This window comes from Euphorbia lathyris, chromosome 5, assembly GCF_963576675.1.
Source record: "Euphorbia lathyris chromosome 5, ddEupLath1.1, whole genome shotgun sequence".
NCBI classification, from domain to species: Eukaryota; Viridiplantae; Streptophyta; class Magnoliopsida; order Malpighiales; family Euphorbiaceae; genus Euphorbia; species Euphorbia lathyris.
The window spans coordinates 33,210,631-33,281,291 of record NC_088914.1 but is presented as its reverse complement, the minus strand read 5'-3'; the positions used below and the strand labels follow the sequence as shown (position 1 = coordinate 33,281,291).

At 38.0% G+C, this 70,661-nt stretch overlaps 5 protein-coding genes and 1 pseudogene across 8 annotated transcripts; 5 read left to right on the top strand and 1 right to left on the bottom strand.

Moving 5' to 3' along the window:
• The first annotated feature begins 10,995 nt into the window (after positions 1-10,995).
• Positions 10,996-16,524, top strand: LOC136228579 (FRIGIDA-like protein 3). 2 transcript variants are annotated; one of them, XM_066017006.1, is made up of 5 exons: positions 10,996-11,258; positions 11,554-11,634; positions 13,160-14,217; positions 14,903-15,075; positions 15,883-16,524. In XM_066017006.1, exons 3-5 carry the CDS (start codon positions 13,170-13,172, stop codon positions 16,294-16,296), a joined length of 1,635 nt encoding a protein of 544 aa, XP_065873078.1. In that variant the 5' UTR covers positions 10,996-11,258; positions 11,554-11,634; positions 13,160-13,169; the 3' UTR covers positions 16,297-16,524. The 2 variants fall into 2 exon arrangements, with proteins under 2 accessions (XP_065873078.1, XP_065873079.1); XM_066017007.1 differs by lacking the exon at positions 11,554-11,634.
• An 8,335-nt stretch (positions 16,525-24,859) lies between these two features.
• LOC136231204 (TPR repeat-containing protein ZIP4) lies at positions 24,860-29,223 on the top strand. The gene is made up of 5 exons (XM_066020520.1): positions 24,860-26,281; positions 27,066-27,255; positions 27,459-27,491; positions 27,627-28,247; positions 28,353-29,223. Exons 1-5 carry the CDS (start codon positions 24,930-24,932, stop codon positions 28,998-29,000), a joined length of 2,844 nt encoding a protein of 947 aa, XP_065876592.1. The 5' UTR covers positions 24,860-24,929; the 3' UTR covers positions 29,001-29,223.
• Positions 29,224-29,850: 627 nt separating this feature from the next.
• On the top strand, positions 29,851-32,061 carry LOC136228778 (rhodanese-like domain-containing protein 4A, chloroplastic). Its single transcript, XM_066017256.1, has 4 exons — positions 29,851-30,529; positions 30,680-30,782; positions 31,173-31,403; positions 31,750-32,061. The coding sequence occupies exons 1-4, from the start codon at positions 29,931-29,933 to the stop codon at positions 31,795-31,797; spliced, it is 981 nt and encodes a 326-aa protein (XP_065873328.1). The 5' UTR covers positions 29,851-29,930; the 3' UTR covers positions 31,798-32,061.
• A 6,839-nt stretch (positions 32,062-38,900) lies between these two features.
• Positions 38,901-41,729, top strand: LOC136229752 (uncharacterized; annotated as a pseudogene).
• Positions 41,730-45,226: 3,497 nt separating this feature from the next.
• Positions 45,227-48,273, top strand: LOC136229470 (ubiquitin-like-conjugating enzyme ATG10). 3 transcript variants are annotated; one of them, XM_066018296.1, is made up of 8 exons: positions 45,227-45,563; positions 45,696-45,758; positions 46,651-46,824; positions 46,913-46,963; positions 47,052-47,135; positions 47,255-47,354; positions 47,577-47,674; positions 47,933-48,273. In XM_066018296.1, the coding sequence occupies exons 3-8, from the start codon at positions 46,675-46,677 to the stop codon at positions 48,221-48,223; spliced, it is 774 nt and encodes a 257-aa protein (XP_065874368.1). In that variant the 5' UTR covers positions 45,227-45,563; positions 45,696-45,758; positions 46,651-46,674; the 3' UTR covers positions 48,224-48,273. The 3 variants fall into 3 exon arrangements, with proteins under 3 accessions (XP_065874368.1, XP_065874367.1, XP_065874366.1); XM_066018295.1 differs by having other exon boundaries at positions 45,696-45,762; XM_066018294.1 differs by having other exon boundaries at positions 45,696-45,762; positions 46,611-46,824.
• Positions 48,274-48,296: 23 nt separating this feature from the next.
• Positions 48,297-53,523, bottom strand: LOC136229469 (uncharacterized). Its single transcript, XM_066018293.1, has 9 exons — positions 53,284-53,523; positions 53,044-53,125; positions 52,655-52,734; positions 51,894-51,996; positions 51,643-51,799; positions 51,146-51,274; positions 50,864-50,950; positions 49,777-49,821; positions 48,297-48,656 (listed from the first exon to the last, which is right to left on the bottom strand). Exons 1-9 carry the CDS (start codon positions 53,375-53,377, stop codon positions 48,480-48,482), a joined length of 954 nt encoding a protein of 317 aa, XP_065874365.1. The 5' UTR covers positions 53,378-53,523; the 3' UTR covers positions 48,297-48,479.
• Positions 53,524-70,661: the final 17,138 nt, after the last annotated feature.

Here is a 70,661-nt window from a genome sequence, read left to right as displayed (position 1 = left end):
AAGACCCAAAAGCCTTCGGTCCATATTCTGCTCAAAGTTGGTGAACCGTTGGTCCATCTGTTGAACAGTGTTAAAGGTCCGTAGGTTAAGATCTCGCATTTCTGTCATCATGGTATTGATGGCTTGGAACTGGGCCTCCGTCCCCGGCGCTTGGTGTTCCCTTTGGTCTCCTGCTGTCGCAGGTTCTTCTTCCTCAGGTCCCTCGTCCCTATGCTGTGGTGGAATTCGTGCTCTTTTCCGTCCCCCTCTGCTAGAGCTTGCTCCTCCGGTTGGGTTCCTGTTTAAGACTTCATGAAAAGTAGATTTCCCCAAAAACTTGGAGTTAAGCAAAGTAGGGTAAACAACAATTTCGGGGTTGTCCAAATTTTTGAATTGGCTCTCAAGTAGGTTGGTAACTAAGTGCCCAAGACCTAGGGAACCGCGTTTCCTACTTGTTTGGCTTGAGAAGCCTTCAAATATGGTCTTGACATTATTCACGTGTTTGTGGTTGGCCACACACCATAGTATGAGCAATTCTGTCTTTGAGACTTTATTGCTCTCGTTTTTGCCTAATAAGTTGTGGGCCACAAATTTGTGAACAAGGTTGAGAAGTGGGTCTAGGAGAGCGACTGGGCTAGCAGTCTGGGAGTCAAAGTCTGATATGCCTGTCAATTGTTCCCAAGCCATATCTTTTGTCATAGGTTTCTCAAAATCTGAGATTGCCTCTGGGTTGTTATAGACTCCCATTAGGGCTGCTAGTGTGGTATCATCGAGACGGTAAGGTTTACCGTTTAGTCTAAAAGAATGCTTCCCACCGCCCAAGGGTAGCTCTTTTTTCCAGGTGGTCAAAAATTCCATAGTAAAGTTGTGATAAACTGTAGTCTGTTTTGTGGCTAGTCTATACCAGCCGTGGAATTTGAGGATTTCATTGAAATCCTTTTTTAAGCCTATACTCGATAAATAAGTTTGATCAACAACTATGTGTGTAGCAAGATCTTGCTTGGAAAATCTATCGTACAATATCCCCTCATGTTCATCAATAAGACCAAAGGGTGGATCATACTTAGCTTGGAGGCTTTCGTCGAACTCGACCTCAGATTCGGCTTCATTCTCGACGACGACCTTGGCTTTGCCTTTCCTACCCATAGTTCCTGAGGAATAGACCAAAAATGGAAAAGTTAGGACATATTTACAATTTTTAACATAAACCCCCAAACAAACCATTCATAGGCATAAATCATAGCTTTAGGAACTTAGGGACTAAAACCATAAGTATTTGGTCCCTAAGTGTTTTACCCGTAATTCACAAATTTATGCAAAATTGGAGATACCCAATGACTAAAACATGGTAGGAATGCAATTCACAACTCTATTGACAAGTTTCTAACTATAATTTGAATAGTTGAACTTTGAGCTAAAATGGGGATTTTACCCAAATTGAGCAATTTCTCCAAATATTCACAAATTGAGAGTAGAAATCACACCCAAACTATAAATTAATCATTATGTCAACATAAATTGCAAGGAAATCAAGAATTTAAAAGCAAACAAGAGATTTATTTGAGAGAAGAGAGAGAAACCTAAAACTTAGGTTTTTCTTAAATCTCAAAAATTATCACCCTAAGCTAAAATCTAAGCCTAGAAACATGTTATAAATAAAAAATAGGTAAGGATTCATACCTTATATCTTGAATTCGGGTTAGAATGGTGGATTTGGGGGGTTAGGTTTTTGAGAAAAAGAGAGAAGGAGAAAGGAAGAAAGAAAGAATGGAATAAGTAAAAGAAAGAAGAGAGAAGGGAAGAAGAAGGTGGGGAAGGGGATGATGAGTCACCCCCCCTTTTTCTTATTCTTTTCTCTTTTCTTTCTTATTCTTTTTCTTTCCTTCTTCTTTCTTTCTCTTTTTTGGGTTCGGGATTTTAAAATCCCGAACAGCCCGTGTCGGCCGAGCCGGCTGACTCGGCCGACCAGCCTGGCGAGCTGGGCAGTGCCTAACTCGCCCGGGTTGGGCGAAATTCGTTTTTTTTTTTTTTTGAATAAAGTGCGGGGGAACAAAGTTTGACAACGTAAATAAACAAACGAGATTAGAATTCAATCAACCCAAACAATAAAAGAAAATAAAAAACAAAAGAAAAGGGAATGCATAATTAAATTGTTCAAACTTTGAATTAAAAACCGAGGAGAACCCGATTTCTCCCCCTTACTCAATCCTTTCTCAGGATCTTTGGATTCTTCTCCGTTGTGCTCGGGAGAGAACCCTGTGGCCTTTCATGCCTGTCCCTATTGATATGAGCTACCTGATTGCTCAAATCCTTGCAGAAGGCTTCGTTGTTGGCAAGCCTAGCCGAGATCTCCTTCAAAAGAGTGATCACCTCGTCGGATTCTTTAGGAGGTTGCATTGGCCCTTGGTTCTGCTGTTGATATGGGGGCATGCCAAGCCCCTGATCTCTATGTTCTTGAACAAAACCGCTGGGAGGTCGAAGCACATTTTGATTTGAATTCCCGTAAGAGAGGTTCGGGTGCTGAGGCCTCCTGTAGTTGCCATTGTTGTTGTTGTTGTTGTAGGAGTTGTAGTTGTTGGGGTTGGAGTTGTTATAGTTCTGATTCTATCTCGGCTGCCCCGCAACATAGTTGACCATCTCCACCCCATCTCCAGCGAAAGGGCTACCTGCTTGACAATCCTTTCCATGGTGGTCGCCGCCACAGTGCACACAGGTGGGAGGTCGGCTAAGCGTAGCCAACAGTACGTCCATCTTCCTACTCAAATCCGCAACAACTGGATTTTGTTCCTGTTCTTCCACAGTAAATACCCGCTGCCTTATGGGGCCGGCGAGCTTCTGTTCTTGCCACTGCACACTCTTTCTGGCCAGCTCGTTAATCATGTCATATGCCTCTGTTGTTGTCTTTCTAAACAAATCTCCACCCGCTGCGGAGTCTACAATAGCTCTGTTGGTGGGTGTTAGTCCGTGATAGAAGACGCTTACTAACTGATGCTTGGGTATGTCATGATGAGGGCATATGCGCAGCATTTTTCTGAATCGAGTCCAAGATGTGTGGAGCGCTTCATGCTCGGGTTGGTGGAAGGATGTGATCTCACCCCTGAGCATTGCTGTCTTCGAGGGAGGGAAGTAGTAGGACAAGAATTCCTTCTCCAACCCTGCCCATGTCGTGATTGAACCGGGCTCCAGTGTTCTCAGCCATTCCAAAGCTTGCCCAGTCAGCGAGAACGGGAACAGTTTCAGTCTAGCAGCATCTTAGGGAACCCCATTTGTCCTCGCAGTGTCTGCGCACATTAGGAAGCGATCCAGATGATCATTCAGGCTCTCATGTGCTTCTCCTCCAAACAGTCCGGTTTGTTGGATCAAGTGAATTATACCGAACTTGATTTCATATATATTCGCCGGAATGTTTGGAGCAGCAATGCCGGACAGATGCTGGTGTTGGTGCGGTGCCAGGATCTCACTCATCAGACGAGTGTCATTTTCTGGTCTGGTGTTCTCAGCATCCCGCTCATTGTCAGTCATCTTGATAGGCTTGATAGGCTCGATGATCTCGTCTTGCTTCAGCTTTCCGATCTGTTTGCTCCTGCGAAGAGTACGTTCAAGTTCAGGGTTAAGAGGAACACACGGTATTTTCGCTGATCTCGTAGGCATACGCTGAGAAAAGATAAATACAGAAATAAATGAAAGCTGAAGGGAAATCATACACATCATACAGTTTTGTACAAGTATAAGAACGGTATCAATAAACACATACAGACACGTATAGATGAAGTTGATAGCTACATGTTCGTACAAACGAATATAAACAAGCGTAAGTATAAACAAGAATGGTTATCATAAATGAGTATATATAAACATGTGTATATAAACAAGTATAAACGGTATAGATACGTATGAAAAAGTATCATGATTATAAACAAGTATATATATAAACAAGTATAAATGATATTAACAAAGGATATATTCACAAAGAATGCCTAAACTAACAAGTCGACCTTTGGTTCGATATTGCAGAAGAAATAAATCCCCGGCAACGGCGCCAAAAACTGGATGCGCCCTCACCTAAGTCAGAGATGAGAACTCACTAAGGGATAAGTGTACCCCGTCGTTATCAAGTAATAAATTTCTGGTTTAAGTCCAGGTTATCGTCCACAGGATTTATTTCTGCAAGTACCGAGCTACTCGATCTCGGATGTTATCTAAGCTTAGGGGGTTTTGAGTTTGTTTGATTAAATTAATCTACTCCTAGGTTGAATTATGCTATTCCTAGCTAAGTTATCTGATTCTAACTAAGTTACTCTACCCCTAATTAAGTTAAACTACTCCTAAGTGATCTTTTACCAATGCAATTAACCGAAGGAACATGAAGGGATACGATGATAATGAAAATAGAATGTTTAAACAATTGAATTGAAACCTAAGTCACTTGTGTCCGAGGCGATTAACCCGACCTATCCTCCTAAAGTCCCTAGTTCGTGATTCCCTTGTAAGGCCGAAACTAGCTCTAAGGCTCAGTAATTTGGGCTTAATCTTCTATAGGGTCGTCAATCCTATAGGCACTGACTAGGTCAGATTCAGCTCGCAATATGTGCCAACTTGATTTTGGGATTATCGAATGAGTTAAACCAATCAGACAAAGCGTAAGACAAAGATTAAAACATTAAAACAATTGAATAAACAAGAACTATAATATATATCAAAGATGGAAATTATTGTCACGAAGTTACAATAAGCCTAGAATTCATAACATGTATCAGAGGCTAGACAGAATGTAAAAGAAGAAAAATCCCTTTCAGGGAACCTATCTACCAATGCAGGCGTCTTTCTAGGACTTAAGGATGGAGCTTGAGCAATCCTCGGTAAACGGAGCTTCGGAGGTATCTTCGATGGAGGTTTGAAGGATATGGAGGAGGTGGATAGGATTTCTCAAGGTGAAAAGCTAAGAAAATTACAAAGATAAAAGATATCTAAATTACAATGGAAAAATCCTATTTATAGACGCGACTCGGCCCTCTTTTTGACCTATTTTCGTGTCCTTATTGGTGTAGGAAGATGTGGGGTCAATCGTGGCTTCGTGGGGGCAGAATTGGTCTTTTTGACCAATTCCCGCAGGTCTGCTCGCCGACTAGGGCGAGCTGCTTGGCGAGCAGGGCTGCTCGCGACGAGCAGCCCCCTGCTCGCCGAGCAGAAATGGCCCACGGGGCCCTGCTCGTCGAGCGTTTTCGCCCGGCATGCTCTCGATGCTTGCCGAATGTCCTTGATGTCCTTTTTCGCCCGAACTTACACCTGCGCACGTATAGAAACTCCAGATAACATTAGTCCAAAAGCTAAATTGATCCGTCAATCGCTTATTTTGAGCAAACGCTTCGTTTGGTGCGACTTTTGACGGACCAATTAGCTTCAAAAGATAACGGAATTATACTATGCATGCTATTTCGGCCGTATTTGCCTAAATTGATCATAAAACGAGCCTAAAACGACGAAAAGTAAATAGAACGTTTCCAATTTCTAACTAACTCACACAAAAGCATTTAAATGCGAGAATTGCTCGCTTATTAACTAAATAACGCTAAAACCCGTCCTAAAACCGTACCCAAAGATAGGGGTTTTTGACCCCTATCACTCAGCTTCACACCGAGCAACTCAAAACCAATGAGCAAATGGTTTCTTATTCTCAGTGCTCAGTGGAGCAAATTGGTGAGGCTGTTCGACTGCTGAACCTGAACAAGCAAGAAATGGATACTGACGCTATGAAACAAAATGAAATGATGTCCATCACCAGACAAACCTTCAACCACATACGTCACAGCAATGTTCAGCATCAATACTATGACACCTACTTACTCAAAACATTCCATCAAGCCATTGCTGGTCTGACCGATGCACTTACATGGATAGGCAAAGCTGAAGCCTTCACAGTCAGCATGATCAGCGCTGCTGAGCTTAAAATACCTACCGAGGTTTCAGACAGTGGTGTGGCTATTTTTGATGGTGTCAATGAAAGCGCCGACCGACTTAAAGCGCTATCTACAGAACTGACCAGAGCCGTCTAAACCGACACCTTTAGGATTCCTCCTCCCGATGCTGACAAAACGGGGGAGAAAGAACAAGCGAGAACACAGCATGAGTCTAGTCAGTCCAAACAGAAGAGAAAGAAATAGATATAGGCTAGCTCAGTATAGGCTAAGTATGTAGGTCTCTATTTCTATGCCTGTCTTCAACTTTTGTTTGTAAACACTGACTACCTATATTAAATATCAATACTTGCATCTTTTGTTCAAACACTGAGTTATGAATTGTTTTCATGCGATGCTGTGTATAATGTCATTATGTATCTTCAATTAAAATCAGCTATGTTTAAATGCTTATAAAATTTATTGATTGAACCAAATGCTGATAACATGTTTGACATTGACTTACATGTAGTCTTATAAAACTCATTGAACAACAAATTACTCAGCGCCCTCTGAATGATAAAACCTTCCGCTTAATACTGAGTAAAATAGAATATGTTCCATGAGATGACCTATATCAGTAGCTCAACCCTTACGGGGGAGTTTGCTAAGTGATATTAGGTCAACTATCATGGGGGAGCTCAACACTGAGTTCCTCGCTGAATAGTTTTGCCAGCATCAAAATGGGGGAGTTTGTTGAAACACCTTTCCACATAATTTTGAATTTGACAAAATTGTTTAAGTATAATTAAAAACATATTCTAAACACACTAAGTTTAAATGCTTTGATTTATTCTACTAATGTGTTTGTTTAATGTTGAGTTAAATTGCTTATAAGACATAAGGATTAAAAGGCCCAAGCCCAATACGAAAGTCAAAGCCCAAGTCAAACAACTCAAGACAACTCGGCCCGCGTTTATCAAAACGATGTCGCTGTGTACAAAACGCAACTCAGCAAGAGAAGGATCTAGAAGACCTTCAAGGAACAACTTCGGAACGAAGCTGTCGAGTTGATTCGACAAAGCGTACAAGACAGCAGCTGGCTAAGGAAAACTTCCAGACAAAGTGTTTCCACTTTGGGTAAAGTTCAGACGACACAGTATGCTGTCCAGTTGACTTTACCATAAAAGGAGAGACATTCTGCTGAGCTGACCAAAAGCTGACCGAGGACAGAAGATACTCAAATCTGATTGGCCGAGAGCTCTGAGCAAGTCAGGATGACAACGACAGGAAGCCGTTTCCCTCCAACGGTTATTTCAAAATTCGAAATGACTGATGCCTCAAGACGTCTCTATAAATAGTGCCATCAGAAGCTTCATTCAACACAGAACTTGATCAAGCCATTACGCTGACCAAATTTCTACACAAGTTCTGCAAGCAAAAAGCAAAGCAAATCTTACACTACATTTCATATCTTTGTGTAAAAGTCTAGAGTGATTATTCAATCATCTAAGGTGTCTTAGCAATCATTGTTTAGGACAAACACTTATCATTTCTAGAGATTAGAAAGGAGAGTCTGAGTACTCGGTTATAGTACTCAGCGAGAGATTAGGATTGAGTAGAGGTATAGAGGAAGGTACTCTTGTTATACTCAGTTGCTAAGATTGTAAAAGGTTTGAGGCTCTACCTTTAAAGAGCTCAGTAGAGGATTCGAAATCTCGGAACGTGTTCCGGGGACAGGACATAGGCTTAGAAGAAGCCGAACCTGGATAAATCTGCTGAGTAACGTATTTCTTACCTTAAACTCCTTATATATATATATTGCTTGCTTAAATAACCAAAAACTGACCAAGTAAAGAGGTCAAGCTGAGTTGTGCGCATCGAACATTTTAGCTCAGGAATAGACTTTAAGTGCTATCTCCTGACTCAAGTCAAGAAACTGACCTAGTCACCAGTTGACTAAGTCAGTATCTTACTGATTACTCAGCGCCGCTGTTAAAACCTTTTCTCTTAAGAAAAGAAGTCTGCCCTAAGAATTTAAAAGTTTAAATAGTTCCTAACCCCCCCTTGAAACTATACTTGTAACGTTATAAGGGACCAACATATGTTGCTAGGTGTTATCGTTTCGATTGTTAACTCTAACTAAATTTAGATTTTCGGCTTTATATGAATTCAATTTTTAGCTTTAATTGAAGTTAGATTAATTTTCTAATTCGAAACCCGTTGAAATCCACTCATTTTTTTAGTTTGAGTTTATCTAACTAATATGGATTGTATTTTTTTATTTTTATGTATTTTGGTACAAAATGATATAGAGTTTCACACAATAGTTGTTCTTTGAAGTTTGAAACATATTGAATAAAATATTAAAGAGGTATTGAAATATTATACTTACAAAGAAGTTCATTTCAATTATAAATTATGTTATATTATTATTATTATCAAGAAGTTATTTTTTTTACAGTTCTCTAGACAAAGAGATTGTAAGCGTCTAATACACTTGATAAGATGTTTATTCTTGAAGAATTTGGATTATGCTAGATACGAATTCAAAATGAATGTAAATAAAAATTTTGATGCTCAAAATCCTAAAAATTTACATTAATTATGGGATATTAGTATTTCAAGAGTTGTTAACATATTGTTTCAAAAAAAGAGAGTTGTTAACATATGAAAATGAAACATGGTCATAGGACAAGCTGTTGGAAAATATTATTATTTGAATCTCTTCAAATTCTCAAATATTGAGTATAATGATTCTAATTAATAGCATTAATTTCACATATTAATTAAAACGTTTTTTTTTGTACTGAGTAGACTTAAATACTTAATTAAGAAAAAATAAAATTTTTAATTAATGGGCAAAAAATATTTTCACTCTCCTCTTTATATGCTTATATCTTGACATTCTCTCTTATTTTCGAAAAAAAACGAGATGAAGATAGTTCTCTCCTAATTATCTTTTTTGTCCATTCATTTTTGTTTTCTATTCTTTTATTTGTTTTTTCTTGCTTACAAAATTCAAGAATATATAATTATTAGAAAATATTAATAAAATCAAATAAGTGATATATATGAGCGTGATTGATATTCTATATAGTGAAAGAATGAAGAACAAATTGATTGAATGTCTTGATGAGATATTACGAGATGAAAATATGAGAAATCATCACCTTAAGCTGATTCAATTGGATATATTGGGCTATTGTAGCAGAATGAATAATTGAATTCGAATACTTGGTGATCATGAAATTCCATCAAGCAAGATGATTATCATCAAGATGATTTTGTGACAAATTCTTATGAATTTTATTTTTTTATATGTAACATATTGAATTGATATAGTTTCTTCACGTGCAACATTAGAAAAGTATTGATTGTAATAGTTTATAGCATAATATATTGATGTTGCTTCCACTTTAACATAGATTGTAATTCTTTTGTATCGTAGATATAATATTTAATTTTAATTATAGTTTAATTCAATTTTTGTTTTCTTTTGTATCGTAAATATATTATTTAATTTTAATTGTAGTTTAATTTAATTTTTGGTTTTTCATTATATTCTAATATATTTCTTAATTAATCTCCTGTTTTATTATTATTGATTTATAAAATTTCAAAATATGAAAATGTATTAAAATTACTAAAAGTACAATTCATTGAATTTTGTAAAAATAAATAAATCAATCATTCACCTTTAATTAAAATTCTATAAAAAAATTAATCAATTATTTTCAAAATTAATTTAATTTGAATTATCAATAAAAAATATATATTAATTTCAAATATACATAATATAAAAAAATTCATAACATGATATAAAATTATTTAAAAGTAAATATGTCAATTTATTTATTTATTTAAATTATATAAAAATTTCGTATCCCGTGCATTGCACGGGTTTTCGACTAGTTGATTTAATTTGCAAAACATCACAAGAATACATAGCAAAGTAATAAAAAGAACAAACAATAGTAAAGGACAATTACAGCTAAGGAAAAGAATAAAAATGACAAGTATGTTATTTACAGGAAACATAGAAAGAAGGAGGAACAGTAAAAGCTGGAGCAACAACAACCATTGATGGAGAAGCTTTTGATCAACGTGACGAGTAAAATGATGAAGATAAATGGAATTGTGCGTTTCATACTAACGAGAACTCGGAACCAAGACGCTGCATTTCACATAAGTAAGTTTATTAGATTTAATTAAGCACTACTAAGTTAACCTATCCAGTTAAGTTAACATGCATTATATTAAAGAAACATATTTCATTTGATATACCTTTAAATTCAGAACTGAAGATTGTGGGTTGGAATGAATCTCTTAAGGAAAAATAAAATAAATTAACATGCATTATAGTAAAATGAAGGGTAATTAATTTATTAGTCCCTATATTTTGACAAAACATACTGTTTAGTTCCTGTATTTTCAAAAACACACGGTAAAGTCCCTAACGTTTTTCTCGGTGAACTGTTTAGTCCCTAACGTTTTTCTCGGTGAACTGTTTAGTCCCTACCGTTAGACTCTCATGAAGATTCTGTTAGTCAATTTGGATTTGCATTCTTCTTTTCCTTTATTTTCCTTTCTTTTAAATTCTAATGCATCTGAAATCAACTTTAAGTGTTATTCTTCTTGATTTTCTTCTTAATCGTTCAAGTTCGTAAGCATTGGGTCTGTTCTTTTTATTGTTCTCCATACAAATAGCTTTTTCTTCTAAATTGGATTTCCCCTTCTGAAGTTTGAAGGTAAATAGTAAAGGATAATTTAGTCATTTTCGAAGTTATAAACGATAAAAAAATCTAACAAACAGACGGAAGGACTAAACAGTTCACTGAGAAAAAGGTTATGGACCTTACCATGTATTTTTAAAAATACATGGACTAAACAATGTGTTTTGTCAAAATATAGGGACTAATAAATTAATTACCCTAAAATGAAAGATAACATTATCTCACACAATAAAATTATAAAAATATCCGAACTATATTATCTAATCTAGTATGAGGGTTTATGGGAACACAGCTCCTCCTTTTCAGAAGCCTACTTTTTTGACAACTTTACGCCCACTCCTGATTTTACCATCTCCACTCTCTCTGTAAGTATGCCAAGGGAATCCAAAGACCCCACTCCTCACTTGTCAATAGCAAAAACGGGAGTGTTCAACAAAAAGCTAAACAAAGAGGGCTGCTGCGAGATATCTCTCTTCCTTTTCCCTTCATCTCCTCTTTACTTTCCCTTCTCTCTCTATCTCCTCTATCTCTAGGGATTGCAGAGTAGCAGCCACACCTTCTTCACCAATCCTTTCAGCCATGGATTGATCCTTCCGCTGCTCCCTCTATTTCGACTCTTTTGTCTTCTACTTTCATTTCCTTCACTCAGGTAATTTATTCTCTCTTGGTTTATTCACTCCTTTGGTTATTTATTTTTTGGGGGCTTTCCTTTGTAGATCGGCTTTGTTTTTTTCCTGAAAATATAGCCCCATTTTGCTGGAATTTCTCCATTTTTAACTCTTGTGACTTTGATGCAGTTGCTGGGTAGTTGTTAAATACCTCCTTTTTAAAACATTTTAAACGAATTTCCTCGATTTCTGCAATTTTTTTAGTGGTTTTAGTACTTTATTTGTTATTTTCTCTTCAAATTTCTACTTTTCATGTTTTAGCTTCTATTGCTTCAGGATTTAAGTCATCTTGTTAGTCTAATTTGCGCGATCTCTTCGTCGTGACTATTTGGTGAACTGAAGCTAGCCAAGTTAGTGGTAAGGAATTGCTTATAGTTGCTAAAGGATTGAATGCCTCCACATTCATTTGTTTGTATGATTGTATGTGTGTGTGTTTTTTTTTTATTTCTATAGTGGATTTCCTTGTACAAATCTTGGCAAATATTTTTCTTACCTTTTTTTGTACTTCTATTTCTTTCTATTCCAATAAATTTTCAACGCCTTTCCAGCCTAGTAAGAGCAAGTAGCTATTTATAAGGTCATTGCAATTGGTAACAGTCAGGCGTTATGATTAATTATTGGATTGTAGTGACGATTGTGTTGTTGAGATAGACAAATATAAATTATTATTCTCCTAGTATCTCGCAAGGGTAAATTATTGTATCAACTATTCATGTGATGTGAAAGTGACTGGATTTTATAGTTTGCAATCTTATCTTATAAAGAAATGCATTTGCAGCCTTTTCTGTTTGTGAGAGAATTTTTTAGTGTGGAAAAAATGCCTGATTGTTTTTGAAATGAAAATGGATAGGATTATAGTTATACCTATATGTTGCTTTGTTGGGGGCATATAATCAGATACTCAGTTTTGGGTTTGTTTTTTATACTCAAAGAAGATACAAAGAAGCTTTAGAAAGTTGAGTATTGGTTGGTGATCTCTCCTATTGGTAGTCTTTTCTGTCTATGATACTAAGGTTGGAATGTTTTTACACTAGATGATGAGAAGTAAATTAAAAATGGACTATTCATGGCTGAGCTTGATCTCTTTGCATTTTCTGAGGCAAACCATATCATTGTAGCTCATGAAAAATTACTAGTAGCTAGAATTTGTGGTTTGCTGTCACACATGCCTGAATTATGAAAAGTTGAGGTAATTGAAATTGTTTAAATCCATTTCAGCTGTTACATGATTAGATAAATCTCCATGCCACCTGTTTCTTTTAATTTTCTAATTTCTTTGATGTTATCTCAAAGTTACATTTGTCACTTGATGAAACTTTTAAGATTCTGGGGTGTATATAATGTTCCTATCTTCAACCATGTTGTAGATCTTCTCTGTAGTGTGTGTGGAACATCAATGGATAAACTAATTAATTCCACTGTATTATGGGGTCTTGCATTGCACTACATGTTACTGGAAGTCATTATTTCGTTATTGACTTTTTGAGGTTCATATTTACTTGCAATTAAGGCATGGATATTATTGTTTATATTATCAGACAACATCACATGCCCTATTGAGAAACTTTTTCTTCTAAGCTTCCATTTTCTGATCTATAAAATGTGATCTTGTAGTTTGGTCTATCAGATGTTTCAATGGGAAGCTCGTAATGTTGTGTTATGATCTGGAATTATGTCCAACTAGCTGAGTTTTCGTTTTCGTTTTCGCTTTTGTCAAGTTCAAGTTTATTTTTGTCCAGTGGACTTCTAATGGTTGGGTCCTTTGTTCTGGTATAACACAGATACATTGTGCATACAGATAGACTATCTGCTTCAATTTCATTGTTGTGAAAATATATGTACTTTTTTCTCTTAATTTTTTGTTGTCTGTTTTCCTCTCCAGCTTTTCTGCCATGGAAGATACAGGATCAGTTGCAACACTTATTGACTCTGCAACCTCTAAGATACAGCAACTTCAGAAAGCCTTTGCTGAACTTGAAAGTCATCGGGCTGTGACACTGAACTTGAAATGGAAAGAACTTGAAGAACATTTTCATGGGCTTGAAAGGTCTTTGAAGAGACGCTTTCATGAGCTGGAAGACCAGGAAAAGGATTATGAAAGCAAAACAAGAAAAGCCCAAGAACTGTTAGAGAAGCGGGCAGCTGCTGTTGCAGCCAAGGAGCAAGCTTCATTGGAGAGACTCCAGAAGAAAAGAGACGCTGCTGTGTTTGCAATTGTTAATGCTCTGGAGAAGAACAGAAAGGTGACATCCGAGGAACGTGCTGTTGTGACTAGTGATGTCCAATGCGAAATGCCAACCATTGAAGACCAGCCACCTGACACCATGGCTGGTGAAAGTAACTTGGGAGAGACTAATAATTCTGAAAATGGAAATATGGAGGAAATGTCTTATCCAGAGTTAGCCAAACTATGCGAAGCAATGGACTCTGAAGGGCTGCACAAATTCATCTCGGACAATCGAAAGAACCTTGCTGTGATAAGGGAGGAAATTCCTCTTGCTTTTAGAGCTGCAGAAAACCCTGCACAATTGGTTTTGAACTCTTTGGAGGATTTTTATCCCATGGAAGTGTCAACTGTTGATGGAAAGAAAGACTCTGTCCTCTTGGGTCTTCGTCGAACCTGTATCATGTTGATGGAGTGCCTTAGTATTTTGCTTTGTTATACAGATCTAGTAGCTCTTTCTGATATAATCTCTGAAGGTGTCAAGGAGCGTGCAAAGGCAATTGCTGAAGAATGGAAACCTAAGTTGGATGCCTTAGATGCGGATGCTAGTAATGGAAACTCCTTGGAGGCACATGCGTTCTTGCAACTTCTGGCCACCTTTCGCATAGCATCTGATTTTGACGAGGAAGAACTATCAAGGCTGATTCCTATGGTTTCTCGTCGTCGCCAAGCAGCTGAACTCTGTCGTTTTCTTGGGTTGTCAGAGAAAATGCCAGGTTTGTCTTTTCATCTACAATGTTTTCCCAAGTCTTTAACAGTCTGTAATTCAATCAGGTAGGTAGGCTGAAAATTAGAAATTTTTCTTATATGGAGCATCATCTGTTGTCTTATTTTTTATGCCATTTATTCTGTGTAGTTTAAGGTTCCTAGATGTTTTGCTTTCACCCAACGTTAATATTGAAACAATTTTCAGTCTGAAAAATCAAACTAATTTTGCTCTGACCCTCATTCGGGCAATCCTTGTTTATCCCTTAATACTCCACTTCCATTCATCATTGGTATCTATTGGATAATGGTTATTAATGAGTTACCTTGAAGATGAGTATTGGTTTTTACTTTATTATTCAAACTTTGAACTTAGACTGGGTAAATACATTTTTTTTAAATGCTTAATTCTCTCATTTTCTTTTAGTAATCATGACTATTCAAATGTTTCCTTGTTACATATTATGCTTCATAAAAGTAGAAATTAAAATGCTTCAAATTTCTGAGATGACTGTAGAATCTCTAATAATAGAAGAAAATGTGAAACCTTTTCTTAAAGGAGCAAAATACATGTGCTAAGACTAAGAGTAAGATCATCTGATATGATTTTTCCATTAGAAAGAGAAGTATTTGTTTCCTTTGTAAATGTTATTTTTTCTGTTTGTTTTCCACTTATCTGTTGTGTATTTCTTTCAGGTGTAATTGGAGTACTCGTAAATAGCGGAAGGCAAATTGATGCAGTTAACTTGGCTTTTGCTTTTGAGTTAACAGAGCAGTTCTCACCTGTACCTTTACTGAAATCATACTTGAAGGAGGCAAGAAAAACATCACCTGTGAAGCCTGGGAATGCATCACCGACTGCTGTGCAGGTGTATTTTTTTCCCTAACATTATAATGAATTTTCCTTGGTTGGTAATTAAAATTGATGCATTGTACAGGTTTCTATTTTTCTTCGTAATTAAATTTTTCCTTGTTAATTGTTTTGTTCCACAATTTTTTATTTAACTTTTGAGGATGAAGCTTTTCAACTGGGATTCTGGGAAATCATGATAATGATTTTATTGATGATGCTGGGCTCAGACCTTACTTTGTTACTGGAGAGAACTTTGATGCTTACTAATTATTAGGGTGGCATAATAATTTGCATTCAAGAATGCTTTATATTGTTGAGAAATAAAATCCTTTTAAATAGGAAATCCAAACAGAAAAGCAAACTTAGTAATAGACCACTTGCTAACTTGGCAAGGAAGCTAAGTTGAAACATGTCTCTTGTAATGCTGATCGATATACCTACAAAGGGGTCCATAGCATTAACTGCATATAGTTCTTATCTAGAGCACAAATGTCCAGAGTGCTTTTGGTCCTCACCATTAAATTGATAACAACACATTGTCTCTCCAATTTTCTTTATTTCTGTGGTGTTATATGCATTTAGATTGGTATTAGCCAAAACCAGTTGTAATGTCTGGTACAGTTGTACTAAATATGCTCTTAATATTTGGCACCTTATTTTTTTTCCTGTATGAAATCTTGTGCATTTGATTCCTTTTGTGAATTTCCTCTGAAAGCTATTTTTCATGCAATAGGCTCTAACATCGGTGTTACCTGATATGAGGTTGCCTAAGTTGGAAGCCTGGTGACGGTTTTGCATATATTTAATTTATTTTATTTTTCAGAATGATGTTAATGAACGAGAATTGACTGCCCTTAAAGCTGTGATAAAGTGCATTGAAGAGCATAAGCTTGAGGAGCAGTATCCTATCGACCCCCTTCAGAAGCGCCTTGTTCAGCTGGAGAAGGCCAAGGCAGACAAGAAAAGAGCAACTGAAGCTGCCAAGCCTCAACCCAAGAGACCACGTGCTAACGGAGTTGGATGCGGGCCCCGAGTTACTAACATTGCTGCTGACAAAACGTTCTATCCAAGAGTCACTGACAGATACCCGCAGTACATGTATGACAGACCTTACGTTTATCCCAGCCCGACTGACAACCATGTTCCTCTTATGGGTTCTGCTACTTACAACTTCTCTCCCAGTCATGGTAACTACTTTGGAAATGCCTACCAGTACCAGGCCCCATACCTTCACTAGTTAGTAAAGACGGCGAAAAAGGTGACTACGACTACGTTCCTGATCTTAACTGCTAGCCTTAACCCTTCAGTCCGTTGATGTTGTATGATGAATTTAGTAATCTAAAAGAGACACCTCCCTCTTCCCCCCCCCAAAAAAAACAAAAAGAACGACCATCCTGTTAATTTTAATCTGCTGTATAAGAGATAATTTGATCCTCTAATATATATGTACTCTGTTTTCTGTGTATGTTAATGTTTCTAATCTTTTTATTTCGTCTGGTTCTTACATTTTCCGCCTCCATAAGCCGTTCTTGAATGCTGTTTGTAAGTTTTGGTTTCATTGCATTGTTGTGATTTCAGCTAATAATGGCATGTTTTGAGATGTTATATGGTGATGTGGTTTTATTGACCTGATTCTGATGCATTTGGTTTCAAGCATTGAATCACTTACCGAATGAGGAATATGTTATCCTACAGTAGTATATGATTCCAGTTTGTTAAATATCGATGGATGTGATCTCATTATCTTTTATTAACCATGGAAACCAAATGCATTGTTCAATGAGGAAGATATTGAGGATATGGGTAGTAAAATGTGAGTTGAATGATGTAGATTGTGAGGGTAAATTACACCCTTGGTCATTCGAATTTGTTGCAGAATGGATAAATTACATCCACGGCCATTGAACTTTACCTATTTTAACATTGTGGTCATTGAATTTTTTTTTTTTTTATAGGATTGAATTTCAATTCTTAACGGTATGGTCACTAAACTTTACACTTTTTAATATCGGTGCCACTCACCTCAAAATAAAAAAGGGTAAATTACACCCATGGCCACTGAACTTTATCCATTTTCACATTATGGCTACTGAACTTCATTTCTTCCCGATATGGCTACTGAACTTTACACTTTTTAACACCGGTGGCCACTCAATGCCTCAAAACGACCGTTGACGGCTAAAAATAAAAAATCCAAAACGTTAATAATATTCTAAGGAACTTTAATTCTTGAAATTTTTTGTTTTGAGGTCATTTAGGTGTCGTTTGATTAGGAGAGAGAAAGTAAAATTTTAGAGAGAAAGCTCCAAAAAATGTGATTTTTGAAAATAAAAAATGTGGGTTCATGGTAAATATCGTTCTGAACAACTTTAATTCTTGAATATTTTCATTTTGAGGTCGTTAATGATCGTTAACGGTCATTTTGAGAAGTTAGTTAAAATTGAGTGGTCACCGGTGTTAAAGTGTAAAGTTCAGTGGTCATACTGAGAAGAAATGAAGTCCAGTGGCCATAATGTGAAAATGGATAAAGTTCAAAATTTCTATTAAGCTTTTTCGGGCGAATAGTCAGACTTGGCTTCAGTTTAGAGTCCGGCTTTGACCCCCCCACCCGGAAGATCATTCATTTTTTCTTCATCTGATTCCGCCTTGGTTACTGGTGAACGTTATTCTTCTGTCCTCTTACTCTACCTAAGGCCCCCCAACTAGTACACGCAACTACGCCTGTGAACTGGGTAAGCCAAGTCCGCTGAATCGAGGTACGGTGATGGGTTTGATGAACCTGGGCGGCGGACGAAGAAGGAGCTAGCAGTACCGTCATTCGGATCATTCGGATCATTGTCCTATTTTGTTTAGACTTTTGAGAGGTAAGCACCCTAGGGGTAAGAGACCGTTCCGGTATCAGTTGGCTTGGGAGTCCCATCCTAAGTTTAAAGAGTTCGTTCATGAGAGTTGGAGACCTCATTCGTATGTACTGCAAGCTGCTGAAGGGTTCAGGAATAAGGTGCAGGGGTGGAATAGGAATGTGTTTGGGCATATTATCAGAAGGAAGAACAAGTTATTAAAGAGGATGGAGGGCATTCAACGCAGGTTGGAGGGGAGGTTTGATCATAGCCTTGAGGGCCTCCTCAGAACCCTTCAGAAGGAGCTGGAGGCTGTGCTTAGGCAGGAGGAGTTCCTTTGGTTCCAGAAGTCTCGGAAGTCCTGGATTAGAGATGGGGATCGTAATACCAAATTCTTCCATCTCTCTACCCTGATCAGAAGGCAGAGAAATAGAATTGAGGCCATTAAGGATTCTAATGGTGATTGGGTTTATGAAGATGAGGTTATTCGGAACTTAGCCCTGGATTTCTACAGAGAGCTGTTCAAAGAGGAACCTGTTCTTTTGGAGAGGGCTCACTCTATTGCTACATTTCCTTTAATCAGTGAGGATTGTAGTCAGGAGGCCTTTCAACCTATTTCCCGAAAAGAGATTGACCAAGCTATCTTCAGCATTGGGGCTTCTAAAGCTCCTGGGATTGATGGTCTTCCGGCGGGCTTTTACCATAAGCATTGGGATGTAGTGAAGGAAGGCATCTATAATTTTGTCTTGGGGGTGTTCAGTGGTTCGAAGGATATTGAGCTGGTTAATAGAACCCTCCTGGTTCTGATTCCTAAGATTGATAAGCCTTCTTCCTTTTTGCATATGAGACCTATCAGTCTTTGTAATGTTCTTTACAAAACTGTTACAAAGATTGTGGCTAATAGAATCCGTGGCATTCTTCCTGCGATCATTTGTCAGAATCAGGGTAGCTTTGTGCCTGGTAGACAAATGATGGATAATGTGGTGATCGCCCAAGAGATGGTCCACACGATGAAGATTAGCAAGGGGAGGAAAGGCATTGTGGCTCTGAAGCTGGATTTAGAGAAGGCCTATGATCGAATTAATTGGGATTTCTTGATGGAGAGCCTTGAGAGAGCTAGAATCCCGGACAGTTGGAGAAGTTTAATTAAGGTATGTATTTCTTCTCCTGTGTTTCAAGTTATGGTCAATGGGGATATGTCGGAGGAATTTTCCCCGGGCAGAGGAATCCGTCAGGGGGATCCTATGAGCCCTTTCCTTTTTGTTATTGCTATGGAGAGGCTCTCTCACCTGATTCAGGATGCGATTGATAATGGGAGTTTCCACCCTGTGGCGATCAACAGCTTCTGTCCCCAGGTGACTCACTTATTCTTTGCAGATGATGTCCTTATCTTTCTTGAGGGTAATGAGGAGCAGTTGAGAGTCATTATGGATATTCTGGATTGTTTTTGTTCGGCCTCTGGGCAGAAGCTTAATATCCAGAAATCTAGGATGATGTGCTCTAAGAATATGAATCAGAGAGTCTATAAGAGATTAAGTGATCTCCCAGGTATTCCTCTTACTGATTCTCTTGGGAAGTATCTGGGCGTTCCCCTCCATAGTGAGCGTGTGTCTAAAGGCTCCTTCAAAGAGACTTTGGATAAAGCTAATTCGAAGTGTGCCATTTGGAAAGCCAAGACTCTGTCTCTCGCTGGCCGCCTCACGTTAATTCAATCTGTTAATTGTGCTGCTCCCAATCACATCATGCAGGCTTGTAAGCTTCCGGATCCTGTGCTTAATGATCTTGACAAGATTAACCGTAGGTTCCTGTGGGGGGAAGCTGCGGAGGGCAGGAAGATCCATCTTGTGCCTTGGAGTGAGGTTTGCCAGCCTAAAGATTCTGGGGGTCTGGGTATTAGGAAAGCAAAGGACAATAATAAAGTTTTATTAATGAAACTCCTTTGGCGTATGTGGCAAAACCCTTCCTCTCTTTGGGTTCGCCTCCTTTGTGGTAAGTATCGGAAAGACAAAATCTTCGGGGGCCCGAAAGAGAGAGTTGCTAATTGTTCCTTCCTCTGGAAAGGACTTAGTGCTGTGTTTGATGAGTTCTGCTTGGGAGTTGGCCTGGAGGTGGGGAATGGTAAGTCCATTAGTTTCTGGTTTGATAACTGGATTGGGGATAAACCGTTAATTGAGGTGTGTTCTTCCCCCCCGCCTAGTGATATACGCAACTGGAGGATTGCCGATATGGTTGACTCGGAAGGGGACTGGATCTGGTCAAAGTTTGATACTTTCTTTAGCCTTGAGACTCTCCTTAGAATGCGGGGAGTGAAGGTGAGTAATCAAGAGGAGGACTTGGATAGGCACTGTTGGGCGCTGACTAACAATGGAGTTTATTCTTGCAAATCGGCCTTTGAAGCTTTCTCTCTCTTTAGATCTGATCCTCCCTCGGATGTGTGGAAGTCGATTTGGACCCTTAAAGTTCCTTTCCGTATTAGGAGTTTCCTGTGGCTGGGCGTTAAGGACAGGCTTCTTACTAATTCGGATAGGCACAGAAGGCACTTGGCTGATTCTGGAGCTTGCAGTAGATGCAGAGGCCATGTTGAGACTTTGTGCCATGCTCTTAGAGATTGCTCTAATAGTAAAGAGGTTTGGAGAAAAATTCTCCCACACCATATTTTCTCTTCCTTCATGGCACATTCTGAGGTCGACTGGTTCTCTGATGGTGTTAGAGGAAAGTTGCTTCCATACATGGAGCATGGTGACATTTTCTTTGCTATTATCTGTCACCAAGTTTGGAAATGGAGAAACGAGGAGATTTTTGGAGATAAAACTGTTTTTATGACAAACTTAGCTGATTTCTTCTCGAAAAAACTTTTCTCTATTATCGATAGTTTCAAAGGAGAGTCCCTTGCCAGAGCCTCTCAGTGTTGTGATGTCCATCTCGTGGGATGGAGCAGGCCAAGAGAGGGGGTTGTGAAGCTGAATACTGATGGTTCCTGCCTCAGTAACGGTAAGATTGCGGCTGGAGGTGTGCTTAGAGATGTAGGGGGCGTCTGGCTTTCTGGGTTCTCCCAGAATTTAGGGTTGGGTTCTTCCTTTTCTGCGGAGCTCTGGGCTATTCTTACTGGAATCAATCTTGCTAAAAGGTTGGGTGTTAAGAGGCTCTCTGTGGAGTCTGATAATTTGGAAGCAATCAAAATGATTTCTGAGAATCATTCTATGGGTCTTAACAGTCGCAACCTCATCAAAGCTATTATAAGGCTTTACTCCTCCTTTGAGTTCGTAGAGTTCAGACACATTTTTAGAGAGCAGAATCGTGTTGCTGATCGCTTGGCGGCGGCGGGCCATGAAGGGACGTTAGGCGTTACTACCCTTCCTGTTTCCCCTAGTTTCATCTCTCATCTTCTCTTAGAAGATAGGATTGGGGTTAGCTTCCCTAGGCTAATTCCTGGGTAGTTTGTTGTTATTCGTTTTTCTTTTCCTTTTCTACCAAAAAAAAAAAAAAAATAGTCATGTTTATAGTTTCAAACTAAAAAGATCATTTAGGTGGATTCTTTTACTGATTAAAGTTTTAACCACTCAAAATAACATTGGCCCTGTTTGGTAAAGAGCGTTTTGAGATAAAAAGAGCGGTTTTGACCAATTTTAGAGATTTGACCACTAAAATCGCTGATTGGAGTGTTTGGTGGAGAGAGGTTTGGGAGAGAGAGCTTTTTCAATTAACGTTTTGGAATATTAAAATTAATGGACTTCTTTAACCCTAATAAATAGACTCCATCTTCTCCTGCGCCAAAATTAATACCCTTATTTGTCTTTTTGCACAAACCGCTATTATCAATCAACTAATTTTTACCAAACATGTCTACACAAACAGCTAGTCAAATCAGCTAATGTAATCAGCTAACAGCTAATTCCCAAACAGGGTCATTCCACGTTTGTTTGGGGGAAAATATTCTGCAGTAAAATATTTTTTTCAATTTTCCAGTGTTTGTTTGGGCACGAAATAAGTGTTAAGTCAATGGAAAATGAAAGAAGAAATAGGGGAAAATGTTTTAACCACTAAAAGAGCGGTTTTGACAAATTTTAGAGGTTTGACCACTAAAATCGCTGATTGGAGTGTTTGGTGGAGAGAGGTTTGGGAGAGAGAGCTTTTTCAATTAGCGTATTGGAATATTAAAATTAATGGACTTCTTTAACCCTAATAAATAGACTCCCTCTTCTCCTGCGCCAAAATTAATACCCTTATTTGTCTTTTTTGCACAAACCGCTATTGTCAATCAGCTAATTTTTACCAAACATGTCTACACAAACAGCTAGTCAAATCAGCTAATGTAATCAGCTAACAGCTAACAGCTAATGTAATAAGCTAACGGCTAACATCTAATTCCCAAACAGGGCCATTACCCGTTTGTTTGGGGGAAAATATTCTGCAGTAAATTATTTTTTTCAATTTTCCAGTGTTTGTTTGGGCACGAAATAAGTGTTAAGTCAATGGAAAATGAAAGAAGAAATAGGGGAAAATGTTTTAACCACTAAAAGAGCGGTTTTGACCAATTTTAGAGGTTTGACCACTAAAATCGCTGCTTGGAGTGTTTGGTGGAGAGAGGTTTGGGAGAGAGAGCTTTTTCAATTAGCGTTTTGGAATATTAAAATTAATGGACTGCTTTAACCCTAATAAATAGACTCCCTCTTCTCCTGCGCCAAAATTAATACCCTTATTTGTCTTTTTGCACAAACCGCTATTATCAATTAGCTAATTTTTACCAAACATGTCTACACAAACAGCTAGTCAAATCAGCTAACAGCTAACAGCTAATGTAATAAGCTAACAGCTAATTCCCAAACAGGGCCATTACCCGTTTGTTTGGGGTTAAATATTCTGCAGTAAAATATTTTTTTCAATTTTTCAGTGTTTGTTTGGGTACGAAATAAGTGTTAAATCAATGGAAAATGAAAGAATAAATAGGGGAAAATGTTTTATCATTTTGAAAAGGTAAAACATTTTCCCCAGAGAAAAATGAGGAAAATGTTAAAAAATGTAAAAATAGAAAAAATATGAACACGAAAAAATATGAATAATGTGAAAACGTTACAAAATACGAGAATATGAAAAAAAAATCCGTAAAAAACATGAAAATGTGAACAAACACGAAAGACACAAAAACACAAAAAAAGCAAACACTTGAAATCACAAAACATGAACAACGCGAAAAAGCGACAAAACACGAAATATACAAAAACGTGAAAAATACAAAAAACACGAAAACGTAAAAAAATACAAAAAACACGAAAACGCGAAAAATGCTTAAACGCAAAAAAGCAAACACTTGAAAAATCACAAAACATGAAAAATGCGAAAAAGTGATAAACACGAAATATAAAAAAATGTGAAAAATACAAAAAACACGAAAACGTAAAAGAATACGAAAAACACGAAAACGCGAAAAATGCTAAAACAAAAAAACGTGGCAATATGTGAAAAACGCGATAAACATGAAAAGACGAAAAATGCAAACAAAACATGAAAGTGTAAAAAACACAAAAACGTGAAAAATACGAAAAACATGAAAAAACATGAATAAGACGGAAAAGTAACAAAATGCGAAAATAAAAAACATGAAAAAAAGAAAACGTGAAAAAGGGAAAAACCGAAAAACTAAACGTGAAAACACGAAAAAAGAAGACAAATGCAAAAAAAAAAACACAATAATATTAATAACACAAGAAAACGTACAAAAAATGCCAAAAATATGAAAATATGAAAAAACTTTTTTTTTTGTGTTTTTAACATTAATTTTTTTCACATTTTCGTATTTTTTCACTTTTTTTCCATGTTTTCATTTTTTAATATATTTTTTTACTTTTCGTGATTTTCGCATTTTTTCAATTTTTGTGTTTTTAACAAATTTTTACGTTTTCTTGTGTGTTTTTCATGTTTTTCATATTTTTTTTTTCAGGTTTTCGTGTTTTGCACATCTTTTCACGTTTTTTTAACATTTTCGTGTTTTCCACATTTCTATTCCATTTTTTTTGCTATTCTATTCCTTTGGTGCTTAATTTGTGCTTAATACACGTGGATATCTTTTTTGTGTTTTATATATACAATTGAAAATAAAAAATACAGAAAATCTATATTTAGTGGTTGGAAAATATTTTCCAGCGTTGCACAACACATAATTTTTTTTTATTTTTCTGTATAATATTTTCACAGCATAAAATTTTCCAGAACACAATATTTTCTCCCAAACAAACGGGGCCTAAATGATGAATTATATGCATTTCTATTTGTTTAAATTTATAAAAAATTTAAAACTTAAAATGTCTGATTTGCTATTAATCTTTTAAAGCAAATTAATTTTGTATTTGTTTTTTTTATATAGAATTAGTGACTAACAAAACTTACGGGTGATTAGAGATGCTTCGGGTGCGTTTTTATTCTGTAGCAGCAGTTTTATTACGGGTATCAGAGAGCCAAGGGTAGTTGAGGCGCTAGCCTTACGCACGAGCTTAATTTGGCTTACTATTATGCAATACACGCATGTTGAGTTTGAGTCTGACGCTAAGCTTGTAGTAGATGCAATCCATTCCTGCAAGAAAGATATCTCGGAGTTTGGATCAATTATTTATGATTGTCGAGTTATTCTTAGATCCAACCCTGCTTTTACTTTAACTTTTGTTTCTCTTTTAGCGAATAGGGCTGCACACTTGGTAGCTAGGTAGACCTGTTCCAATGCTAATGTTTTTTTATCGACTGTTGTGCCAGAATGGCCATCAAATGTTATTATTGAGGATGTCAATCCTATTTTTATATGAAAGTTATATGAAAGTTGTATTTCGGGTTAAAAAAAAAAAACAAAACTTTATGTAAGTCTAAATCAATCAAATGTATCAGTATTATTATTTTTTTAATAAAGAAAGTGATGTTCGGTCAACAGTGGTGAACTGGAAGCATACTCTTTCCCTCCAAAACCGTCAAACCATTTGCTTCCAATTCAAAATTTCACTTTCTCCCTCCTTATTTCCTTCCTCTTCTGTAATTTTCACCTAAAATGAGGATCTCCGAGTTCTCCTCCCCAGACCTCCGTCAACCCAACCTAGAACCCCAATCCAATCTCCATAACCATCTGCAACAGCTCCTATCTCAATTTGATTCCCTAATCAAGCGAACTGAAGACTTCTCTCCTTCCAACCCCTTACCAGAAACCATTTCCTCTGATCTCCGCCAATTCCTCGTTCAACTTACTCAACTCGCGCCCTTCCCCAACTCCGTCAAACTCCAGATATGGAAGCTCAGTTATCGCCTCTGGAATTCCTGCGTCGACATTTCCAATGCCGCTTCAATCCGCCCCTCTTCATCTGCACCCATCGCCCAACAGCACGCCACTCTCCGACACATCGCTTCCGACTTGCTCGCCCTCGCTTCCGATGTTGTTGGTGTTCCATCTCCAGTCATCAAGTCTGCTTCCTTCTACCATAAGACCGGTCTCATCTGGCATGATCTGAGAAAATTTGATATCGCTTCCACTTGTTTTGAGAGAGCTACGGATATAATCTCAAAGATCGATATCGCAGGAATATCCGATTCGGGAGAGAAAAAATTGCTTTTAGATCTGAATCTTGCGAGATCTCAGACTGCCTGGGAAGTGTCAGACCGGAATCTCGCTATTACACTACTCAATCGGGCCAAAAATTTGCTATTCGGGTCGTCGGATCACTACAAGCTGCTAGCGAACCAATACCTATCATTTGGCAAGAGTTCGTTATCGAAGAACGAACCTAATGCTTTCGACGTTGCTTTGAAGCTCTTGAATGAAGCTCTCGATTTATGCCAGAAGGGATGCAGCGTATCCAGAACACGGGAACAAACGATGGAGCTCAATGATTTGAGATTCAAATCACTCCGGTTTATGTCGGCTGCGCATTTGCAAAAAGGAGAATACGAGAATGTAATTAAGTGCGTTAGGGTTTTGAGAGAAGGAGGCGGTGGTGTTGATGGTGGGGATCATCATGCTAGTCTCCCTGTTCTGGCGATGAAGGCCTGGTTGGGGTTAGGGAGATATGAAGAGGCGGAGAAGGAGCTCAGGGGCATGGTTGTAAATAAGGAAATCCCTGAGAGCGTTTGGATTTCGGCAGTTGAAGCGTACTTTGAAGCAGCGGGTACAGCCGGTGCTGAGACTGCGACAGGCTTGTTCATGGGACTCCTGGGAAGATGCCATGTAAGTGCCAATGCCGCTGTCAGGGTGGCTCAGAGGGTAATTGGGGATGGAGTTGGTGGGGAAGGGTCGAAAGTGAGGGCAAAGTTGGTTACAGAGCTTGTTTCTGATGAGAGAATCGTAGCGCTTTTTGCTGACGAGTCAACGGCCAAATACAGAAAATCAATGCACGCTCTTCTTTGGAACTGGTAAGTTAATGCAATTCTCCCGCCAAAAGTACGTGTTGTGAATCAATTTGTTTTGTTTGAGTGGCTTATCATGCTTTGGTGTCTATCTTCTTGTTGAGCAATTAAAAGTGTTGGCTTTAGTTCCCATGTTGTTGACTAGGATTTGTTTTCAGAGTCACTGTACCATTATTAGTCTTTATCTTTTCCATAACTGGAGCACTCTTCAAGTAAGTAATCCAACACAGAAGAAAACCACCCTTGTAAAGCTTGGACTGTCAATCCCCATATTGGTTGCTTGGCCATTTAAACCCAACAATTGAATTAGTTGTATATTGATCTCTCGTGCATAATCTTGTATGCTACTTCAGCGGTAAAGGTTGCATCTAATGGTCTTTCAGAAAATTTGTTGCTTTTGAACTTTAGGCTGATAATCCCAGTTCTAATAACTTTCAGCTTTCGCCTGATTATTAATCTGTTGTCAAATTTTAATTGCTGGCGGTGGGTAGGGACGGTCTGCTACTTGTTGATTTATTAAATTGACATAATAGGCTTATTTTGGTACATAATATTTCTGATTAAATTGGACTGTTTTCACTATCAACCTTATGATTGAGCATATAGTTTGTAACCCGTTTAATTGGTAAAATGAGTATTATACCCAAACTACCAGCCAATGGCTAGCAACCCAAAGAACAAAAGCACAATTTACATTTCGAGAAATTCTATTATGATCCCCAATCCATTAGATATTTAGAAAATTTTAGTAGGAAATCAAAGTTTTATCCGTTTCTTTATGCTTTTACAGTGCTTCAGATCATTTTAGATCAAAAGATTACAAGACAGGTGCGGAGGTGTTTGAAAAGTCACTGCTTTATATTCCATACGACTTGGAGAACAGAATATTGCGTGCCAAGGGCTTTAGAGTTTTGTGTCTCTGCTACCTTGCTCTGGATCAGCTCGATAGAGCCCAAGAATACATCAGTGAGGCTGAAAAGGTATTCTGAACAACTTCAATCTGGATTATTTTTTTTGGTTTCAATTAAGATAGTTAGCATGCAAGATTATGTAAATACTATATTCATCTCTGCTTGTATTGCTCATTTTTTCTGCTTGACCCAGTACAACGCTCGTTGTTATTAAGATACTATCACATGCCAAATAATATTAATATATTTGTCCCACTTTTCCTTCATTGCAGCTCGAACCCACGACTGCGTCTGCTTTTCTTAAGGTGCTCTCCCTTTCTCTCTGTGCACAGACACATGGAAAAAAGAATAGATGTTAGGAAATTGGCAAATCCTTTGTTTTTTTCATTTTGCACGAATTGATGGTTGTCTGTAAATTGGTAATTCCTTCGTCTGTGCAGTTCAAGATCTATCTTCAGAAAAACAGCCATAGTGATGCTATCAATCAGCTCCAAACACTGAAATCTCGCCTTGATTTCACTCCTGACTTTCTTTCTCTGGCAGCACATGAAGCTCTTGCTTGTCAGTCTCTTTCTGTTGCTGTTGCCTCTCTTTCCAATTTACTGGAATTTTATCCCTCAGGAAGATCCATGCCAACAAGTGAAGTCGAAGTGCTACGAACTTTAATCACAATCCTCATTAAAGACCCAGGTAAGGAATCTGAAGTCCTGAAGTTCATGAAATTGGCCCATGCCAGAGCATCTGAGATGGGAACAGAGTGTTTTTTCGGGAAAGGGGAAGTTGGAAGACGAGAACAACACTGGTTTGCGGTAACTTCATGGAATTTGGGAACAAAATGTGGGAAGGAGAAGAACTATGAATTATGTGCAGAATTTTTGAGATTGATATCAGAATTGTATGATGGTCTTACTGACGGTCAAGCAGAAGAAAACAGTGTTATGGTTTGTAAATCATTGATATTAACTGTATCTGCCATGGTAGCTTCAGAAAATCAAAAGAAGGTCCCTTTGCTAGACTCTGAAGTAAAAAGAGCTGGTGAACTGCTAGACAAAGCAGGGAAGGTATGCCTTCTTATGTTTTATTCAAAAGGGTGTCACCTTGCTTAGAATTATTTTCTTTGAATATACCTCTTTATATTCTATAATTGCTTTTATTCGTGTATGCAGATGCTAACTTCGATCTCAATGGGTGCTCGATTTAATGATAATAAAATGAATATGATTGAGCCAGAATTTCTCTTCATATTCACATTCAATGCGTATGATATACATGGACGAAACGATAACTCAGGATCTCAACAACAACTCCACCTTGTAAAGAGTTTTGCTAGTTCGAAGGCTTGCAACTCAAAATACCTTCTGCAAATTGGCATCAATGCCTCTCAGGGAGCAAGGTCTAACCCTGAAGTGGCTATCTTTGCCTTAAACGAGTGCCTTTCATCGCTGCTTTCATCACCTTCACCAGACTATCAAGATATTGCGCTTATAGTTCGCACATTGATCATAGTAGCAAGCATTCACAAGGGTGATTCAGATGATGATGTTGTGCATAATATGTACAAGCAAGCACATGGCATAATGGTTGGGTTGAAGGAAGGCGAGTATCCGGTTGAGGAAGGGAAATGGCTAGCAATGACTGCGTGGAATCGGGCAGCGGTGCCAGTGAGAATGGGGGTAGTTGATGCAGCAAAGAAATGGATGAATTTGGGGTTGGAGATTACAAGGAAGGTTTTAGGGATGGAGACTTATAGGGCATGTATGGAGGACTTCATTGCTGCTTTTGAAAAGAAGTTTCAGTTGCAAAATAATGGTTGAACTTGAAGCTTAGCAAACACCTCCACCTGCACACTAGTGTTAGTATAATCTGTACATCTTGCAAATATTTTGGTAGGATACGAAGAAATGAAGATAGTATATATAAGATTAGTGAATACCTGATACGATCTACTAATTGAAAACGAGCTGTAAATTTGCATTTGGATCACAAATACCAAAATAGAAATGCTAAATAACGCATTTTGAAGTCATCAAACTTCTTTTAAAAGATAAAAAGCATCTTAAATCCACTATTATTCCTTCTGATTTTTGTGAATTGAACTAATCTTTCATTTTGAAATATTAAGTACCTAATCCTTTTATTTTTGGTAACACATTATGTATCTTTTCCTTTCGTATTCCTTGTTGCACTCGTTCTTTTTCATCTAAGAACGATATAAGCAATTTCATTAAAAAAAATGTATATGCTACCTAACAAAAAAACTAATACATAAAAATACAATGGAACTATTAAAAATTTAACAAGAGAAAAATCAAATATGTTTTAAATAAATTAAGAGATAATGTTAACATTTTGTGGATAATATTAAGAGATTAATGATGCTTTAAACCTATTTATTTTGGATATTATTCTATTTGATATTATTGAATTAAGGATCAAATCAATCTACAATTAGTCTAAATTTTAATTTAGATATTAATCAGCCCATAGAATATTGGACAAATGAACTCAAATTTAATAATACTTTTTAGATATTTGAAATTTATTGTATTCAGGACTAATTTATTAAATATTGTAAGACCATTTTTACCGTTAATTCGGGTATTATTGCACAAAATCACCAAAATACCAGCAGGCCAAGCCACAGCTGTGCTTTGTTCTGCTTTGTTTTGGGGAGCCCAATCCGTTGGGAGAATTAATTACTCTTTTATCATCGTTCTCGCTGTCGTCCTCTCACTCAGTCTCTCATGGTTATCATGAAATCTTTTTCCATGATCCTTTCTTCTTCTCCACCAATCCTCCATATCCCCACCTCTAAACTCCATTCTCATTGCCATAACTTTTCCATTGCTAAAACTTACTCCTCCCAATCCAATCTCTTTATTAAAACTTCCTTCTCTTTCACTACATTTCACCTCCTCACTTCTCTTCCTTCTCTAGCTTCTGAAACTTTAACCCCTTCAACTGACCAACTATCTGAAAAAATAAGCTTCGACTCAATCTTAGTTCCAATTGATGATTTCTTCACCAGATATCCCTTTTTTGTTGCCGGATGTACTTTCATTTGGTTGGTCGTTATACCTGTAACCAAACAGTATTTGAGGAAATACAAATTCATCTCTGCAATTGATGCATTTCGAAAACTCAAGGAGGATAAGGATGCTCAGCTTTTGGATATTAGGGATACTAGAAGCTTGATGGCTTTGGGTGGGTCTCCCAATTTGAAGATTCTTAATAAGAATGCGGTTCAGGTTCAATTCTCCGATGAAGATGAAGATGGGTTTGTGAAGAACGTGTTAGAGATTTTCCCAGACCCGGAAAATACCAGTTTGTGCATTCTGGACGAGTAAGTGACCCAATCATTTCTCAACTTCAAATTTTTTACTTCTTATGCTACAATCAGAAAATTCAGAAGAATTGGGGGTTTTCTGTTTATTAAATGTGATGTATGTTTCTCTAATTTGTTCCTTGTTTGCTCATTTTGTGTGTAAGGTAGTTTTGATGGTAATTCATTAAAAGCAGCAACGCTATTGTACAAGAAAGGGTTCAAAGAGGCTTATGGAATAAGAGGTGGTGTGAGAGGAAAAAAGGGGTGGCTGGTATGTTTATTCTCCTTTTGCATCATTATTATGTTATTTCTACTTTCTTATCCTTGTAGTTCAATTGGAGAAGCCTGGTTCACTTGGAGGATTAAATGATTCAAAGGGAACTTTTGTTTGTGGAAAAGACTATGTTTGAGCTTGCCAATCTTATGTTTCAGTCTATAATCTTTGATGGGAAAGTTGTTGCTAAACAATTATGTCATACTTCTTGTTCTGTTGCCAAATAGCACTTGTATGTAGACAATATGACTTGTTTTTCTTTGAATTATTTGGCTTAGCCTTGTAATAAATTAACTATTGTTTGTTTGTTTGTTTGTTTGTTTTCCATTAAAGGAAGACTAAAAGAGAAAGAGTGTTTTCAATCTGTTGGTTTTTGTTGTTTGGTAGGCAATACAAGAAACCCTTTTGCCACCTTCTGTCCATATCAACCCAAAGAAGAAGAAGAAATCCAAAGTTTCACAACTTGGAACTAATGGAGGAGTTAGTCAGAAAAGTGAAGAAAACAACGGGAATATTCCTTCTGTTGCGGAGAGCCAGAGAGCAGACAATGGACATGTAAACAAGTCGATGATATCCACACCGCATACAAAAATTGATTGCAGATCTCCCTATCCTAAAGTACGTACTATCTCTCTCTTTCTTTGTTATATGTGTTAAATGAGCATGATGATTCTTTTTAGTTAGTCATGGACACGGTTTGTGAGCTGGAGGAATATGATCTGTAGTGTATGTGTATGCATGACTCCGTATTTCTTTTCGGTCAGTAAACTCCTGATTTGCAGTGATCCACATTAGGATTTGATTGCTCAGACAGGAGTCGAGTTGTAGAGCACCCGAAATGGGAGTTGTGGTTCTCCTTTACACACAGGATTCTAAAAGAGTCCATGTCTTTGTGGTTGTAGAAAGTAGGATAGTGTCATTTGAAACTAATTCAAACTCTTTTCTTCTCCTTAATTTTATGCAGTATCCAGATTTGAAACCTCCATCTTCTCCAACACCATCAAAGCCATAGAATTGGTGTGTTTCCTTTCAAGCATCAAGACAGGGCGGGTTTGCTTTTCTTTCTCTGTGATAGATTATTTCATCCCTCGTGGGATATAAGGCTGCTTGTAACGAGGAGTTTTGCTAGTTTGAACAGATTAAGGTAGTTGTTAGTTAACTTAATTGGTCGAAATGCCTAAAACATTCATTGTTGTTCAGATTTCCATTTCTTGTTTGTGGAACTGGAAATAGAAAACTACAAATTCATATTTGTTGAAGCATGTTGCCACGTGTATGGGTGAGCAAACTGATGAAATTCATATTAACATCGTGGAAGTCTAATATTGGCGGGAAAATCATTATTCTGTTATAACAGAATTGTGATGTGGCAGTTACAGAAAGCATGTATGCTTCTATAAGTAGAAGCTAGTAAACTCTGTATTTCCTAATTAAAATTCATAATATGAATTCCTTGTTATTTTCTCTTTAAGTTCTTTCATGGTAAAAGAAAAGAGCATTTAGGAGTGTGTTCTTCTTCAATCTAGAATGCACAGAGGAAGTAATATGCATGCACTACAAACTAGAACTGGAAATACAGAGCACCAGTCAGCTTCTGAGCACAATTCACCAGATCCTATGGATAGTGAAGATTCTCCGCATTAGGAAGGCGATCAGAGATCAATAGTTTGGTGTTTTCATGGATGATCAATTCCATGTCCAAAGATATTTAGAAGCTTTTTTCTATGCTTCATCCGCGTATGCTTTATGGACAAGAACTGCAATTGGCGAGAACAATGGACTTCAACTTTTCCATCTCAAACAAGAGCTTGGGAAAGTTTCTCATAGACTCATCTTATTTCATTAAATCCAAAAAGATTTGGAATGAAATATCAGCGCTACAACCATCAATTAACTGTGATTGTGGTTGATCTGATAAGGATCGGTATTGATTGTTGAACTACGCTTCGAACGATCAATCAACCACACAGAGAAACAAAGTACACAAAGATCACAGATTGGATCTTGAAACAACAATAAAAAAGAATACACACAGAATTTACCCTGGTTCGGCTTAACTGCCTACATCCAGCAACTTCACTAATCAATGGAGATTACAACAAGATTGAAACAGTTTCTCCTTTTCCAGAAACTCTCGTGTTTTCCCAATCCCCAATTCAGATTATCACAGTGTACACTTATGACTTAGTCTAAGAATCTTTCTTGTGAAACTACTTCCCAACCCAGACCTTTTATAGCCTTTACAAAGTTGTGAAAATACCCAAAATATCCTTACTAAAAAATGTACAAACTCAGCAAGACCTACTGACCAGTGGTAACACAGCAAGACCATGTTGACCTGTATTATCACCTCAGTACCATGCTGACCACAGCCATGCTGACTTGATAACTCAGCATTCCGACTTCTTGATTTTACTCTTGCTGACGGGTTGACTTACAATTACGCTGACTTGTTGACTCAGCATCATCATCAGCAAGTGATAGAAAACAACGAATTACAATCTCCACCTTGTCTTTCTAATCACTCCATCAACTAGTGAAGAAAATACACTCAAGGACCACTGACCATCCTAACCAGTTTCAAGCAATGTTCAAATTTATTACTTGAAACAGATTTGGTCAGCATGTCGGCTGGGTTATCCTCAGTTCCCACTTTCACCACCTGAACAGTACCAGTGCTAATCACATCCCTGACGAAATGCATTCTCACATCTATGTGTTTGGATTGCTCGTGAAAAACTTGATGTTTTGACAGATGTATAGCTCCTTGGCTATCACAGTAAATCTTCAAACCATCAATCTGTGTCACTCCAAGTTCCGTTAAGACTCCTCTCAGCCACATAGCTTCTTTTACTGCCTCTGTAACAGCAATAAACTCAGCTTCGGTTGTTGACAAAGTCACAACTGACTGTAGACTTGCCCTCCAACTTATTGCAGTTCCAAACACAGTGAATACGTACCCGGTTTGGGATTTTCTGGTGTCAATGCTACCAGCATAATCAGAATCAACAAAACCTGCTACATCATCCACTAGGGCTTCAGCTCCACCATAACTCAAACCTTTACTCAGTGAGCCTTTGACATACCTCAGCACCCACTTCACCGCTGACCAATGAGCTCTTCCTGGATTTGCCATGAACCTGCTGATGAGACTCACAACATGAGCCAAATCTGGACGTGTACAGACCATCGCATACATTAGACAGCCTACAACACTCGAATATGGCACCCTCTCCAAGTCTTCCTTTTCCTCATCAGTTTGAGGACTCTGCTTGCTGCTCAGCTTGAAGTGACTTGCAAGTGGAGTGAGAACGGCCTTTGAATTCGTCATACCAAAACGTTCTAACACCTTGCTCAGATAAACTGACTGACTTAGGAATAGCTTCTTTCTTCCTCTGTCTCGAGAAATTTGCATCCCTAAAATTTTCCGTGCTGACCCGAGATCCTTCATCTCAAACCGTGTGTTTAGTTGTGCCTTTAACTGATTTATGGCTGCTTTGTTGTGACAAGCTATAAGCATGTCATCAACATATAACAAGAGATAAATCTTAGAGCCATCACTAAGGTCTCTACTATACACACACCAGTCATAACTAGACCTATGAAAGTCCTGACTTATCATAAACTCATCGAACTTCATGTACCACTGTCTAGGGGACTGTTTCAGACCATATAGAGACTTCTTAAGCAAACATACCCGCTGGTCTTTATCTCCTATTTCAAAACCCTCTGGTTGTTGCATATATATGACCTCATCCAGGTTTCCATGAAGAAAATCTGTTTTGACATCTAACTGTTCTAATTCTAGATCAAAACGAGCTACAAGAGAGAGAATAATCCTGATAGACCTATGTTTAACAACCGGTGAATAGATTTCATTAAAGTCTATACCTTCCTGCTGAGTAAACCCTTTGGCCACCAACCTAGCTTTAAACCTAGGTTCCTCTACACCAGGTATCCCTTCCTTTTTTTTAAACACCCACCTTGAACCGACCAACTTCTTATCAAAAGGTTTATCTACCAAAATCCAAGTTTCATTTTTATCAAGGGATTTTATCTCATCCTTCATAGCGTTAAGCCACTGTTCCTTGTCAACCGAATTCACAGCTTCCCTATAGGTTACAGGTTCAGACTCTTGTACTTCCTTAGCAACACTAAATGCATAAGCTACAAGGTCCTCAAAACCATATCTAACCGGGGCCCTAGGGACTCTTCTTTCACGGTCTCTAACAAGTCTATAGCTTTGACTGGACTCAGTATCATTACCATCACTGACTTCTTGCTCGGTTTTACGGGTGTTTTCACTATTTTCTTCAAGCTCCACCTCATTCTTAACACTCTCAAGGTTTTGAATGGACTTAGGACTACTCGGTTCTAACTGAGTTTTTTCTTGGTTTTTCCGATAAGGAAAATCCATCTCATTGAACACAACATTTCTGCTGACTATGGATTTCTTATAACCAGATTCTAGGCACCACAACTTATAGCCCTTGACTCCTATAGGGTAGCCTATAAAAACACATCTTAGAGCCCGAGGTTCTAATTTTCCCTGTCTAACGTGTGCAAAAGCTGAACAACCAAACACTCTAAGTTTTTCATAATCCTCTAGGTAATCAGACCACATTTGCATATGTGTTTTAAAACCTATAGCAGATGATGGGCACCTATTGATTAGGTAACACGCAGTTTGCACTGCTTCAGCCCAGAAAGACTTAGGGAGACTGGATTGGATTAACATGCACCTAACTCTTTCTAGGATAGTCCTATTATACCTCTCTGCTAGGCCATTCTGCTGTGGAGTTCCAGGAACGGTATGATGTTTAGTTATACCTGACTTCTTGCACAAAGTGATGAAATCTTTGTCAAGAAACTCCAAACCATTGTCGGTTCTCAACCTTTTGATTTTCTTTCCTGTTTGGTTTTCCACTAACACTTTCCAATCCTTGAACGTTTGCAAAGCCTCATTCTTATGAGCTAGAATATAAACCCATACTCTTCTAGAGTAATCATCAATAAGAGTCATAAAATAGGTCCTCCCACCATGAGACTTAGTTCTTGTTGGCCCCCATAGGTCAGAGTGAATGTACTCAAGAATGTCTTGGGTTCTATGTATTGCTGACTTAGGAAACTTGACTTTACTAGACTTCCCTAAGACACAGTTCTCACAGAAATCTATCTTTCCTATGTGATCTTTACCAAGACAACCCTACTTCCTAAGTTCATGTAAACCAACTTCACTCATGTGACCTAGTCTAAGGTGCCAAAGATTGGTTCTATCAGTTTTAGACTCGGTGAGATTTGCGGTAGAGACTAACACAGTACTACCTAGGAGTGTGTATAGGCCATTACTCATGGTACCTTTCATAACAACTAAAGGTCCTCTAGATATCCTTATGATACCCCCTTCGGCTCTATAATTGTATCCTTGTTTATCAAGCGTACCCAAAGAAATTAAATTTCTTTTCAGTTTTGGCACATACCTCACACCGGTCATAATCCTTTCTTGACCATCGAACATCTTCAGCCTAATGGAGCCTTGACCCAGTACCTTGCACAACTTGTTGTTGCCTAGAAGAACTCTCCCACCTTCCTCTTGAAAGTCTTCGAACCACGTCCTGTTGGGAGTCATATGGAATGTACATCCGCTGTCCAAGATCCAGTCAGTGTTTGGATCTTTATCAGTGACAGCAAGGACCTCAACGCTCTCATAACCTTCTTCTACCACAGCGGCTTCGCCTTGATCTTTAGGCTGACCTAGACTCTTGTTCCTCTCAGGACAGTTTTTCCTGAAATGTCCTTCCTTATGGCAGTGAAAACACTTGTAGACCTTGCCTTCTTTATTGCTTGAGGATGTAGTTTTGGACTTTTTCCCGTTCTTGTTCTTTGGCTTGTGAGAGTCCTTTTTCTCAGACCTTCCACGAACAAACAATCCTTCTGCAGCTTCAGTGTTGGTGTTGGCCTCAATCTGTTTTGACTTTAGCGCCATCGGAACTTCTTCCAGACTTAGTGTTTCTCTAGCGTACTTCATGGTTTCAACAAAATGACTGAAAGACTGGGGTAAAGAATTCAAGATCATTATGGCCTGATCTTCATCTTCAATCTTTACCTCTATGTTCTCTAGGTCAATTATGATCTTTGAGAAATCATCAAGATAGTCTTCAACTGGCTTGTCCTCGTTCATCTTGAAGCCGAAAAGCTTTCCCTTAAGATAAACCCGATTGGTGAGTGTCTTCGTCATGTACAACTGTTCAAGCTTGAGCCAAACCCCAACAGCTGAGGTTTCCTTCGAAACTTCTCTTAGCACTTTATCGCCAAGATACAGGACGATCGTACTGTAAGCCAATTCAAGAAGATCTTCTTTCTCCTCCTTCGTCATTGTCGCCGGAAATTCCTTCTCGCCCTTCAGAGCCTTCGCAACCTTCATTTGAACCAAGATTGCCTTCATCCTCTGTCTCCATAGAGCAAAATCTCCCTTACCATTGAAACGCTCGATCTCGATCTTTGTAAAACCCATTGCTCTGTTCTTGATTAGCTCTGATACCAATTGTTGAACTACTCTTCAAATGATCAATCAACCACACAGAGAAACAAAGTACACAAAGATCACAGATTGGATCTTGAAACAACAATCAAAAAGAATACACACAGAATTTACCCTGGTTCGGCTTAACTGCCTACATCCAGCAACTTCACTAATCAATGGAGATTACAACAAGATTGAAACAGTTTCTCCTTTTCCAGAAACTCTCGTGTTTTCCCAATCCCCAATTCAGATTATCACAGTGTACACTTATGACTTAGTCTAAGAATCTCTCTTGTGAAACTACTTCCCAACCCAGACCTTTTATAGCCTTTACAAAGTTGTGAAAATACCCAAAATATCCTTACTAAAAAATGTACAAACTCAGCAAGACCTACTGACCAGTGGTAACACAGCAAGACCATGTTGACCTGTATTATCACCTCAGTACCATGCTGACCACAGCCATGCTGACTTGATAACTCAGCATTCCGACTTCTTGATTTTACTCTTGCTGACGGGTTGACTTACAATTACGCTGACTTGTTGACTCAGCATCATCATCAGCAAGTGATAGAAAACAACGACTTACAATAACGTTTATTTTAATTGTAAATTAAAAAAAAAGTGAATCTATTCTCTGACTCAACTAGAAAGAACTTGTCTCAATAAATAAAAACCTTAAATGTATTTGAATTTATAAAATTAGTATCCTTACAAAATAAAATGTTTGGTTTAAATACCTTTGCCAACCCCCCTTTAGTACTAGCAACCTCATCTAATAATAGGGGGCAAAGTGGGGTTTATAAATTATAGTGACAAGCCAGCAAATAAAGGCAAGTGTCAAAACATTAATAAAAGATGGAGAAAACAGTAAATAGAATGTGGCAAGACATGCGATAAAACTTGGTCTCGAAGTCATGTCACAGGACGTGTGTGCTGTGTTGTTGTGATTTATTTATTACACATGTTGAAGGTTGTATTTGATTCAGTGTATGGATGTGTTTCGAACAGAATTGGCTCCGCCATCGTTTTAACTCACACAACATGTGGTCTAAGTGACACGCCGTGTGAATTGACCAAAATCGGACAGAATCTTTCCTCCCATTCCACACGCCGTGTGCCCTTTTCCTTTAAGTTCCTTCGGTCACTTGACAGCTCACACGTGTGTGAGCCCTGTTTTAGGTTATTTCTAGATTACTTGTTGTCACGATTATTAAAGTAATTAAAGGGAGTAATTTAGATATTATTTGGGTGGTTACTTATCTTGTTATTTAGTGTTTGATTGCTTAAATAGTTGTTATTTTAGTAATGTTTTACAGCTGTACTATTCACAGCTGTAGGAAATTGTAACTGCCGCCATATCAGCAGTACTTTCCTATTTAGTCTCTCTCTTTTGTAAGGTTACGCATCAGAAAATTATTATCAATGAAGTTTACCTTCTTCCTTCCCTTTTTCCTCTCTTCTTCCTTAATTCTTTGTTTCTCTCTTCTATCTTATTCCTCCCTTCCCCTTACTTCTATTTCAGCCCTAATCTTCTACAGTCAGAATTCCTAATCCTGACATTGGTATCAGAGACATTTTTTCCTCCGGCCATGGAAGACTTTGAACAACGAATGGAACGGTACCTCAGGGAGGATCGTGAGCGGCAGGAACGGTTTGATGAACAATGGAAACTACTTTGCAAGAAGCAACAAGAGAACGATGAACAAATCTGCAAATCATTATCGAACTTGCTTCAATCGATTAAAAAATTTCAACGAAATACAGTTCCTTCTTCAGTTGCACCCCATGTGTTTGATGAAAAGTCTGAGCAGAAATTGGAGCTGGCAGATTCCTGTTTGCAAGGTAAAACAGAGAAAATGGTGGAGAAACCTTCTCTAAGGAAGCAAACCACTAATGTAGATGCAAATCAAGGTCATTCCAAAGCTCTTAAGCTTCAAATGGAGAAGGTAAGTCCCTCCATTACCGAGTCTTACTCATCTACTGTTAGATATTACACCCAAAACATTCCAAACACTCTAAAACCAAAACCAACATTTAGATCCCCATTAACTACTACATCTTGGACCCAAAACTCCCCAAACAAACATGATGATGATCTGTTTAGTATTCAAGGTCAAAATCTTGTGAATAAAAATGCATACATAAAAAAGACTGAACCTAGGCATTTGCATATGCTTTGTGCTCCTAAAGACCCGATTATTGGGGATAATTTTTCCTATACCAAAGATATCAGCTCCAACAAGCTGAATTTGGGGGTCATTGCTTACTGTACAAAGAAAGGGAAACCTTTTGTTCTGAATGTAGTGAAGATTAAAATGGAGAAGAGCATTGGGCCTAGCCAGACAGCAACACAAGAAGCAGGGTGTTTGGAAATGGGGCTTAAAAATACTGGCTGTTGTAATGAGCTGAATTCAGGGTATAGTGCTAACGGTCATGTCCAGTGTCGTGATGTTGGCGCTTGTGTTGTTACTTTTACTATTGGTGGACTTAGCATTCTTAATGCAATTGCTGGTGCTTATAGCGAGAATATGTTTGTTATATGTATTGTTGGGGGGCCTAATTCTAATGATTATGGGACTAATAGTACCCTTCATCGTGCCATTGGGTTGCCTGATTTCACCCAAGAGCATAGGTATTTTCAGACTGTTACCTGCTTCCAGGCTATGGTGAATAACTTGGAAGATACACATGGGCTTGTAGATACTGCTATATCCACTGTTTGAAAGAAAACCATCTTGTTTATCTTAACATTAGCTGTAAATTGGTTACGATTCCTCATCCTACTTTTAGCTGTGATCTTGTCCCATCTTCACTCTCCCTCATATGGAGTGATAAATTAGGGTTGGAGGCTGCAATTGAAACAGCAACAAATTTCTCAAATGAGGCAGTAAAACCAGTTTTGGTGGCTGCGCAAAAATTGAGAGTTGCGAAAGTAAGCGATGCTTTTGTTGAGTTAGCTGTTGCATCTGGTTATCCTGTGGTTGTGATTCCATCAGCTAAAGGCCTCATGCCTGAAGACCATTCCCATTTCGAGGGAACTTATGGGGGTGCAGTAAGCACTGCTTTTTGTGTTAAGGTGGTGGGATCTGCTGATGATTCTTGGTTTGTTGGACCCATTTTCAATGATTATAACCTTGTTGGGTACTCTCTTCTCAAGAAAGATAAGGCCGTCATTATGCAGCCTGTTAGTGTGGTGATTGCAAATGGACCTACATTGGGTTCTGTTCTAATGAAGGTTTCTACCCTTTCAAAGAGGATCAAGTCCAATGCCTTTGAGAACTACCGCACGATTTATGTTCCTGCCGGACATCCTTTGAAAAGTGAATCAAAAGAACAATTGAGGGTTAATGTTCTATTCGAGCATACACACAGTATATTTTCCAGTGGTATTGTTGTCATTGATGGGGACTTATGGTTCAAACTGTCAGAAGCTAAAATGGGCAACGAAATGCGGCTATGAGTTCCAAATGCAAAATGGCTCAATTGATTGGTCGGTAGGGGCAACACTTGGGTATGCTCAAATTGTACTAGAGAAGCGTTTCATTGCTTGTATTGGTGATGATAACTTTCAGGATAATATTGTTGGTTACAACCTTAAAATCAGGATCATGTTGGAAAGGGTTATCGAAAAGATCCCAAAATTCAAAGTCAATTCTGCCAGGTTTTTTGTGATCAAGGAAATGGTGGAAATGGTGATAAAGGAGTACCAGAATTTCAACTCTCAGCAGGCCATGTATCATTGCTCTTTGATACTACAGAATCAAGCATGGCCCTGGATGGAAGAACTTGAAGTGCTTCCTTATTTTCAAGCCGAAGACCTTACTAAGCTTGCTCTACTAATGCTTTTAAGATGCTTCTTGGACTGTTACATAGCAAGTCACATAGAACCTAATGAGATAGAATTAATAGTTGATCGTATTGAAGATGTCCTTTTCAAGGGCAAAAGTCCTATATGCCAACTGTTAATCCCATCCCATCATTTGAGTGGATGGGTTGTCAAGCTTGTGAAGGGAATGAGTTATTTCTATCCTATAAAAAGCTCAAATCTAAGCAATCAAAATTCTGCCTTAGCCGATTATATTCAAATTTTTGTTCTAAGTGCAAAGCAGGCAGCCTTCCAGCAGCTGCGAACAGTTGCTCCACTTGGGCTTCTTCAGCATCAAAGGATGATGCAATTCCCAAACACTCGTAATGCCATTATTGACAATGTGAGGACTTCCTTGCTGTTTATACAATGGGCTGGTATGGGAGCATTTACACTACTTGTGAGAATCAATCTATGTGGCAGTTCAGTGTACTATCTTATACATTCTTGGGGACAAGAATGCTTTAAAGGGGAGAGTATTGTCACGATTATTAGAGTAATTAAAGGGAGTAATTTAGATATTATTTGGGTGGTTACTTATCTTGTTATTTAGTGTTTGATTGCTTAAATAGTTGTTATTTTAATAATGTTTTACAGCTGTAACAGCTGTACTATTCATAGCTGTAGGAAATTGTAACTGCCGCCACATCAGCAGTACTTTCCTATTTAGTCTCTCTCTTTTGTAAGGTTACGCATCAGAAAATTATTATCAATGAAGTTTACCTTCTTCCTTCCCTTTTTCCTCTCTTTTTCCTTAATTCTTTGTTTCTCTCTTCTATCTTATTCTTCCCTTCCCCTTACTTCTATTTCAGCCCTAATCTTCTACAGTCAGAATTCCTAATCCTGACACTTGTATTGATATTCACATCATTCTTGCATTCTCTAAAAGAGTTGGGCCCCAATTCTCTCGTAGTATTCTGTTTTGGCCTCATCTAGTAAATACTCAAACGAACTAAACTTAAGTGATAACGGGTGTGATTTAAATTGGTAATGATAATCATTGACGCATTGAATAAAGAACAAATTCAACAATACCCCATAAATTTTAGGTAAATAATTTATCAGTTTCTATAGTTTTTTCAGATAAATGATTTATTAGTCCTTAATTTTTATTATATTCAATAATATATTATTAAAATATGGGAATTAAACAGTATGTTAGATAAATTGTGGAGAATAATGAATTATTTATTTTGCTAAAAATGAGTCTAAACTTGCCAATTTACAAACACAGTAGAAACTTTTCCCAAATCAACCATTAAAAAAACAGAACAAAGGGACCAAGCATTGAAATTCCAGAAAGAAAACCCAAAGAGAGAAAAGAGGAGAGTAGCGTAGTATTGCATATATTGGTAAAGCCATCAACCAAAGTGGGACTCTTGAACTGAAGGATCTTCATTATTCATGGTTTGATATGATCTTTGGGTAGAGAAGGAACAGTGGCGATTTGAGACTTAGGAGGTCTAATTTTAGTTAGATAGTTTGTGGTAATTTTTTAAACTCCCGCTCATCAGGACTGGGAATTTTTTTTAACATCTAACATGATAAAACTGCTTCATTTTGCCCAAAGTAAAAAACATAAACATATTTAATTTTCTATATGTTCAAGTTGTTAAACTAAAACACCTAAATTTTCGTAGTTTTTATGTGTTGAATGTAAAAAATTAAAATTTTTAAGTCTAAAAGAAGTAGAAATATTTAATGTTTTATAAATCCAATATTAATTTCTTAAAAATTACATTTGGAAAAAAAAAAACTTAAAAAGAGTTGTAGGTAAGAAATCAATTAGGATAAAATGAGACTCACCTCGTAACCTTTTACAACAAAACAAACCTTTTAACCATCCCAACATTATGATATATCAGGGTAAATTACATACGTGGTGTACAACCTTTACCCCAAATCACACTTTGGTATACAACCAAAATTTTGTCATACTAAACTGTACAATCTTTTGGTGACCTCCCACTAAAGTGTACAGCCGGTAATTATGACCGGTCAAAACCTGGTCAACGCGCCACCTCATCACTTTTAACCCCCTAATAAATAAAAGTGGGTCCCACCTAATATTAAATGACTAATTTACCCTTAATTATATTTTCTTTTCTTTTTTTATTTTATTTTACATTAATATTCATATGTACTCTCTTAATTCTCTCTTCTCTCTCCTAATTCTCTCTTCCATTTTCTGCATCTTCCATCGTCCTCACCGCCACCAGCCGCTTCCATCGTCCTCACCGCCACCAGTCGTTTTCTGTAATTTACCCAATGAATAACAAAAAGAAAATGATAATATAATTAAGCCTCAATTGGCGTTTCCGATATGCTTTCTAAGTGCAGCCGCCAAACGTCGACGCGTCGTCTTCTTCGATCTCGTTGTGTAGATATTTTCTCCGATAAAATCTCGCTCAAATACTGATCAGAAACCAGAAGATTTGTCGCCATTGAAATGGAGTTGGAATCGCCATTGCTTTGACAAGTAGGAGTATTATCTCTTTTTTTCCCTCTGTAAAATTTATAAAAACTAATGTATGTCAAAAGAACAAAAAAAGAAATTTGTGAGTCACCCTAAGCCTGTCTTGTGCTTGTTTGTTATCATTTAAGAATTGATTAGCTTACTTACCTTCATGGTGAAATCAAGCCAGCGAAAAGGTTTGAGCAGTTGGTTCCAAAGTGCTGAGTTTGTGAGTGAGAACAGAACATGGTCGAATTTGTGAAGAAATAGAGAGAGAGAATGTGATGATGTATCATCTTATGGTGTTCTTCATTTTTCTCTCTCTCTACGAGCCTATCATAGAGAGAGAATAGGAAAGGAAGAGCAATGGAATTGTTGAAATATGCTCAGTCTGGAGGCTGGTGGGGAAAGCCGCCTTCACCGTCAACTGCTGCTACTTTTGCCGTGTTTGGACCGGAATTAGCGTCGGCGGTAATATAGGATGGTATCTCGATCTCTCCTGCGGGAAGCAGGGGAAGAGGGGGAATTCGAGAACAGAGGGTAAGGATTGTTGGAAAATATATATATATATATATGGAAGAGGTGGAGGCGGAAGCGGCTGGTGGAGATGAGGACGGAGGAAGCGGCTGGTGGCGGTGAGGACGATGGAAGATGCAGAAAACGCAAGAAAGAATTAGGAGAGAGAAGAGAGAATTAAGAGAGAGAAAATATAGATATTAATGTAAAGGGTAATTAATTTATTAGTCCCTATATTTTGATAAAACACACTGTTTAGTCCCTATATTTTCAAAAACACATGGTAAAGTCCCTAACGTTTTTCTCAGTGAACTGTTTAGTCCCTAACGTTTTTCTCAGTGAACTGTTTAGTCCCTGCCGTTAGACTCTCATGAAGATTCTGTTAGTCAATTTGGATTTGCGTTCTTCTTTTCCTTTATTTTCCTTTCCTTTAAACTCTAATGCATCTGAAATCAATTTTGAATGTTCTTTTTCTTGATTTTCTTCTTAATCGTTCAAATTTGTAAGCATTGTATCGGTTCTTTTTCTTATTCTCCATACAAATAGCTTCTTCTTCTAAATTGGATTTCCTCTTCTGAAGTTTGAAGGTAAATAGTAAAGGGTAATTTCGTCATTTCTGAAGTCATAAACGGTAAAAAAATCTAACAAACAGACGGAAGGACTAAACAGTTCACTGAGAAAAAAGTTAGGGACCTTACCATGTGTTTTTGAAAATACAGGGACTAAACATTATGTTTTGTCAAAATATAGGGACTAATAAATTAATTATCCTAATGTAAAAGAAAATAAAAAAATAAAAGAAAATATAATTGAGTAAATTAGTCATTTAATATTAGGTGGGACCCACTTTTATTTATTAGGAGGTTAAAAGTGATGAGGTGGCGCGTTAACCAGGCTTTGACCGGTCATAATTACCGGCTGTATATTTTAATGGGAGGTCACTAAAAGATGGTACAGTTTAGTGTGATAAAATTTTGGTTGTACACCAAAGTGTGATTTGGGGTAAAAGTTGTAATATCTGTAATTTATCCTGATATATTAGGGCAAACATGCATGTACTAAATTAGGAAGCTATAAACTACTTTGACACATTTTACTCAAGGGTGGGGAGCCGCCGGCCGGAGCCCCCCTCCGCCCCTGAGAAGGAAGGGGTTGAACCACTTAAAAATAGTATAGAGCACCATTTTGCTGGTTTGAGGAGATTAGGGAGCAAAATGGACTTTACGCCAAAATTGTTCAAGTAGCCGTAATTTTTATCAACATTGTGGAAGACTGGAAGTGTGTAAAATTACAAACTGTTCCTTCCTTTCCTCCATCGTCAAGACGAAACAATTCATCTCTCTCATTCCAGCAGATTATTTTAAGATGAATTTGTGGAATCATGGAAAACGCGTCTCTCGCAATTTCTAAGACTGGGTTAGTAATTTTCTTTTCCTTCTCAATTTCTTTCATACCCGAAAATGGTAACTTTATTTTGTATTCTCTTCCAACCTTTTCCTTCTTTATTTTTGTTTCGATTGTTATGTTCTTTCAACTTTTAATCTTCAGGATTTTTACGATTCTCCTTTGCTGCTCGTAGTGCCCTTCAATTCTTTTCCACTTACTGCTGAAGTAGGTGTGGACTTGTTTCTTATCCTTATTATTCTTTTTGCTTAAGTATATGATTCGCTTATTCAATGTCGAGATTTACAATTAATGCGTTGAATCAATTTCTTATATGGGCTAATTTTATGTTGTTCTTAGTCTGCGGAATCTGGAGTTTTGAATTCTTTTGTAGAGTTCAAAAAATTAGTTTGTTGAATTTGACTCTGAATAACATAATGTTCAAGCCCTTGTGAGCGTAGCTGACTATATATGTTTAGTTCATATCTTTTATTTGCAAAGAAGATAACTAACATTTGGGCTATATTTTTGTGGCAATAGAAGAATAATGTTAATATAATTCTTTTATAATGAAATATAGATACAATTTGAAATTGTTTTCTAATAAGTTTGTGAACACTACTAATAAGATAAGGAAAGTGGACAAGACATTCTAGTTTTTGTTGCTGTATCTTATATTTAAAAATGTCCTCTTTGTTTTAGCTTTCTGTTTGATTTTCATTACGACAACATTACAAATCCTAAATTTGTTCGTTTCTGATGGAAATCAGAAACTCAAACACAGACAACAAGCTCTAATATGAACAAATACAACTGATATTGTTGATAACAGAGAAATATATGAATGTAGAACAAGGAAAAGGATAATCTAATGCAGAAATAACTCCTCCACTAGCCTAAGGAGAAACCTCTCCTCCCAAGCTAAAGGCCGATTCCCAAAAATGAATTCCAGAATAACCTTCCACTCCCCCTAACTGACCTATATATATGCTCTAATATAACCAACTCCAGCTAACCATATATATGTGTCACTTTTGTAATCCATATTGCCCTTAATACACCTATAGCATTATCTATCAGGTTCTCTATCAGTTTCCTTGTTCTCTATCTTGTTATCCAGCAATAGATTCTGAGTTGCTCAATCATGGATATTTCATCTTGGGATGGAACTCTCTCTCCTAATGATTATTGTGTTGCTGCTCATGCTTTTTCTGAGAGATGGAAACAGTGTAACTCGGCTTCCCCTCCTTGGTTTTGGGTTAACAGCAAGAAACGACCTTTTCTTACTCAACAAGTTCGTTAGCAGTTTTAATTTGTTGTTGCATAATAATGATGCCCTATGTTTGGCCTTTTCATGGATCCTTTTTTCTTTCTTTTTCAAGGTGGATGGATTCTTATCACTGGAGAAAATATGCCTGATTAAACCAATTGAGGTCTGGTCTCGATGATAATCTAATAATGCACTTGTTTATTTTATAGCGCATGATTGCTGTCAAAATTCATGGTTAATATTTCGAACAGGATAATCATGAGGAATTAAGTAGCACAGAGGAAGAAGATACAGGTTTCTCTGAGATAACAGCAGGAATTGATGATGCCACATTGGTATATCTTTCAGTAACATCATTTTACTAATTTTTTTTCTTTGGTTGGAGTACCAGGTTTTGGTAGTAGACATGGTTCAACCAGGAAAGTTACTTATATCATTTGGTCCTTCTTGCTAGGTTCATAATAATCAACATCAGGCTCATTTCTATGATTTCCATATAGTGTACAGTGCTTCGTACAAGGTTCCGGTTCTATATTTTCGTGGTTATTGCAGTGGTATGTTAAGCTGTATATCGATGTTCATATGATTTTGTTCTTACAATGCTTTCAAGCATTGGGTTTTCCTCATTCAAATTGAAAGGTGTTGATGTTGAAATTTCTCTCGTTATATCTCTAAAGATAACTTCACAGTTGCTTAAACACTGGTTTCGACACTTTATGTATTGGGGTGATGTGTTTTCTCTATCCAAAATATCCTGATTTTAACATCATACACAGATGGACGCCCTTTGCTGCTGGATGAAATTGAAATGGATCTTCCTACTTGCTCTTCAAAGGTGTTGCTGGAATCAAAGTGGACTTTTATAACTCAGGAGGTAAAGTTTTTACTTCTTTCAGTTCCTTTAACATTCTGGGTGGTTCTGTTTTTTGGTGTAGTAGTCCTTACAATTAGACATTGTGTCACATGTAATTGCAATTGAATGATTATATAAATCACAATCTTGATGCCTACATTTAGCATTCCAGCATGCCTATGAATACTCTTGTTTGCAGTTGAGTACATATTAACAAATCCCTTTTAATCATTTAATTTAATGTATGGGATTTGGGAAAACTAACAAAATTGGATCCAGGAGCATCCATGGTTGAACAGACCTTGGTACAAGCTACATCCATGTGGAACTAGTGAATGGATGAAGTTGCTTTTCCTCGGAGATGCTGCAATGGCTGAAAAGAGAATCCAACTATATCTGGTGTCCTGGTTCTCAGTTGTTGGGCAGGTGGTTGGTCTTCGGACTCCTATGGAAATGGTGCATGACTATAAAGTTATTTGTGATTTTGATTGTAATGCTCTGGGACTTAAAAACAAAATGAACATGTCAACAATTTATTTTTGTAATTTTTTCATTCAACAACCATTCTAGCAAATTGTAATTCTACTTATAAAATGAATCCAGAAGAAGTGTTCTGTTCTTTTGTCTATTGTACAAAGAAAGAGACTCATAAAGTAAATGCCAACTTATCAAACTCAGTAAATTACATTTATGGGACATTATAAAGAAAAATATGCTCGTCCCTTCAAAACTTGAGCAAGTTAGTTGCCTGAAATTCATGAACATTGGGAGCATCAAACACATCTTGTTACTATTTATATAAGAAATTGAATATGTCCGGATGAAATCAGGGTGGAAGAGGCTCTTCTCTGATTATTAACACATCATTAGCACTTTTTTCCATAGCACGAGTGAAGTATGCTAGAAATTCAATGTTACCCTCGGCACCCTTTAAAGGAGACTCAATCCACCCTTTGCTGCAGAAGCCAAAGCTCTCCACACCCTTTATAATCCTATCAAGAACCTGCAAAATCGAATCAAAGTCGGTGTACTGTTATTTACTTCTGTCAATTTCATGTTCATTTGAATCTCAAACCTTCAGTGATTTTTCTTTTTTCTTTTAAAAAAATAAATAAAAGAACAACAAGGTCCAATTAAGACTACAAACTCCAGTTGTAAGACTCCCTCCCCCGCAATCCTATGTCTATACATCAAACACGTAAACACATTTTTACATTGTAAAAAATAGTATGCACAATTGTGGAGCAGGCTATATCCATGGCTCCTGTTGTTTCTAAACATTATTTTTTGATACAAAAATCCTTGAAATTTACATTACTGCAAAATCCAAGTCGAAAGCAACAAAATCCGCTAAAAAATTAATGAAAGAATGACATGGACAAGTTGGATTACATTACATTATTCACTCTCTTTATCTGTCATCATAATAAATTGTAATTGCATACCTATTTTACCGTCATATAATTCCTTCTATACAAAAAATTCCATTTCTTAGTTTTCTAATACATATATGACAACAATCTATGGTGACATGACATGGATAATCAAAAAATAAGAGTCAGTGATGTGATTAAAATTTGTCTAGCATTTCGTTAAATTTTTTAACGGGTGGGTATTTATGTCGTCTTGGACTACACTGAAGATATTAGACAAACATGTAGAGATGGGGTTTTGTAGTTTGCACACAATTCCATTTTTCTGTTTAACTAATTGATCTATAGTTTTTTTTTTTTTTTTTTTTTGAAAGGAACTAATTGATCTATAGTTAGTACATTATAAAGTTTCTCAAGACTGCGTTTAGTATTTGTCAATTAAAAGGGCGGCCCGGTGCACTACACATCCCTGTTGAGCGAGGGTCCGGGGAGGGGTCCCACCACAAGGGTGTACTGGGGGCAAACCTTTCCCTGCCAATTTATTTGGCAAGAGGCCGATCCTAAGACTCGAACCCGTGACCTCTTGGTCACACGACAACAACGTTTACCGTTGCGTCAAGGCTCGCCCTCTTAGTATTTGTCAATTAATAAATAAAAAATTAATTTGATTTTGAGAAGGTGATATTAATACAAGAATATTTAACAGCTTGTTAGAGTTGGACATAACTACATGATATTAAAAAAGAATACCTCTTGGTGGACTTGCGGATCTCTTACTATTCCACCACTTCCTACCTGCAACAATACCATGAATTTAAGTTTGCAATCAGTAGAAATTAATTTTGTCATTGTGCCAAGGCGCCAGCCTCTTAACTTCAATTGATAGGTTTAACAACTCCTATGAGGCAGAAAAGCTCATTTGCAAAATACACACAAAAGAGAAGATCACTTGAGCATCATTGATGGTATCTAGCTAAGGAGAAGAAAAGGATATAGAAATTATTCTGGTATAAAATGCCTTGCTCCTTAATCACGCTGTTGCAACCATTTACAGGGTTCCTAATTAATATAAATGGCAACAGTTTAACCGTCATGATCGAAGTGAAGCTTGGTTTCAAGAATCTAGCAGTCTACTATACTTTCAGTTTCATTTTCAGTAACTAATTAAATCAGTTGTTATGGTCAGAAAGGGACAATAAAAAAATACACAAGCATTTGGGGACATCAATTTATCCCAAGACACAGTTTCATCTTATGGATTGCGTTAAAAAATCGGTTGAATGTTAAAACTCGGATTGCTGTCTGGGCAAACTTGACAAATCAATTGTGTTGTTTATGTGGTCAGGAGGAGGAGACAGTGCCCCATCTATTTTTTGATTGTTCCGTTAGTGGGAGTGTCTGGATGGAGATTAGTGGTAAGTGTGATGTAACAAATAATCTACCATGGAGAAGGCTTATAAGTTGGTTGTCAAGAAATGCTGCAGGAAAATCTCTTAAATCTTCTATTAGAAGAGTTGCTTTTGCAGCAATTGTGTATTGGGTGTGGTTGACTAGGAATAGAATTGCTTTTGATAATGGTCTTTTTTTGTAAGGATCAAATTGTTAGGCAAGTGTCTTTAAATGTAAAAATGAGATTATGTAAATCTCAATCTTCCAGCTTGTTGTGGAACAAGTGGATCTAGATGTATGAGTTGTCCTTTGTTCATTGTAAAAGTTTTTTGGCGCTTAATAAGATTTTTTGATATTTTCATAAAAAAAAAAAAAATACACAAGCAAGATCATTAAGTAATATTTAAAAGAAAAAAAGAAAAAGAAAGAAAGAACATCAGTTTCTTACTTGTGATCTACGAGCTTCAAATTGGGGCTTAATCAGGGTGACTAGTGTCGCATCTTCCTTCATAACATTAACAACAGCAGGCATGACCTGTACCAAATTAAATCGATAATCATGAACAAACTGTTGGAAAGTACAGATTTTAGATCTAGGAACATAAAGAGGGTAACATCTTTTGATAAAGAGGGCTGAGTAAGAAGACAAGTCAGCAAAAGGAGTGTTTGGACCACCACTCAAATGTTTGTAACAAGGCAACATGAATATATCCAATGCTAGGAGGTATACCAAGAGTATAGAGATGAATGAGAGATCTAGCGTCACCAAATCAACTTTTTGGGGGAGTCCAGGGAGGTGTCTTAAATTTGTCCTTTCTACCACACTAACACGTTCATCTCGACGAACTTTGTCTGCTACCTGATGAAAAAGTTAAGTGACTAAATACCATCAACCAACAACTAAGAAGCGAATGTTTGGACATTACACTGCCAATTACAATGCAAACTATTCTCCCGTACAAGATTTATGACTTGCATAATTTCTCCAGAATTAAGAGATTAGGGCAACCCGGTGCACTACGCGTCCCCGCTGAGCGAGGGTCCGGGGAGGAGTCCCACCACAAGGGTGTACTGGGGGCAAGCCTTCCCCTGCCAATTTATTTGGCAAGAGACCGCTCCTAAGACTCGAACCCATGACCTCTTGGTCACACGACAACAACGTTTACCGTTGCGCCAAGGCTCGCCCTCTTCTCCAGAATTAAGAGAGAGAGAATAAATTTAACATACCTGTCCGTAACCTACATCAACTCCATAAACAAATGATGCGCCATACTGAAGCAAGCAATCTGTAAAACCTCCAGTTGACAACCCTGAATCAAGAGCTACTTTGCCAGCCACATCAACGCCCAACTGTTCAATGGCAGCTTCTAATTTGTATCCTGCTCTGAATTGCAGGAAAAAGAAGTTGATGTTTCTGGCTCACCAAACTTACTGGTCCAAAATTAGAATTTTATGTATATTCAGGTGCAGTAAATCACCTACATACATATTTTGGAACTTCAGCCTTTATCTCTACAACAGATTTGTCAGAAATAGGTGTGCCTGCTTTGTTCACCACCTTCCCATCCACAAATACTTTGCCTATGCAAGGATGGACACAACAACTAAGTAAATACGTAACATAAAACATTCTTATGCTAATGCTTCTGATGAAGGACAAGTAAGAAATTCAGACCACAAACTGACTCAAGATGACATTATTACATAGATCATTCGTCCAATTGCAGCAGCAAGTAAGACAACACATACAAGCAATAGTAGTACTACTAACTGAGAACTTGTGAAGTATGGTAACGACAAAACATGGCAGGCATATATGAACACATATTGAAGTATTTTTAAAGGTAAACGTTGTTGTCGTGTGACTGAGAGGTCACGCGTTCGAGTCTTAGGAGCCTCTTGCCAAAACAATTGGCAGGGGAAGGCTTGACCCTAATATACCCTTGTGGTGGGACCCCTCCCTGGACCCTCGCTTAGCGGGGACGCATAGTGCATCGGGCCGCCCTTATGGGCATATCCGAAGGTTGTAATGGTAACAGATTGCTATGAAGTTGTGCAAACCATTTTATAGGACAAATCCAATTCAGAAAATAACCCATAAATGAATATTTCTCTCTTTAAGGATCTGAAAATGTTAAAATACTATTTGAAGAATTTATTGTTTATCACAAAGGAAAACTCAGCATGCAACGAGATAGAAAATAGATTTTATAATTTGCATTTGAAGAACCCAGCTGACCTTGCAGAATCCATGACTGTACAAACGTTCGGCTGTACTGCTGGAACCTTTCAAGACATATTTCATCCAGCCTCTTTTTCCTAAAAAGTCAATAACAGCGTCAAAAAAAAAAAGAAAAAAAATCTTAGATGCTGGTAACCATAAATTGATTTGTACCTATATGTCATAATAGAATAATCTTCACATTTAACAATTGATGCAAATGAACCATTAGTGCTGATTGTACAAATTGTGAGTATATATTAGGCTTATTCTAATATAAGAACAACATTGCTGAACTAGTAGTAATACAAAGTTCAAAGATGTTATTACAGAATCCTGCCAACTAAATTAAAATGTTAAATCAACATAGAATTAGTTGACAATTGACCAGAGATAGAATGGGTTACTTTTTAGGTACATGAACCTTTCCGGATTTAGCAACAGTGAAACATCTGGAGGAACAATGAATTTCTGGTTTGACCCATCTAACTGATAAAACAAAAACTTATCAGAAAATAATAATGGAAAAGCCGTAGGAGACCTGAAACGGAACAACTCACAGGTGTTTGTGAAAAATCGTGAATGAAAAAAGATAAGAGCCAAATTGGAAGAGAACATCAAAAGAAACATAGGGAGAGTAAATGTACCAGAAATGTTAGATGGGTATGATTTGGATAAGAAAATGAAGCCGGAATTGCAACAGCGTGAGAGCAAGGGAAGCTTTAGAAACCGCACTGCCATTTTCGAGGGTTCCTTATGTATTGATAAGGTCAGCTTAGCAACTGTAACAAAAAAGCATAGATTGTCAACTACCCGTGCAAAACCCTCATTCCGGTCAGTTGGTACGCTTTCCCTTCGAGAATCTGTAGTTTGTACTGCAAAGTAAATAGCATACCACTCTGAATTATCGTACGATTAGTAATCATTTATTCAATAAAATATTTAATTAAATATTTATTTTTTTAGAAATTCACTACTTATTATTAATTTTATAAAATTATTTATCCAACAAAAAAAAATTAATTCAATTATTTCAATAAAAGTAAATAAATAAAATATTAATATTAAATAAATAAAAATTAATTATTAATTAATCATTTATCAATTAAATAAAAAATATTAAAATGAAAAAAAAAAAAACATTCTTAGAATAATTATTATTAATTGATTCAAATATGAGTTACATACAATAAAATAACATAATATTTTATAATATTTTACAAATTAAGATCCGTGACTCTGAAACGTTGTGATATATGTTCAACCACATTAAGTTTGAGATTCATAATATTTTTTTACTCTGGATTTTTTTTTTGCCACGCAGTAAATGTTTAATCTTGATTCTTATTTAGTGTTGTTATGACGTGTTGTGGGTTAAAGTAGGTGTGGTGGGTATGTGGTAGTGGGGTAGCTGGTAGTGGTGGCTGGATTTAACAGTACCAGGTGTTAACAGCAGTGAAGGATTTTATTTAATTATATGAGTCTAGTGTATAAGCTGTGTAAAACTAAAATCTATATGTATTTTAATTTTTTCAGTTAATTTAATAGTGGCAGATGTTAACGGTAGTGGAGGATTTCATCATCATTAAATAATAGTTCTACGAGTCTAGTGTAAAAATAAAATCTATATGTATTTTAATTTTTTGTGTTTATTTAATTTTTTTTTTTTATGTTTTTCTAATTTGTTTGTCTCCTCGGTGATATTTTGCCCCTATCGTCTCGGCTCGCCTTTCACCTTTAACAACTGTGTTTGCATTTGATGTGCTCCTATATCTATATAAGTTGTTATATTAATATCTGAACCTCCATCAATTATCCCTAAACAAACTACATCTTTGCTTATCTCCACCATTGAATTAGCTCCAAAAATATTCCACTTCACAGATTTAATTAATAAATTGATGATTGATTTTATCTTTTACTAATTTGGTATTTATCATTTGGTTGTTTAATATAATTTAGTATTGATAATTTTGATTGATCCAAGATTTGATAAACTTTGATTGAAATTTTAATTGATAAAATTATAAATTTTATTTGATTTGATATTCTTCCAACTCAATGAGTTAATACGATTATTTTATTTGATTTAGTGTTAATATCTTTGATTTATTGACAATTTGATAAATTCCAATTATATATTTATGATTAATAATTTGATTGTTTAATATTAATTAGTATTTATATTTTGATTATATAACCGTGTGGTCGGACGTGATAGCCATACGCCGTACCGTGTGGTCGGGCGTGTGGCTGTCACGCGTATGGCTATAACGCCCGCCTGCACGGTGAGGCGTGATAGCCACATGCCCGCGTGTCGGGAAGGCAAAAAATATAGGCTTCTCACCCCCAAAACCCATGAAAGAACATTTTCGTCCTTTCACGAGGTTGGGGTGGGAAATTGGGACTGAATATAACAACACCCTAAATTAAACACAATTTTTTTAAACGAGATATTGAAAGTTACATTTATCGTCATATGAGTAGTTCAATGCAACTTGTAGCTTTTTTTTAACAAGAAATAATTATTGGTATTTAAAAATAATACATTTCTTAACATCTTTTAATCCATCTTGTTGGGATAAGCATATATTTACAACATATATATTTATCCGAATAAGTAAACGGGTTTACGGGTTATCTCTTGTAGCGCAGATCCCGTTCTTGATTTGCAGCGGAAGGATTTCGGATCAATCACCCGATCTAGTATCACCGGCCAAGCCTTCAACCACGCCAATAGAATTGGGAGAGGAAGACAATTGGTTCACGAACTAAAGCGACGACGAATCCCAAAGAGAGAGAGGGGGTGGCGGCCAAAAGGAGGAAGCAGGAGAGAAAAATTCTCTTTTCTGTGTTTTTGAGATACTGTATCTCTAAAACCTAATTCCTTATTCTCTTAGAATTAGTGTTGGTTAAGGTTTCTATTTATACTGAATAAATAGATAACCTAACCCTAATTCTTATTGGGTTTGGGCCCGTTCCATTTCGGGCGGGCCTAATTGGATCCATATCCAATTAATTCCAACATCTCCCACTTGCACGCAATGGAACTTATTCCAAACTTTCTCAATCTCGGTCTCTGTCATACTCTTGCAAATAGTTCGTGCGACCGGCATACTATCGAGAGCTCTAGTGCTATATACTCGTTAGAACATATAGCTGCTCGATTTTCATGTAACAAACTTGGAACTATGTACTCGTTAGAGATATATAGATCTTAGATTTGAACATGGATCGTCGGTGGTGTATGCTTTTATCCTAGACTCCATATCATATCCAATGTAGTCTTCGGATCTCTACAGTACATCTATTTTTCACAAATATGCACATATACATAAGTGTCCGGACAGTGAAGAATAGAAACACTTAGATATGATTCAAATGGATGTCTTTCCCTCTTAACATTATTCTGTCCATTATAATTTGATTCGCTTATCCAATCAGGGTCTCTTTGGTTGGTATTATCTCATCAACCTCGAGATATCCCTTTCCAAGGTAGCTACATCAGACTAAACTTCTTAGAATAAGTCTAGGGTCTATAAGGATAAACAATAGTCAAGAAGCGCATCTTCATGACGTGAGTCTCGCATTAGGAAAAGGCGAGATCAATCTACTTTTCCATCTCGTGGTCGCTAAAGCACACATGGTATGGGTCATGTGTTATGGTGTTCAATTCTTTTCTGAAGAAGAGAATGTTATTAACACCATACAGAAGCATAGGTCTAGATGTGCCTGAACATCTAACTTTAGTTCATCACTTATGATGATCAATTCTGGCTATGATAGAAGGCTATAAGTTATCGCAAACTTGCCCTTTTAGATTACTTGTTAATCTTTTTCATGTATTTGTAACACATGTTATCTTGCACCGTAATGGAAACACTTTTCCATGTTTATAGCAAGACGGCTTCTATCATTGAACAAGCTCTCGAAATTGCTCAAAGACAGCCTCATCCTTCATTTATCATCACATTGACGAAATGGGGGAAACTGCTCATGTGAGTGAGCTACATTCTGTCTAAACATGCATTTTAAGTTCATAATGTTGGTCTCGTGTAACTTAGTAGGATTAGTTCCAAGGGGGGAGGGTAGGAACTAATGTAACTTTTTCGCTTAATAATGCTGACTTAATTAATTGTTTGAAGATTTAATCCAACTTTAGGTCAGCAAGGCTGAGTGAGATGTGAGACAGCTTTAATCAGACACTGACTAGAGCTGTTTCGATTGTGAGTTGAGAAGTAACACTTTAGGTCAGCTTCCAACTCAGCACTCTGATTACTCAGTGTCGGCTTATGCAAATTATATACTGAGCAATTTAAGTAAGCAACATATACATATATATATCAAGAGAAAGGGTTAGAGATTACTCAGCAGACTTATCCTGGTTCAGCCTCACCGCCTACGTCCAGTCCCCAGAATCCCTCCGGGCTTTTTCAATCCACTACTAAGCTCTTTAAAGGTAGAGCACAAACCATTTACAATAGCAACTGAGTATGCAAGAGTACCGTCCTCTATTTGTCTACTCAATCCTATCTACCACTGAATACTATACCCGAGTATCCAGAATTTCTCTACCACTGAGTACTATAACCGAGTACTCAGCTTCACTCTTCTAACCTTTACAATTGATACAAGATTGTTCTCACTAAATGAAGAACACTTTAGATGAATACAAATTCACTCTATACTTTTACAGAATGATTGGAATTGGGTGTAAGAACTTGCTTTTTCTATTCAGATAGCTTCTCTTTTGGATTCTTTTACTTAGTGAAGATTTTGCTTGTCTGTTTCTCTCTTGTATATGTGTTTTTATCCAAATGATAAGCTTGTCTATTTATAGTGAGTTCTGAAGCTTCAATGATTTGAAAATCCGACATAGCCGTTGAGAAGAACGGTCTTCTTCGTCATCATGTGGTCAGCTTCCAGAACTGCAGGCCAATCCTGTCTTCTGATTTGCGCAGGAGGCAGGCTTTCCAGTTTCATCTTCTTGTGCCAGGTTCGTCTTCTTGCCAAACGCCAGATGGTCCATGCGTCTCGAAAAGGTCCTTGATCATATTTCTGAGACTTCTGATTTGTTGCAGAGATCTGTCGGGTCTTGTCTTCTAGTAAACGGATCATTGGCGCTGACTTGATCTTTACTCAACTTGACTCAGCGGCGACTTGAATATTGCTCGTCTTGACTCCGCAGCTTCGCCTTCAAGCTTTCCTGAAGAAGACATTTCTTTTACGAGGCTGAGTTGTATTCCACTCAGCTTCTGCTGTGTGATCTGCTTATGCTGACTTTGTTCAGTCTTTCTTTTTATGGACACTTAGTTCCTGTTCTGGTCAGTTTACTTACTCAACATTGAACAAACATATTAGTACAATTAAACCAAAGCACTTAAATTTAATTGTTTCAATCATGGGAATAATTTTGTCAAATCAAAATCATGTGGAAAAGTGTTTCAACAAACTCCCTCATTTTGATGTTGGCAAAAGTATTCAATTACGGAACTCAGCGTTAAGGTTCCCCATGATAGTTGACCTTTCTTATTCTTCTGAAATTACTCCCCCGTAAGGGTTGCATCTATTGACTTAGTTTGACTCTAAACCTTCTAAGATCTAATCGAGTGTAACTAAGGTTTGCTCTTACTAACTTAGTTCAATTCTAGACCTTCCAAGATCTAATTCAGATGAGCCTAAGGTCAGTTTTCAGAAGTAGGTCAATACTTGGAAGATATGGTCATTACTCGGCTTTGATACTTATCTATTTTTAGATATCAGAGATATTACGTTAAGTTTAGGTATCAGAATTGGATTCATCTATCAGAGTTGGGGTGTACTGAGTATGATTTACTTGTTTAATCTCTATGTTCACAGGTTTTAATTTGTTGTTCAATGAGTAGTCAAGTGTTCAATCAGCATATAAACACAACAAGTAAGCATCACATATATAAAGTCAATTTTGGATAAAGGATGCATATATAAATAGTCAGTTCAACAAAGATAAGCCAGATACAAAATCACAAGTCATAATCTAAGACTATTGCTAATCTATTTCTTCATGTTGACTTGAACTTGGTTGGATTTGCCTTTGCCCTTGGCTGTTCTTTGTTGCTGACTTTGATTACTCGGGACAGTAGAAGTTGAACCAGGCTTCTGCTGAGTTCCGGCAGCTGGCTGCTTAGCTTTGTCTTTCTCTCCCGGCTTCTGCTGAGTTCCAGCAGCTTGCTTTGCTTGATCTTTCTCTTTCTCCCCTGTTTTTCCAGCATCATTAGATTGAAGGGGAGGAGCAAAAAATGTCAGCTATTGAACAGCACGAGTCAATATGGATGAATAATATTGCATGTGACTCGTACTTTCTCTAAGACCCTTAAAGACTTGCACGCCATCGGCCATACTTGAGGCAGGGATTTTAATGTGCGCGCTGAGCATACTGAGTAGGTACTTAAGTGATTTCCCGATCCAAGTAATTGAGTCCGTCATCCATGCATAGGATTGATAATACATCCTGAGCATCGCAGTATCGTACGAATGACGTTGAGTATTGATGTGCCGGACATGCGCAAGTGTTGACCTGGTGCAGTGCAAGATGTCATTAGTCTTGACCTTATCAGTGTCCATTTCTTCTTTGCTCAAGTTGAGTAAGCGGATAGCTTCTCCAATTTGTTCTATGGAGCATTGAGAAGAGGAGGAGATGAGTTCACAAGCCCCGGTTAGCTCGGCGGACAGTTGGGAGAAATGCTAAGTGACCTTAACAGAAGTTACAGATGATGAATTCGCAGCAGATAGGGCATTGATTTTCCCTTTGATTGAGTTCATATGGTTGACCATCATCAACTGTAGTTCGGCCAGCTTGACCATGAAGTCTTGCTTGGGCTGCTGAGAGACTAGTGAAGTCATTACACTCATCAGCTCCTTCAGGCCTTTTAGTTCGGTCAGAAGTTGAGTGACGAAGGAGAATTGAGTTGGCTCAGTAGGAATAGACCCAGCAGCATCGGCTTGAGACTGATGAATGTCTTGAAGTAGAGCGTGAGCTGAGTGGATGATTTTTATTCCAGACTCAGAAGCATTCAGATAAGTGTAGGAATCACCAGTGTTATGCTTAGGGGTCGTGTTGTTGTCAGCACCGGATGGAGTTTGGTACTGCCTGGAATGAGAAGTGTCAGCTTGGTCAGTGGCTGCACTTTTATGGAGGCCAACAGTATGAGCTGACTGGCTTTCTAACTGCTCAGTAGATGAAGGAAGTGGTTGCTCAGCAGTGTTATTGACCTGCTCAGGGTCAGGCTGGAGTTGAGTAGAACTTTGAGGTGGAGGCAACTCAGCACTGTCTTTAGCAGGTGGAGTTTCCTTTGCTAACTCTTTATGTTGAGCAGCAGGAACATCGAGCACTTGCTCAGTGGAAGGTTGAGCAGAGGTGTCGGCAGAAATTGGACCTTTAGTGGCTTGTTCCTCAGCTTGAGAAACAGAGGCTTGTTTTTCTTTTACTTCGTCCGGAGTTGGCTCAGTGATGGTGGTGAAGAATTGAAACTGAAGCCCGGTCAAGTTTGTGATTGGGTCCCTTAGCGGTGTTTCATCCAATAGATCAATTATGCTCAGTTTTTGAGCTTTGCGTTTGAAACGCTTGTCCGCACTGCCCTTTTGAGGTTTGGTTGGAGGAGAAGGGTCAGCAGCAAGAGAGTTTGGTGACTCAGAAGAAAAGTTGAGTCCTAAGTCAGCGTAAAGTTGCTCTTCAACCTTGTCCTTCACTGGAGACTCAGCTCCTTGCTCATTAGTTTTCTCAGCAGCAGCTGTACTACTCGGCTCAGTAGAATGTGTCTTGTCAGCTTGAGCCAGTTCCTTAGTACAACCTTGTTCTTCCTCCTGATCACAAGGTGTCTTTTCAAGGTCGATCTCCTGAGCTCACAGGAAGTGTAATTCTTTGGGAATGACGAAGTCAATGGGGTTGGCTTCCAACGGTGTCATCCCAGAGGTCTTCTTCCTCTTTAGAGGTTGCTCAAGAGTCTCCTCACTTTCCTCAGGGTCAGCTCTCTTATGTTTCTTCTCAGCTGACTCTGGCTTTTCTTGCGCTGGCCCAGCAAGAGCAGCTTTCTTTCCACCAACTACCACCCTGGTTTTCTTGGCAGTCTTATTAATATCCCTGGCCAGTGGAGTTTGGTCAGTTTTTCTCTTTCTTTCCTGCCTAGTGCGCTCAGCAGGTTCTGCTTCAACTACAACTTTCTTTCCTTTCTTTGACAGCTCAGCAGTTGTCTCTTCAACATCCATATCATCCTCAACAGGTTCTTCTTCAACAATAACCCCTTTTCTTTTCTTAAGCTTGATGGGCTGACTGTGGGCCAGACCGAGTAGGATGCCCGTAGTGATCTCAGTACCTATCACACTGATTTCTTCCTTCAAACTGACCTGGTGATCCTGTAGAATTTTAGTGATGAGAGAACCCATCCTTAGGATCCCAGTGCTACGTTGAAAAGCCCCAATTAGAAAGATGGGCATATTGAGTGGTTTGTAGTTCAACATGTACCAGATGAAGCACTGTTCGAAATTTGAGGCTGAGGAGGAGGCATTGACCTTGGGAAACAGGTAGTTGGTCAGAAGGTAGTGTGCATGCCTTTGAGGCTGACCCATGTTGGTACTGTAGATTTCACCGCTGTGATTCTTGGGTTTACAGAAGTTACGTACTTAACCTTCTCATAATCATTTGTGCTGTGCAGTTCAGGACCTTCTGCTTTAAACTTTAGCAGGGTAGCCAGATAGGAGGGAGTGATGGTGATGTCCTTGTTCTTGACCTTGGTGATCAGGTGGTCATCGTCGTCTTCAGCGACCTGGAGATTCGCATAGAATTCCTTTACAAGCTAAGGATACGTGGTTCCAGGGAGAGAGAACAAGTCAGTCCACCCATTCTTTGATATCCAGTCACAGAATGGTTTCTCAGCTTCGACGAAGCTCTTTGAGAACCAACGAGAGTGGTAGACTTTCAGGCCTTTTATACTATTGAAGACTTTGAAGAACTTCTTTTCCTTAGGCTATTTCTTCTTCTTCTTCTTCTTCGAAGGAGTCGTTTGGTCAGTATGAGGGTTTTCACCGAGGATGCTGACCTCGGCCATAGCTTGGTCATGCTGGCCATGAATTTGTTCGTGAGACTCTGAGGAGGAGGTCTCTTGATATTCCTGCTCAATAGGAGATGGAGGATTTATATCTAAGCGGTCGTCGTCGTATTGCTCATCGGAGTTGTTTTGGGAATCGCTAGACATGGTGTTCTTGAGGATTTGAGAAATGCAGAAGTTTAGGAAATTCAGAGAGAGAGAGATTGAGTGCGATTTGTTTCAAGTGTAAAGGGAAGTTAGTGGGAAATCATCCACTATTTATAGTCGGAGCGTGTTGATCTGATAGGTCAGTATGGCGGTTTGGTTTTGAAACGTTCAACGGCTTTAAATTCTGACATTAATGACATGTTCGATGCATAGATTTCTAATCATTACGCTTACATCATCCTAGGTAGATACTTGAATACGCGTGCAAGCATTAATTACGCAAGTCGTTCTACTCAACTTCTAGGATACCAAACGTTGGGTGTTCTGAGTGCTCAGTTTGGCGTAGAGAGGGTTCATATTATGTGGAGTAACTCAGCATTTTATCAATCACTCAATAGATATGGCAACTCAGCAAATAGTGATTTTAAAGCATTCATATCTACTCAATATATGATAGTTACTCAACATGTAGTGATCACTCGGCATGTTATAATCACTCAATATACATTCACCTCAGAAATTTATTAGAGAGGATTAGACATACTGATAGCTTCCCTTAGTATACTGAACTGCTCACGAGCCAATGGCTTTATGAAGATATCTGCAAGCTGTTCATCTATTGGCATATAAGTCAGCTTGATCTCACCCTTGAGTACATGATCTCTGATGAAGTGATGCCTTATGCTGATATGCTTCATCCTGCTGTGTTGGATTGGATTTTTAGATAAGTCAATGGCACTCTTGTTGTCATATTTGACTTCAATTGTTTTGGCTTGAACTCCATAATCATCCAGCTGTTGCTTGATCCATAGGACTTGTGCAACACAGCTTCCAGCAGTAATGTACTCAGCTTCAGTTGTTGACAAAGCAACTGACGACTGCTTCTTACTGAACCAAGACACAAGACAGTTTCCAAGGAATTGACATCCTCCTGAAGTGCTTTTGCGCTCAAGCTTGTCTCGTCCATAGTCAGTGTCAGTGTATCCAATGAGTGTGAAATCGTTTGTGTTTGGATACCATAAACCTGCATTCACCGAGCTTTGCAAATATCTAAGGATTCTTTTTACAGCTATGTAATGAGATTCCTTAGGGTCGGCTTGATATCTTGCGCAGTAACATACTGAGTACTGAATGTCTAGCCTACTTGCAGTTAGATAAAGTAGAGAGCCTATCATACCTCGATATAATTTGCTGTCTACTGACTTACCTTTCTCATCAGCACAAAGCACAGTGTCAGTACCCATTGGGGTAGATATTGGTTTACACCCTTCCATATCGAATTTCTTTAGTATCTCCTTAGTATACTTGGTCTGACTAATGAAGATGCCATTCTTCCCTTGTTTGATTTGAAGTCCAAGGAAGAAGTTGAGTTCTCCCATCATTGACATCTCAAACTCAGTTTGTATCTGTTTGCTAAATTCCTTGCACATAGATTCGTTAGTAGCACCAAAGATAATACCATCTACGTATATTTGTGCCAACAGGGTATCTTTACCCTTTTTCTTAATGAATAATGTTGTGTCAACTTTTCCTCTGACATAGTTCCTGGTCAGCAGGAAGCTGGTCAGTCTTTCGTACCAAGCACGTGGCGCTTGCTTTAGGCCGTACAGAGCCTTTTTGAGTTTATAAACATGGTTTGGGAATTTTGGATCGTCAAACCCTGGAGGCTGACTAATATAAACCTCTTCATTTATAACTCCATTAAGAAATGCACTCTTAACATCCATTTGGAACAGTTTAAAGTTCATAAAACTAGCATATGCACATAATATTCTTATTGCCTCTAATCTAGCTACGGGTGCAAAGGTCTCACCATAGTCAATACCTTCCTGCTGACTATAGCCTTGAGCTACAAGTCTGGCTTTGTTTCTAACTACGTTACCTTGTTCGTCTAGCTTATTGCGAAATACCCACTTTGTTCCAATGGTCTTTTGATTCTTCGGTTTAGGCACTAAATCCCATACTTCGTTTCTCTGGAATTGATCAAGTTCCTCTTGCATAGCATTGATCCAGAATTCATCGTGCTCAGCTTCTGAGAAGTTTTTCAGTTCATGGACTGAGACGAACTCAACATTACTGAGATATCTCCTGAGTTGATTTCTGGTCATCAGGGTGTTCTCAGCAGCATCGAGAATGGACTTCTCTGAGTGTCCTCTTGGAATCTTGATCTCTTTTGGCAATGTTGAGTTTTCAGGAGTCGGTGTTTCAATAATTTTTGCAGGATTATATTGCTCAGCAAAGATAATTTTGGGTTCATTCTTACCTTTGGTCAGCCCTTGAGGTTGTGACTCAGTGGCGTTAATTTGGTCAGCGGAAGCTGAGCATGGGTCATCTTCGGTAGGCTGACTTACCTTCCCTGCAGGGTCAGTTTCATCGAACTCAATATGTACAGACTCTTCTACGACCTGAGTTCGTTTATTAAACACCCTATATGCTTTGCTGTTAGTTGAGTACCCTAAGAAGACAGCTTCATCAGCTTTTGAATCAAACTTAGCAAGGTTGTCTTTCGTATTAAGAATAAAACATTTACAACCAAAGGCACGTAAATATCCAATGTTGGGTTTTCATCCTTTCCAAAGTTCATAGGGGGTTTTCTTAAGTATAGGTCTAATTAAAGCCCTATTGAGTATATAGCAAGCTATGTTGACAGCTTCACCCCAGAAATACTTTGGAAGCCTATTCTCACTTAGCATTGTCCTAGCTATTTCGACTAAGATTCTGTTCATCCTCTCAACTACCCCATTCTGTTGAGGAGTTCTAGGAGCAGAAAAATTATGGTCAATGCCGATGACTTCATAGAATTCGTCAAACTATTGGTTTTTGAATTCTCCGCCATTATCACTTCGGATGTGAGCTAATTTAAGGTCTTTATCATTTTCAAGTTTTCTAATCAGTGTTGAGAACATCTCAAAAGCTTCATCCTTGCTACTCAGCAAGATGACCCAAGTATACCGAGAGAAATCATCTACAATGACCAAGGAAAATCTCTTACCACCCAAGCTCAGCGGCTGGACTGGTCCGAAAAGATCCAAGTGTAGTAATTCCAATGGAAGCTTGGTTGAGACTACATTTTTACTTTGAAAAGACTTTTTGGTTTGTTTACCTTGCTGATAAGCATTGCATAATTGATCATTCTCAAATCTAAGTTTCGGCAAACCCTCAACTAATTGTTTTCTTGCTAATTTGGCAAGGAGGTCCATGCTTACATGACCAAGTCTCCTATGCCATATCCAGGAATTATCTTCCTTTGACACTAAGCATATATTTTTTGAAAACTTCTTTTCTAAGCTCGGTATGAAAACGTTGTCAACACGAGGGGCAGTTAAAATCAAGTCATTTGTTTTACCCTCGAGTATCCGACACTCAGTGGCATCAAATAAAACCTTTATACCACTGTCACACAGCTGAGCTACGCTCAATAGGTTATACTTAAGACCCCTGACTAGGGAGACTGATTCAATAGTGGGATTTCCTCCAATAGTACCTGATCCCACTATCTTACCCTTTTTGTTGTCTCCGAAACGTACATTTTCTCCTCGTTTATGCACAAGTGTGATGAACTGAGTTTCATTACCAGTCATATGCCTCAAGCATGCGCTGTCAATGTACCATAGCTTTGACTTCTCCGCACACCTCAGGCTCACCTACAATTGAACTAGTTATCTTCAGGTACCCAATTCTTTTTGGGTCCTTGTTTGTTAGAGCTAACAGGTGATGCATCATTTTTAAGTTTGTGACGACATACATTTATGGTGTGGCCATCTTTCCCACAATAGTCACAATAAACCACCATTTGAGGGTGTTTCCATTTTTTTTCAGCACGATGGTGCTGAGCATACCAACACACTTTTATAGTGTGTCCTCTCTTTCCACAATAGTCACACTGACTGTTCTGCTGAGTGTACCGTCTTTGCTGACAAGTACCTGAATACTCAGCTTTTGGATAGAACCTTTTCTTAGCCGATGAGCTCAGCTGGTTCTATATGGATGTGATGTCCTTTCTCAGCTTTTTAGAGTCTGATTGGACTTCAGAGACAAACTCATGCATGATTTTCAAGTTTTCATCTTGCCTGGTATTGTCCTGGAGAAGATGTCGAAGGTCACTGAGTTTGACCTCTTCAATCTCATCACACCGCTTGCTGAGTGCTCTTATTTTCTTGTTACACTTTTTGATCAGTGTATAGAGATCACTCAGGGCATTAACCATTTCATTTCTGAGCAAGGATATAGATGTTACCTCATTAAAGTGTTCCTTATGATCAGACCCATCGGAGAGGTCAGCTTGCTTAGATGGGCAGTTGTCAGCAGCTTCGTCAGCCATAAAACAGAAGTTTGCTGACTTAGTGGCATCAGCTTCTGATGAGGTTGACTCATCACTGTCACTCCATGTGGCCACCATTGCCTTTCTACTACCTTTCTTTTCTTTCTTCGGAGTAGGACATCTTGATTTGATGTGCCCAGCTTGATGGCATTCGAAACAAGTAACAGGCTTGGAGCTGTCCCTCTTGTGTCTGCTGTCGCTAGACTCAGCTTTGTATTTATCACTTCTTTTAAATGGCCTTTTGCTGTTCTTGTCATTTTTCCTAAACAGCTTCTTCATCTTTCTGGTAAACATGGCCATCTCTTCATCATCTGATGAGTCATCTTCGGTTGAGTCGGCTTTCATGACAAGAGATTTTTGCTTCTTGTCCTCAGTTTTCTCTTTAGCCTCAAAGTTTTTATGGAGATCTCATGGGTCAGCAGAGATCCGATGAGCTCATCATATTTGTACGTGGTCAGGTCCTGAGCTTCTTCAACAACTGTCTTCTTAGCTTGCCAACTCTTGGGGAGACTTCTCAAGATTTTCTTCACCTGCTCTTCTTCTATGAAGTTCTTGCCGAGTCTCTTAAGCTCATTTATGATGTTGGTGAATCTTGAGTTCATTTCAGAGATGTCTTCATTTTCATTCATCTCGAACAACTCGTATAGCCACATGTGTTGATTCACTTTGGACTCATTGACCTTACTGGTTCCTTCATAGGTAACCTCTAGCTTCTTCCAGATTTCCTGTGCTTACTCACAACCTGAAATTTTGTTGTACTCTGCAGCATCTAACGCACAGTGAAGCATATTGATAGCCGAAGCGTTATTTTGTAATTTTTTAAGGTAATCATCTGACCATTTATCCTCACTTTTGACGGACTTTACACCATCAATAGTTTCATAGGGAACAAATGGGCCTTGGACTATAGCTAGCCATGCACTCATGTTTGTTGTCTGGATAAAGTTTTTCATCCTGTTCTTCCAGAATGTATAATTTGACCCGAAGAATAGTGCAGGCCGACTAATAGATAATCCCTCGGGGAGTATCTGTGTTGTTTGATTTCCTAGAAGGAAACGAGTGTTGTTCTCAGCCATTACAGGGATCGGCTCAAGATAGTTTTATCTTGAATAGTGAGCTACTGAGCTCTGATACCACTTGTTGGTCCCGTGTAACTTAGTAGGATTAGTTCCAAGGGGGGGGGGGGGTTAGGAACTAATGTAACTTTTTCGCTTAATAATGCTGACTTAATTAATTGTTTGAAGATTTAACCCAACTTTAGGTCAGCAAGGCTGAGTGAGATGTGAGACAGCTTTAATCAGACACTGACTAGAGCTGTTTCGATTGTGAGTTGAGAAGTAACACTTTAGGTCAGCTTCCAACTCAGCACTCTGATTACTCAGTGTCGGCTTATACAAATTATATACTGAGCAATTTAAGTAAGCAACATACACACACACACACACACACACACACACACACACACACACACATATATATATATATATATATATATATATATATATATATCAAGAGAAAGGGTTAGAGATTACTCAGCAGACTTATCCTGGTTCGGCCTCACCGCCTACGTCCAGTCCCCAGAATCCCTCCGGGCTTTTTCAATCCACTACTGAGCTCTTTAAAGGAAGAGCACAAATCGTTTACAATAGCAACTGAGTATGCAAGAGTACCGTCCTCTATTTGTCTACTCAATCCTATCTGCCACTGAATACTATACCCGAGTATCCAGAATTTCTCTACCACTGAGTACTATAACCGAGTACTCAGCTTCACTCTTCTAACCTTTACAATTGATACAAGATTGTTCTCACTACTTTAGATGAATATAAATTCACTCTAGACTTTTACACAATGATTGGAATTGGGTGTAAGAACTTGCTTTTTCTATTCAGACAACTTCTCTTTTGGATTCTTTTACTTAGTGAAGATTTTGCTTGTCTGTTTCTCTCTTGTATATGTGTTTTTATCCAAATGATAAGCTTGTCTATTTATAGTGAGTTCTGAAGCTTCAATGATTTGAAAATTCGACACAGCCGTTGAGAAGAACGGTCTTCTTCATCATCATGTGGTCAGCTTCCAGAACTGCAGGTCAATCCTGTCTTCTGATTTACGCAGGAGGCAGGCTTGCCAGTTTCGTCTTCTTGCGCCAGGTTCGTCTTCTAGCGCTAGGTTTGTCTTCTTGCCAAACGCTAGACGGTCCATGCGTCTCGAAAAGGTCCTTGATCATATTTCCGAGACTTATGATTTGTTGCAGAGATCTGTCGGGTCTTGTCTTCTAGTAAACGGATCATTGGCACTGACTTGATCTTTACTCAGCTTGACTCAGCGGCGACTTGAATATTGCTCGTCTTGACTCCGCAGCTTTGCCTTCAAGCTTTCCTGAAGAAGACATTTCTTTTACGAGGCTGAGTTGTATTCCACTCAGCTTCTGCTATGTGATCTACTTATGCTGACTTTGTTCAGTCTTTCTTTTTATGAACACTTAGTTCCTGTTCTGGTCAGTTTACTTACTCAACATTGAACAAACATATTAGTACAATTAAACCAAAGCACTTAAATTTAATTGTTTTAATCATGAGAATAATTTTGTCAAATCAAAATCATGTGGAAAGGTGTTTCAACACATAACAACAAATATTTACAATTGAATACTCGCACTCGTGTATTGATGAAAATTCATAAAACCTTTATTAATAATTCATGTCTTACAAATAAAACAATGAAGAATGAGAAGTATACTTAGATCCTAAACAATCCTTGGGATCTAACATGTTTAACATAAACATCTCTCTTGACTGGTTTGGTGAGGGGATCTGCCACCATGTCATGAGTAGATATATACTTCACATTAACTTCTTTGTATGCAACTAAGTCCCTGACAAAATGATACTTAATCTCTATGTGCTTTGATTTGCTGTGGAACCTCTGGGCCTTAGCGAAAGCTATAACAGATTGACTGTCACTGTTAACTATGACTTGGGTTTGACAATTGGTTATATTCAAGTTGTTTAGGAACCGATTCAGCCAAACAGCCTCTTGAAATGCTGATGAATACGATATGTATTCAGCTTCCATGGTGGACAGGGCTACACAAGTTTGTTTCTTGCTACTCCTAGAGATCGTGTCATTTCCTAGCAAGAACACATAGCCTGACGTGGACTTTCTTTTGTCCAAGTCTCCTGCCCAATCAGCATCCGTGTATCCTCTCAGATTTAGGTCTTTACCTTGATAGCATAGAGAATAATCTGTTGTTCCTTTGAGGTACCTCAGTATCCTCTTCACAGCTGCCCAATGTGCTAGTCCTGGGTTGGACTGATGTCTACTTACCATCCCAACGGCATGACAAATATCAGGTCTTGTACACAACATGGCGTACATTAGACTACCTACGACATTTGCATATGGAACTTTTTCCATCCTTTTCTTTTTGTTTGGATTCTTTGGACACATTTTGGTACTTAGGGTGATGTCCTTAGTCATCGGGCTATCTACAGGCCTATTTCCACGCATACCGAAAGGATCAATGACTTTGTTAACATAAGTCTCTTGAGACAGTGCTAATAGTTTCTTTAATCGATCCCCTTGAAATCTTAACCCCAAGTATGTATGCGGCTTCACCCATATCTTTCATTTCAAAACTTGAGTTTAGCCAAGCTTTGATTTGGTTTACAAATTCTATGTCATTTCCTGCTATCAGTATGTCATCTACATACAGAGATAAAATGACAAAATTTTTACCCGACCGTTTTGTGTAGACACAATGGTCCTCTTCAAGCATCTTGAAGCCATTCGAAATCATTTGATTGTGAAAACGAAGGTACCATTGCCCAGAGGACTGTTTAAGGCCATAAATTGACTTTTTCAATTTGCAGACCTTATGCTCGAAGCCTTTTACCACGAAGCCCTCTGGCTGTGACATATAGATCTCTTCGCTCAAAAGCAGTCTTAACATCCATTTGATGTAGCTCTAGGTCTAAACTTGCTACAATAGCTAAGATTAGTCTAATAGATGTAAACCTTACAACAGGTGAGAATGTCTCCTCGAAGTCTATTCCTTCCTGTCGTGTATAGCCTTTAGCGACAACGCGAGCTTTGTACCTTTCGATACTATTGTCAGACCTTCGCTTCACTTTGAGAACCCATCCGCTCCCAACAGCTTTTCTACCCTTTGGCAGATCAACCAGTTCCCAAACATGGTTGGATCTCATAGAATCTAGTTCCTCTTACATTGCTATAGTCCATTTGTCTTTTTTCCGGAGAAGTGAAAGCTTCTTTAGCATTTCTAGGTTCTGCGTCATCATTTGGAGTTACTAAAAGAGCTGTGCCTTCGATACCAAATCGTCGACTATCAACTCTTTGCCTTTTAGTACGGCGTGGTTCCGAGTTTTGATAAAATTCTCTCATGTATTCATCATAACCCAGAATCCTATCTCTTAGACTTTGTCCCAAATTCTCACAAGAATTAGGAATCAAA

Bases quoted from the DNA above. Each gene is read 5' to 3' on its own strand.
- LOC136228579 (XM_066017007.1), top strand. From the start codon at position 13,170: ATGGAAGATACAGGATCAGTTGCAACACTTATTGACTCTGCAACCTCT. The intron at 14,218-14,902 runs GTTTGTCTTTTC...TATTTCTTTCAG, and splicing joins GTTGTCAGAGAAAATGCCAG to GTGTAATTGGAGTACTCGTA. The intron at 15,076-15,882 runs GTGTATTTTTTT...TTTATTTTTCAG, and splicing joins CATCACCGACTGCTGTGCAG to AATGATGTTAATGAACGAGA.
- LOC136231204 (XM_066020520.1), top strand. From the start codon at position 24,930: ATGAGGATCTCCGAGTTCTCCTCCCCAGACCTCCGTCAACCCAACCTA. The intron at 26,282-27,065 runs GTAAGTTAATGC...ATGCTTTTACAG, and splicing joins CACGCTCTTCTTTGGAACTG to TGCTTCAGATCATTTTAGAT. The intron at 27,256-27,458 runs GTATTCTGAACA...CCTTCATTGCAG, and splicing joins ACATCAGTGAGGCTGAAAAG to CTCGAACCCACGACTGCGTC.
- LOC136228778 (XM_066017256.1), top strand. From the start codon at position 29,931: ATGGTTATCATGAAATCTTTTTCCATGATCCTTTCTTCTTCTCCACCA. The intron at 30,530-30,679 runs GTAAGTGACCCA...TGTGTAAGGTAG, and splicing joins AGTTTGTGCATTCTGGACGA to TTTTGATGGTAATTCATTAA. The intron at 31,404-31,749 runs GTACGTACTATC...AATTTTATGCAG, and splicing joins GCAGATCTCCCTATCCTAAA to TATCCAGATTTGAAACCTCC.
- LOC136229470 (XM_066018296.1), top strand. From the start codon at position 46,675: ATGGATATTTCATCTTGGGATGGAACTCTCTCTCCTAATGATTATTGT. The intron at 47,136-47,254 runs GTATATCTTTCA...CCTTCTTGCTAG, and splicing joins GAATTGATGATGCCACATTG to GTTCATAATAATCAACATCA. The intron at 47,675-47,932 runs GTAAAGTTTTTA...AATTGGATCCAG, and splicing joins GGACTTTTATAACTCAGGAG to GAGCATCCATGGTTGAACAG.
- LOC136229469 (XM_066018293.1), bottom strand. From the start codon at position 53,377: ATGGCAGTGCGGTTTCTAAAGCTTCCCTTGCTCTCACGCTGTTGCAAT. The intron at 51,997-52,654 runs GTCAGCTGGGTT...ATCCTTGCATAG, and splicing joins ACAGTCATGGATTCTGCAAG to GCAAAGTATTTGTGGATGGG. The intron at 50,951-51,145 runs GTATACCTCCTA...AATTTGGTACAG, and splicing joins CATTCATCTCTATACTCTTG to GTCATGCCTGCTGTTGTTAA.